Source organism: Sorex fumeus, unplaced genomic scaffold (genome assembly GCF_029834395.1).
Source record: "Sorex fumeus unplaced genomic scaffold, SorFum_2.1 ptg000109l, whole genome shotgun sequence".
NCBI lineage: Eukaryota > Metazoa > Chordata > Mammalia > Eulipotyphla > Soricidae > Sorex > Sorex fumeus.
In genome coordinates, this window is record NW_026606166.1 from 4,681,899 (window position 1) to 4,751,558 (window position 69,660).

Below are 69,660 nucleotides of genomic sequence, written 5' to 3' on the forward strand. Positions count from 1 at the left end.
ACAAAAATGAGGGCATCACAGGCCCGGAGCGACAGGACAGTGGGGAGGGCACTGGCCTGGCACACACATGGCCTACCCAATTCAATCCCCAGCCTCCCATACGGTTCCCCGAGGAGTGATTCCTGCGTCCAGAGCCAGGAGTCAATCTGAGCATCTCCAGGTGTGACTCCCAAACAAAATGAAGGAGAGATGAGGGCATCAAGCTGACTCTAGGAGCTGCCATGAGGGTGGCACCAACCAACACGTTTGGGGCTCCCTGTGCCCCGATCTGCCCTGGTGCCAGGCGCTGCTTCAAAACCTTCCAGGTGCCATTCCGAGGCGCCCACTACAGCCTTAGGGTGACCCTAGCAGATGAGCAACAGACTTGGGGGTGAAGTCATGTGCCCCCATCAGGGCTCATGGCTGTGGCCTTTCACGGGGCTCAGGGATCAGTGCGGCCACTGGGCAAACTCTGCAGTGCTCCGGGCCACCCTCTGCTGGCTCCTGGGACTCTGCCGGACTGGAGTCAGGCCTAGAGGGCCACCTGCATCTCCCCACCTGTGGTCCCTTCAGAGGTGCCGCTGAGAACCAGAGAGGCCGAGTGGCCACCCAAGGCCACAGGGCAGGATGCAGTGCCCGCCAGCAGGCCGAGCGTGCTCAGTCAGGCATGACCACAACGCTTTGTGGTGGACTCTAATGAGACGTGGTCAGAATCCCTCCTTCCCTCCCGAGCCCGGCAAGTGTGGACTCCATACGCACCTCTAGCCCCGTGTCTGCTGAGCACAGCCGAGGACCAGGTGAGGCGCCAGCCAGAGGGAGTGGCACAGGGCAGCACTGTCTGCTCACTGTCCCTACAGGTCTGTATGCGGGTCTCAAGGGGCCCAGGCCCAAGACCTGAAATGTGATTGGTCTAAATCAGTTATGGAAATCCTTTTTCTCGCTGACACAGATTGGTCTGGCACTGACCAGAGGACCTGGTACCAATGGACGAGAGAGGAAGCCCACTGGGAGCGCAGGGGTTGGGGCACTGCCCCTTGCTGGAAAGGGAGGCCCGGGAGTAAGCAGTCCCGAGGCTTTCCTTCTCCCAACCCCACATTGCATCCTGTGGTTGGTGATCTGGGCTGAAGATGTGATGCCTGGAGCCATGGCAACCATGATGTCACCGTGCGGTAACATCGCTGAGGGTGGCAGAGCAGGAGGCCAGAGCAAAGGTGGCTGGCAGTGCTGAGTGCTGTGTCCTTGGAACCACTTGTCTGAACAAGGCCACCCATGACTGTGCTTGTCATTGTCTGTGATTTTATTACCTGTAGCCAGGATCATCCTGACTAAGAAGGACAATGATGAAGGTGATAGTCTTGTACTTTCTGAAGCAGACACATCAGGAAGCTGAGTTTAGGGCCAGAGACATAGTATCGGGGTTAAGGGTTTAGCCTGGACTGCCACCAAACCAGTTAGACACCACGTGTGGTCCCTCGGGCACTGCCGGGGTCACTCCTGATGTCAGAACCAGGAGTAGCCCCTGAGCACTGCAGGGTGTGGCCCAGGCAACCCTCCCCCACGACGGAGTGAAGAGGAAGCTGATCTCAGAGAGGACATGGCTGCCTGTTTTATAGACCCACTGCCTTCAAGGAGAAGCTGGATTCAGACCCAGGCCTGCCCATCCACCCCACAGCCCTAGCCCGGGCTAACTGTTCACAGGGAGGGCCAGCAAAGGACACTGGACTTCAGCTCCACAGGGCCCGTATCTGGTGCACACGGCTGGAATGTGTATTTTGGAGCTGAGAGCACTCGAGATAACAGGACCTCGCCTGCGTCGGGAAACCAGTCCTGCCCGTCAGAGGCTCAGGCTGTCCCTAAGCTTCCAGGAAAGTCACCCCAGAGGCAGTGAGTGTCAGGAAGAGCACAGCGGTGTCCTCCAGGTGCTTCAGGGTGAGCTCACCTGTCTCTTCTTGACCTGGGCCCCGGGAGTGTATCCGGGACAGAATCTCTTTTCTGCAGATGGTGTGCATGTGTGGCTGTCCTCAGTACTCCCTCCGTGTCCCCAGTAGGGGACAGGTGACTGTGCCTAGCATGGCTCTCAGCACCCAGCAGAACGGAGTCATGCTAGGTATTCACCTGTGTGTCACTCTGAGACCAGCGGTTATTCCCCTTGAGGCCGCCGGCCCCAGGAGCCGGAAGTCCACGTAAGCCCTGTCCCCCCGGAAGGAGCACCCACCCCCATGAAGCTTCTTTATGCTGTACAAGGATCCCACGGGCCGCAGGACCGTCTTGGGGCGGGGCCTGCTGGTGGGCCCCAGACTGGCCTCGCCTGGCGTATGACACAGGGTCCCTGCAGGAACAAAGGCACAGAGTCCCCAAGGGGAGAGGGCAGGGCGGGACGCCACCTCGGTGGGAACCCTGCCCGCTTGAGGCCCGGGAGTCCAGCCCCTGCTGCAGAGAAATAAAAGCAAGGAAAGGAGGGCGCGGGGGTCTCCAGGGAGGCCCCAGAGTGGGCGCAGGAGGGTGTGGGGCTGGCAGTGGGTCCCTCCGGCCTCCCTCGCCCGGTCCCTGGAGGACCCGTCCCAGCTGCCCGCCTCCGCGCCCCTCCTGGCGTATTTTTAGTCGCATTTAATTTGGCAGCGCTGAACACTTTTGATTTCACCATGATTAGTTAGAGCTTGTGTGTGCGGCTGTTTTTCTTCTTCTCGCCCCGCATGTCTCCCCCAGGGGGACTGGGTGTTGTTTTGACTTTTATGTGCTACAATAAAAACTTTCATTGTAGCAAAATGTTTGCTCGTCAAAATTAGCTTGCTTAATTCCAAAGAATTGTTTCATGTCGGCTCCAAAGGCACCGGGGATCTTTTTTACAAGACGAGTTGGCCACCAGCCAACCGTCTCGGGGACAATCCTCAGTGCCCTCCCCCCGGAATTCACCTTCCCCGGCAGGGCCGGGGCGGCAGGGGCCCTGCAGCATGGGGACACGGATGCACCACCCAGAGACACGCCCACAGCACAGCTCAGCGGGACACACATGCGCGCCCACACACACACACACACACACACACGCACGCACACATTGTAACATACACACAGACACACACAGATACACATAGACACACAGACACACTGACACACAGATACACACAGACACACAGACACACACAGAGACATATATGGATACACACACAGACACACACAAACACACTGACACACACAGACACACAGATACACAGACACAGACATATACAGATACACACAGACATATACAGACACACACAGAGACATACACAGATACCTTAGAGACACACAGACACGCACAGACACACACAGACACACACGCACACACACAAATACATACAGACATACACAGAGATACTCAAACACACACAGAGACACATACAGACACACACAGAAAAACAACACACGGAGGTATATACAGACTCACAGACACACACAGATAAACATATACACAGACCCACAGACATACACACAGACACACACAGACTTACACAGGCACTCATAGACCCACAAGCACACAGATAACACACAGATACACAGGCACACAGACATACATACACACAAAGGCACACAGAGAGGCGGACACACAAAGGCAGACACACAGCTATACACAGGCACACACAGACAGACAAACGCACACAGACACATAGGCACACACAAATACACATGGGCTCCCCAGACACACAGGCACACACGTGGCGCACACACACACGCAATCACTCACTCGAGCCCTCACCCAGAGGCATCATGCACAAGCACAAGCTCCCCTCAGACAGACAGACAGACAGACAGACAGACAGACAGACGGATACCAGAGCTGCACAAGCCCAGCAGGCGCCCAAACAAGGCACAGGTGCAGGTACCCACAGAGGCGGGTCAGAGAGGGTCACTCACGGGGCCAGCGGCCTCCTCCTGGGGCGAGACCCGGAGCGCTCCGGCCAGGCATGGGACAGCAGGGTTAGCTCCGAGAAAGCCAAGAGCAGCCTTACTAGCAGGGCCAGAAACAGCGGGGACAGGAGGAAGGTTCTGGAAAAGCATCTACAGATGGACAGGGGTGCTTGGCTCCTCAGAGGTGGTCAGACCTCCCGAGGCCACGATATACCAGCTCCCTCCTTCCTCCTCTTCTGCTCTGCACTCGGGGACCCCAGCCAGACGGCCTGGGGGGACCAGCCAGCGTCCATGAGCAGACCAGCACCCAGGGTGCGTCCCCAGAGCTTCCCTCATTGAGCCCCACTCATGGTCACACGTGGGCAGGGGACAAGCACTGCCGATGCAGAGTGCCCACGCCCTCCTCCTGCCCCTGACAGGTGGACCAAGGCCAGGGGGACAGGAATTGACCAGACATTGTCTCTGTGTGTGTCTGTGTGTCTGTGTGTATCTGTGTGAGTCTGTGTGTGTTTGTCAGTGTATCTGTGTGTCTGTGTGTGTCTATGTGTTTCTGTGTGTGTCTGTGTGTATCTGTGTGTATCTGAAGCATGGCCAGGGTCTTGGATGGCAGCTCTCGTTTATGTGGGAGCACGTGAGAGGGTCCAGAGCTGGGTGCCTGACCTCACCCACACAGCAGGACGGCAGGGGGAGGGCTGTCGTGTCCACACGTCCACCCGGCTCCAGGAAGGGACAGTCTGTCCACACAGCTCTGCGGGTAGCCCATCACTCTGCTGCCTGCCCTGGGCAAGAGCAACACAGCTGAGAGCTGAGGGGAACCGTCCCGGGCCTCCTGGGGACCCCCTTCCTGATGTGGGAACTGCAGCCCAGCCTCGGGCAGTGGCCAGGTGGACACAGTGCCTGCAGGAGCTTCGCCATGGGGGGTGAACCCCGGAGGTGTGTCCGCGATCTGGGTCCCTGCTCTATTCTGGAGCATGGAGACTGTGGGCCCACTGTGGGTCCAGTCGTGTCCAGCGCCCAGCCTCCCCCAGTGGCCCGTCTCCTTACAGGCACATTTGAAAGTTCGGTTGCTACGGTTTGAGTCTCCTGCTTTCAATGCAGTTGACTCTGGGTTGGATATGTGGGTGCCCCACTCTCTATACCACCATATACCCGACACCCCGGCCCCTGCCCCCCACTTCCATTTGCCTAGAGGCTCACCCTTTGGACCAGAGATCAGGGGCTCCCTGGGAGAGGGGCGTGTGCTAGGGAGATCTTCCCAGCTCACCCACAGAGGAAGCAGCGGGACTCCCTGGCTGACTCTGGACAGTCTTCCCCTGTCTCCCCCTACCTCTGGACAGCCCAGCAGCCCCCCACCCTGCCAGGAGGGACTGGAAAGTCCCAAACAGGCAGAATTCCCCCCAAAACAGTCTCCCTTCACCCCTGATTTACTGATGGGGTCAGTGACTTACCATGGAGAGCCCCCCCCACCCGACCCCAGGAGCTGGGTGTGGCTTCCTGGAGGAAGGACTCCGTCCACCACTCACTTTCCTGGCAGACCAGTGGCCCTGCCCTCCCCCGGCATGAGAAAACCCTTCAAAAACTGGAAACTTTGCTCTGGGGGACTGGGGCCTCTGGGGTGCAGGCGGAGTCTAGAGAGAGAGGGGTGTTCAAAATCTAGCCCTTCATATTTGCAGAACTCAGTGGGGTGAGCCAGGGCAACAGACTCAGACATGAGAAGGCATTCGGATGGGCCTCCTGCTGACGGGTTGTTTACCAGGGAGCTCGGGAGGGCCCTAGGCTCAGTCTTCCTGTCTGTCCAATGGGGATGAACAGGTTACGCTCTGAAGGTGAATGCAGTCAGCTCTGCGCAGACCGGGAGGCATACGGCCAGTGGCTGGCGGGGAGACCAGGAAGGGGTGATGGGGGCTGCAGCTGGACCACTCTGTTCTTGAGAAGTCTGACCGCCTGTTTCCCAAGATGTAAGGGGAACAGGGCTGGCTGTCACCTACAGGCAGGACTCCCTGACCCCAACTCTTTCTCTTTCCCTTTCACTGGCATTTGGAAGTGAGAATCAGGGCCGAGCGACAGTACACGACAACCCAGATTCTAGCTCAGGAACCCCATCGGGTCCCCTGAGCCGTGCCAGGAGCAATTCCTGAGTGCAGAGTCAGAAGTGACCCCTGAACATTGCCAGGTGTGGCTTCCACAACAAAAACCAGTAAAGGAAAAAAAAAAAAGAGAATCAAGCAGAAAGAGTTGCCCCACTGCAGTGTGGGCCGCCTCTGTGCTGTGGGCGGGGCCTGAGCCCCAAGGTGGCACTGGGGGAGGGCAGGGGCTCCTTTTCTGACAGTGGGACCCCCACTGGGCAGGGCGGTCCCAGCACTGTGCTATGGCAGACCCTGCTCAGACAATGCACGCACACAATCATTCATTATAACTCAATTACAGTGATTAAAGCTGGTGGCACGCAGAGGCAGGAGCGAGTGTTGCCAACAAAATTTATTCTCCATGTCATCAGCCACAGAGAGCAGCAGCTGACGGCCGCCTCTCCCCCACCATCTGCTCGGCGCGGGACCCCCAGGGGGCTTCGGTGCTGCGTACAAATGGGGTCACACTCAGGAGAGACACCCCCACCCTGCTGTCACCTCGGCCCCTAACAGCCCAGCACGCAGGATGGGATTGGGAGCAGCCCAGTACACCTCTCCTGGAGCGAGCCCACTGAGGTCAGGGAGGGAAACTGAGGCACAGAGCTGACCAGCTGGCACATTCTCAGGCTCCTGCAGACACACAGTTGGGAGACAGGAGAGGCTTGTGAGGACGGGGCTGCCGTCAGCTGGGATAGCTTGAAGGGGATGCAACCTGGACCAGAGAGACCCAGACCCGACCCTACCCCACCCCCTCGGGCACCAGACCCTGGAATTCCCCCAGAAGAACTGAAAGACGAAACTGAGGAAAGGGGCTGGTCACTGGGGACTCTTCGGGGGAGTTTGCGATGCAAAATAACCCAGGAGCCCGGAAAGCTGAGTTTAGCTTCGGCCCTCCTCTCAGGCTGGGCAATCAGCTGGGGACTTGTCCCTGAGGCTGGCAGCGTCCCCGTGGGGTTCCCACGCCAGGCTGTTTGGGGCTCGCTAGGCCTCCGTTTCCCTAACTGTAACAAGGACTAGATTTACTTTCCAAGAATGTGGTATGGGGAAGACTGTTGTTGTTAATTAATATCAAATGTTAATTAATATTGATGATTGCTAAGTACAATAATTACTATATTGGTTAATTAATATTTTCATTCAGTTAATATTTAATTCAGTTCTAAGCAGTGGTCAGGAAGCTGGGGAGTCAGTCCTGGCCATAGGTGGCTGACCAGGAGAGAGGGTCACACGCCAGGGCCCTTTCCTCACCTAAGGGCTTGGGTTGGGTCCATTTGGTGCTGGGAATCGAACTCAGCTCCTTGCCTCACCCCTGAGCAACCACCCCAGCCCCTAGGTGAGGAATTTTTTATCACTTGATTTGGGGGCCACACCTGGCACTGTGGTGGTCCTCCGGCGTGCAGAGCCCGTGCACCAGTCCTCTGAGCTCCAGGGAAGGGTTTTTCAAGTAAACTGAGGAAGCAGAGACTACCACTGACTTACAGAGCAAAAAAGTTCCTCCCTCTTGTTCCGAGTCTCATGGTTTCATTGTTTTGCGTCTGGATGGGGACTCCCCGGGGGGGTTCCGGGCCCCCAGGGACATTCCTAGGGATGCTGCATCTGGTACAGACCTGACAGCCCAGTGCTCAGGCCCCGTGATGGCATGTGGATTGGGTCCTGTCGTGGGGGCCACCAAGACCAAAGTGGAGTCTTGGATGGGCCACATGGTATGAGCTGTGGAAACAGCGTGTGCTCCAGGCTTCACATCATTGTTCGTGCCTGTGTCACTGTCATTCTGATTCCATCAAGGACAGAGTTTCTTTGGGGTGTTGGTGGATCTTCAACACTTCTCAAAACATTGCCTCCTATTTTTTGGACAGAGGATATATACTTTTTTTATTTTTGGACCTTGGGCCATACTCAACTGTGTCCAGGGTTTACTCCTGGCTCTGAGCTCAGGAATCACTCCTGATGGGGCTCTGGGGACCATCAAGGGTTCTGGGATTGAACCCAGGTTGGCCTTGTGCAAGGCAAACACCCTACCTGCTGTACTATCACACCAGGCTTGTCAAAGATGTAAAAAAAAAAAAAAAGTCCCCCCCGGCCACCACCTTGCTTTTCTAAGCAGAGAAAAAGTAGACGGAATTGCGGTTGTAGTTAGAATTGTCTTTGTTGTAATAACCGGGGTGGAGGGGCTGGAGGGGGACACGCAGCCCCCTGCTAGAAATCTGCTTCTTTCTTTAAGCAGACCCCAGCGGAAACCCTGCCTCTGACTGCCCTTCTAGGTCCCTCCAGTGTCCCCTCTGAGGTGGTATGACCTACTTTGAGAAACACTGGTCTCCACCTATTGGATTCATGGTAGAGAGGTGGATGGAAAGATGGGCTTTGTGCTCTGCATTGATTTTCACATTCCATTCACTCTGCTCTTCCACTTGCGGAGAGAAAAGAAATATCATTCCTTCCGGCATTCAACAACTTTTACTGAGCACCTAGTATGTGACAGGTACTGCATTAGGACCCAGAGATGCAGAATGGTTCGACCCTAATTTCCGTCCACGGCAAGTCCAATGTCAGGTTGGCTAGCAGCAAATGGAAAATGTCAAGGGAAGCATTTAAAATTCATTTCACTTAAATATAAACCACTCCCCAATTAAATTTACTATAAAAGAAGATTTAGGTAGAAGATCAATAAAGTAAAAGTCTGCAGGTCTGAATTGGAAGAATCAGTGGATTTTGCAATGTTTCTGGACCCTGAACTAATATATACTTACACATACACACACACACACACACACACACACACACACACATACATGCACACGCACACACACACAGACCTTACTCTATTACAAATAATAACACTTTCATGAAGAGGACAAGTGAACAGCCAATAAGCAAATGAAAAGTGTTCACTAGGGGCCAGAGAGATAGTACAGTGGGTAGGGTGCCTGCCTGCTTTCCTTGCACGCAGCCAACCCAGGTTCGATCTCTGGCATCCCATAAGGTTCCCTGAGCACCAACGAGAGTAATTGCTGGGTGTAGGCCCCCCCCCAAAAAAAATAACAACAATGAAAGTGTTCATTACTGGGCTGGAGTGATAGCATGTAAGGTAAGGCATTTGCCTGATCATGGCCAACCCCCAATGGGAGTGTGACCCCAAAACAAACAAGAAAGAAAGGGAAAAAAGCTCATAATCACTTAGCATCAGGGAATAAACCAAAACAATTAAGTTTCACACCAGTGAGAGTGGCATGTATTTAAAAAAAAAAAAAAACTGGAAGCAACAAGTTCTGGCGTGGATGTGGCAAACCAGGGCCCTCACTCACTGTGGGCAGGAATATCACCTGGTCCAGCCTCTATGAAAATGAACATGGAGATTAAAAAAAAAAGTAAGACTGGAGTTCCCATAAGACTTGGCTTACTCCACTTCCCATAAGACTTGGCTTACTCCACTTCTAGGCATTGACCTCCAAACACAAAAACATAAATGGCAAAGGATGCTGGCCTGCAGTACAACCCTAACGTCAGCAACAGATGAACGGACAGAGAAGGGCTGGCACGTGGACACTTAACGGCAATGTATGCAGTCACAAAAAAGCATAAACCCATGCAGTCTGTGGCCACTTGGCTGGAACTACAGAGTATCATGCTGAGTGAATTAAACCAGAGGAACTGGGCTACAAAGATAGTACGGTGGGTACTATCCTAAAAAAGGATACCAATCTAAATAAACAAGCTTTCTTTTTATTTTGTTTGGTTTGTTTGTCTTGGGGTCACACCCAGCTGTGCTCAGGACTTACTCTGGCTCTGTGCTCAGGGATTATTCATGACAGGATTGGGGTGACCACATGGGGTGATAGGGGTGGAACCCAAGTTGGCCACGTTCAAGGCAAGTGCCCTGACCATGTACTACCAATCCAGCCCCTAAAATAAAGAGACTTTAAAGATAAAAAAGATGGAGTCATGTATCAGAGAGAGAGGTTGGGGGTGGGAGCGAGGCTTCACAAATAGGAGGCACCACACGGTCCCCGGAGCCCTACCTGTAGAGATCTTGGAGTATCATGCTGGGCAAATCCACCAAGGACCACCAGGTATGATCCCCACCCCCACTGCCCACCGCCGCCCCAATGGAAGTAGACAATTGGGGAAATTTGAAAATTCAATGTTTGGGTAATTTGATTATATTAACGTCTGGGATGAGTTAATATAATTACAATTATATAATTAATTACAATTCTAGTTTTTTCAAGGAGCTTGATTTTTTTTGGATACCCGCTAATTAAACAGTGCACTATCCAATATCCAATAGTAGCTGCATATGCTTCCCCGATGGTGGCTGGCCGGAAGTAGAGGTGTGAAGCCAAACAGCAGACGAGCCCCGAGTGGCTCTCTGTTGAGTCTGGATGGCGAGTGGATGAGGAGTCATTATACCACATGCCCTACTTCTGCATCTGTCGGCCGTATTTCATCGTGAAAAGCTAAACAAATTGAGTCCACGTGGCCTCTGCGGTGCCTGCCCCTCATGGGATCAGAGCCACAGAGCAGCAGCCTCGATGGGATTCAGTGTGGGACTGAACCCGAGAGGCTGGGCGGAAAGGCACTGGGTCTGCCCCCGCCCCTCAGGCCGCTCTCTGTAAGCCAGCAGAGCCCATGGGCCAGTGGGAGATGCTGACCAAGCCCTGGGCTTCTGCGGACCCCACTCCTTTGGTTCTGGGCTCCCTAGGGATCACTGAGGTGCACCATGGGTACCTGCAGAGGCCCTGATGTTCACATATATTTTGGCCGCAATGTTCGCCAAGGTCACACACTTGGTTGACTCACACATGAACCTCTCACTGTGTGCTAGAGAGTTCATGCCATGTGGTGACCCAGAAACGACAGCCACCAGGGCCAGGCCTGGAGCACCAGGAACAAGCCACAGCCTCACGGTTACAAAGCAGACATTTAGCCAGTCACCCCCAGGGAGCTGGTGTATTTAATTATAAAATCGTTTAAGCATTTAGATAAGAACACATATATATGTATGTATATATGTATCATGTGTACATGAAGCATCATATATATGTCACTTAATCACTTAATCACTTAACTTCCCGTTAATCGTCGATTTGCTCGAGCGGGCGCCAGTAACGTCTCCATTTGTCCCTGTCGCGTGCTAGTGTAGCCCAATGGCATCTCTTCGCTCCGGGAACATGGAGGGCCTCAAACCGATCGTTCATGATCTTGACAAAGAAGTCTGACCATCTGGTAGGTGGGTGGCCACACGGTCTCTTGACATCCCGTGGAATCCAATCAGTAACAGCTCTAGTCCAACGGTCGTCTTTAAATCTCATTACGTGACCAGCCCATCTGATTTTCGACACCTTGGCATATGAGACAGCGTCCCTGATCCTTGATCGTCGACGGATGTCAGAACTCCGGATTCGTTCTCTCATTTGAGTGAAACGTGATATTCCAAGCATAGCTCTTTCTATTCTTCTTTGGGAGACCTGAATGGCGTTCTCATCTTGTTTGCGTAGGGCCCAGGTCTCTGAGGCATATGTTAATGCAGGAAGAACAGTGGAATCAAAGAGATGTGCCCGGAGCCGGAGGTTCTTCGTCCTCTTAGCTATTTCTTCGACGTTCTTGAAGGCGTTCCAAGCCGCTCTCTTCCTCCTGCGCAGCTCGGGTGCCAGGTCATTTGTCATGTTGACCTCTCGACCTAGGTACACATAGCTGTTGCATTCGGAGATGGTCGTTCCATTGAGAGCGAATGGGGCGTCAGGAACAAGGCTGTTTCTCATAAACATTGTCTTCGTAAGATTCAGCTGTAGTCCTACCTTTCCACACTCACGGTCAAAGTCGGCCAGCATTTGTGCCGCTTGGCTGATGTTTGGTGTTATTAAAACAATGTCATCAGCAAAGCGGAGGTGGTGTAGTTGCCGACCATCTATCTTCACTCCCATTCCTTCCCATTCCAGTCGTCGCATGATGTTCTCGAGGGTGGCACTGAAGAGTTTTGGTGAAATGGTATCACCCTGCCGCACCCCTCTCTTGACATCAACGATCACTTCTTTGTAGAATGGTGAGATCCTGGTAGTGAATCCGCAATACAGCTCACGGAGGATCCTGATGTATTGGGCTTGAATGCCCTGATTGGCTAGGGCTTCAATGACCGCTTCCGTCTCAACAGAATCAAAGGCCTTCTTTAAATCAATGAACGTTAAGCAGAGCGGCATCTTGAACTCCCGAGAAAACCTCAATGAGCTTCTCTGCTTGCTCCTACCACCACAGGTGACGAAAGGGATTCTAATCAGGAGCCCCACCCTACCCTGCCCTGTCTGCTTCCATCAACCACCCAGGGATCGAATTGTGCACAGGAGACCCACCCTACTCAGATAAATACCCCACTGGCAGATTTCCACTCTCGACACTACTTCCACTACCCAGCCGTCGCCACACTCCAGGACGCTTTCCGGACCCGCGCGACACATCATAAGACACTAAATACCCATCTTCCGGAATTGTCGTACCGTATTTGATAGGGTTCAAATATGGTAACACCTACAAGGGTGATTAAAGGTCGCCCCAAAAGCCTCTATCCCTCTCGGAAAACTGGCAAGCTACCGAGAGTATTCCGCCCGCACGGAAGAGCCTGGCAAGCTATCCGCTGTGTATTCGATATGCCAAAACCAGTAACTACAACTGGTCTCATTCACCTGACCCCCATATATATGTATATAATCATATATGTATATATATGATGCCACTAAAACCACTGCACAGATCTAAAAAGTGAACATTTTCCATGCACATTCCCCAAGGTGCTAGAATGTGCTAGAAGGCCTCGCTGAATTCCCCCCACCTCAGTTCCCTTCCTCGACCCCCTCTCCCCATCAGCATTATCCCAGTGGAGGGTTTTCTCTCATGTTTTTTATCTTTTGACATACATACACTTAAATTTAGAATTGTTTTGTGTGGATTTATCTTTGACATAAATAGTATCATATCATACATTTCCTTTTGCAACTTGCTCTTTTCCTCTTTTTACACAATATTGTGTTTTTGAGATTGAGCCAAGTTGACACATAAAGCTCTAGCTGATGCATTTTAATGCCTCGCTACAATTTCATTATGTGAAAAGGCAGAGTTTTCTCCACCCATCCCTCCAACAGGTTATTTGGGATATTCCGATCAACCGGCAGCCCCAGGCCCGCAGGCCTCCTTGGGGACTATGTGGGTGTTTCTCTCGGGTACTGAGCTGCACTGGAGAACAGTGGATGGGTGTAGACGGACCTCGAAGTTCAACAGGTCAAAGGGCTGTGCTGCCTCTACAAACAATTGCCAAATGGTTGGACCAAGTGGGTGACCCAGTAAGGCTCCCATGGCCGAGTTCAATGCTGCTAGTCATGGCCAGGTCACGAGCACCTTCCCATCATTCAACAAGCAAGCCCACCAGTGCAGGGGAGGGGAGAGCTGTTCTGTCTGATGTCCTGCATTCGCTGTGCACCTCCTGGAGGACTAGGGAGATGGGCATCATTTTATATATATATGTGGACATTCCTGCCCACCTCTGTCCTCTACCCCGTATCTCTGACTTGTTTGCTTTGATGTCTGATTCAGAATTATCATTCAAAACAACTTATCCTGTTTTTTTCCATGCATTCTCACTTCATGGGATCTCTTGTCAGAAGAATTATCATTCAAAACAACTTAAACTGGTTTTTTTTTTATGCATTCTCACTTTTGGGGATCTCTTATTTTTGATCTTAAGGGAGTCTTAACTGATCTTTTGGTTTCTGTGTCTGGCTCCATGATCCTGTCTTTCCCGAGAGTCTGAACGTCGTTCTCCAGTATTTCATTCTAAGTGTTTCAAGACCTTTATGTGTGAGACAGAGATCCATTCCCTCACATAAAAATGGCTGTTGGGCTGGAGAGATAGTACAGAGTGCAGGGCACTTGCCTTTCATGTGGCCTACCCAGAGTTGATCGCTGACATCCCATATGTGTCCCCCAGAGCACCGCCAGGAATAATTCCTAAATGCAGAGCCAGGAGGGACCCCTGAGCACACCAGGTGTGGCCCCAAACAGACCAAACCAAAAGTGGTCGGTTGTCCTGGAACTCTTTCACTGAATAATGTACTTTCCCCCGTGATGTGTATAGAAGCACCCAGTCCCAGGGACGGCAGTCTATGTGGCTGCCGTTTGTTCCACTGGTCGGTCTATCTGTCTATACATGCATCAAGAGTTCACGTCCCTGCTGAATCTAGGATAGACACAGAGCATTTCATACCTGGCGGACAAATCTTCCTTTCTTATTCCTCTTCGTTTCAAAATCTATTTTTATTTCTCTTGGATTTAAGGCCTTACCTGGCAGTGCTCAGGGCTTATTGCTGGCTTCATGCCCAGAGATTACTCCTGATAGGGCTCCGGAGACCAGTTGTGGTATTGGGGATTTGAGCCATGGCTGGCGGCAAAGAAGGAAGTGCCTTATCCCTGGACTCGCTCTCGATAGCCCATCTTATTCCTCTTCAAAATGTAATGTTTTACTTTTAGTTAGCGAGTCTTAGTTCTTTACCCTTTAGATACATTTTAGTATCAGCTTATCTAGCCACTTAGATGAAATCGATTTGACTTTTGCTTTCCTTGCATGAGAGATTTCTGGGGAAGATAGCTTCTAAAATGAAACTGAATATTCCCATCAATGAATATGGTATAGCTTATGGTCTAGATAGGTCTTTTATTGATATTTCCTTCAATAAAATGCCCCATTTTGCTTCACAAAGGTCTTATCTAGTTTTACTTTGATTTATTCATAGCAAGTTTTTGTCGTCATTATAAATTTTCATTATATCATGCTTTCTATTTGGTACTGCTTCTGATTTGGAATGCCATTGACTCATGAATATTAATCTTGGAGCTCTAAACACTGTTTATTAAACTCTTTGCTTGTATAGTTCACACACACACACACACACACACACACACACACACACACACACATATATATATCAAGGTTCAATTCCTCTGCCCCTCTCAAAGAGCCTGGCAAGCTACCAAGAGTATCTTGCCCGCACGGTAAAGCCTGGCAAGCTACCCGTGACGTAGTCGAATATGCCAAAAACAGTAATAACAAGTCTCCCAATTTGTTGTGAGACGTTACTGGTGCCCCCTCAAGCAAATCGATGAACTATGGGAAGACAGTGACAGTGACAGTGACTTCAATCGCCCTATTTTATTAACTTGTCTGATTGCATTGTCTCTCCAGCACCATGCCGGGAAGAAAAGGTAATAATAAAACATTTTGTTGTTGCTGACTTAAAGAAGAATATTTCTAAAATCTGTATCTATTTGGGGACTGCCATTCTGGCTTCCCTCTCCACTGTCTGATTAAAGGCGTCTTTTTTAAGTTCTGCTGAGGTACTCTAAGAAATACCGTGAATCTGGGACTGGAGGGATAATGCAGCATACAGGGCGCCTGCCTTGCATGCAGTTGGTCAAGGTTTGATTCCCAGCACCCCATGGGGTCCTCCGAGCCTGACAGGAGTGATCCCTGAGTGCAGAACCAGGGGTCTGCCCCGAGCATCACTGGGTGTGGGCCAACACAAAACATAAAGGGAAAAAAAAAGAAAAGAAATGCCATGAGTGGGTACTGAATCTTGTGAAATGCCTCATCTATCTTTTAATCAGGAAATCTAAGTCTTCTAAGAGGGCTGGAAAATCATTTGGCCTCTTCAAGTACCAGCTGTGTGGGGCTTTGATCCCGCAAATTATGAAGCTCAAATCTGTGTCCTGACACGTTTCTCTCCACATGACCTACCAGCTTCCTTTAACGGCATGCCACGGCCTCCCACCCCACTCTTCTTTCTGCTCCGTGTCATCTCAGGTCTTGTCCTGAGCTTGGGAGCTTTGAAAGTCTTTTATTTATGACATTAAAGGATCCCTTTCCTTTCTTGCAAGGTAGGCTAGTCAAACCACTTCCATTTAATTTCATCCCAAATACTCACAAGCCACACAACTGAAGGCAATCCTGTTGGAGAAAGAGCAGACTTCATCCCCTGGACTCATCTCCCCAAGTAACACTCTGTCCAGCTTCCTGTCCTTCTGAATGTGCGCCAGGAGTTAGGCGTAGGAGAGGCTTGAGTCCAGCGTTAGCCCAGGCTGTGACTCACTAGGTAAGATCTTTCATAAGATCAGGGGCTCAGGAGAGATTCACCTTCTAATACGAAAGATGCAACTTTGGTGTACTTGTTTAAAAAAAAAAAGTGCGGTTTTGCTGTCCCGACGGAACCTGAGATCTATGTTCAAGCACAGTAGCTGCCATCGAGTTTCGTCTGAGCCTTCGTGTAGTATTTTTAAAAAGCTTCAAGGGCCAGAGAGACAGTTACAAGTGCTAGGGTGCTTGTCATTCAGAACACTGGATGATCTGCCAAGCACTGCTCGGGGCCACCCCTGCATCCTGTCGCAGCCTCCTCTCCAAACCAAAATAAAGTAAAAATTAAATTTAAGGGCCGGAGCACTAGGACATCAGGTAAGATTTGCCTTGCACTTCGCCAACCTGGGCGTAATCTCCAACACAAAATATGGTCCCCGGAGGCCCACAAGGAGTTTATCCCTGAGCACAGAGCTGGGAGAAAGCCTTGGGGCATAGCTGGGTGTGGTTCCCCGGACTCAAACTTTAAAACCTTTGCGGGGCTGGTGCCATAGGCTGAGCATCTGCTTTGCATGTTGAGTTTAATGGTCACTTGAGCACCACCAGGAGCAAACCCCAGCACCACTGGTGCGGTCCAGGAATAAAGTTTTCTGGGAACCAGAATTGGACACATTGTCTAAGTACACAGAAAACATCAGATGCAAATAAGCTGAGGTTGGTTAGAGGGCCCGAGATACAGCTCGGCGACAGCAAACCTGCCTCATACGTATGATGACACGGAGTTTGATCCTGGCGCTACAAAAAAGAAGAAAAAGGGCAGTTGGGGAGCAGGAAGTGGTAGGGATGGGAGGAAAGACAGTAAAATTGGCTATTTACGTGAAAAATAAGGTTTTCAAACACTGTGTTCTTGGAGGTAAAGTTTCCACTTGTACACTGCAGGGTCACATGGTCAGGCTGAGCCCTGGGCTGTCTTGCGATGGACCTGCCCAGCTGCTGCACCTGGCGGTTCACCTGGAGATCGCGCAGGTCAGGACAGACTCTGTCCGTGCTGGGCCTGAAGACACGAGGTGCCAGGGCAGCAGCTCAGCGCCAGGCACAGGGCTGGCCAGGTGTTGCCAGCAAAGACCTGAACTTGTCCCTCATCCATTTGGAACAGAATCCCGGGAGCTGGTCCTCAGCCACACCCTCTGCCCTCCGATGCCACAAGCCATCTCCTTACTCGAGCAGGAGGAACTCCAGGGGACAGCTCTGGTCTCTGGGCTGTGGCCGCTGGGCAGGGCTGGACAGTAACTGCTCAGGCCATAGCACTGCCCCGGCTGACCGCACGCAGCCCTCCAGGGAAGCCAGACTAGCTGGGCAGACAGATGAGAAATGTCACAGATGACAGGTAGGAGCTTGGGTTTGTTTCACAAGAACATAACAGGGACCACTTTTTTTTAAACGGCCGTAAATGAACTATGAAGCCTTCTTTACTCCTCTAGGCGAACCAAAATGGGCAGGACCGAGGATGGGAGTTGAGCCTCCGATGGGGCTCCAGAGAAGAGGCCCTCCCTTTAGACTAGAAGTCATCCTTGGCCTTGTGGTCCATTGGGGCTTCATGTGCCCATGTGGCACTGTGGCGAGATGCAGATTTGCTTGAGCAGGGCTGGGGGAGCTGTGCTCACAGGGAGTGGGGCGCAGGGCTGGGAAGGCTGCCTGGGTCGTGTCTGGAGGCTGGTGCAGAGCAGAGCAGTGGGGCGGGCTCTAGGTGGGTACAAAGGCTGTGTCCTGCATGAAGGGCTGTTCCTCCCTCAACCCCTCCGGAGGGCACTGAGCACGCCTGTCTCCACGCTGGCTATTCACTGCAGTGGGCGGGTGGGACTACACAGTCGGCCCCAAGTCCAGCCTCAGAGCCAGTGGACAGCCATGGCAGGCACCCCTCATCCGGGCCGTTCTACTGTGCGCCCGGGCCCATACTGCAGTGCAGAGCCATGGACAATGAGGAGCGGGATGCAGTGACGCTTCCTGAAAATCCCGAGCAGACAGACAGCAGCGAGTTCAAGCCTGGCCTGACTGGACTTTGCTAAAGGTGTCCCACCCCCTGGCCCCCTCCGAGCACCTTCCCCCCCGCCGCCCCCGAGCATGCGGGACCCCAATGCTGCTTCTCTGGAGGTGCTCGGACTGGTCTTGTTGTGTGTGTTTTGGTATCACCAGGAACTGAACCCAGGACCTGCCTCATGCAAGCACTGGGTCATGAGCACCTTTCTAAAGGAGGCTCTTCAGGCCCTGTCCTGCAGGAAACGAGCAGGTATGAATTGTGACGACAAAGCAAGGCACCCGGCCAGGTGTCTGCCCAGTGGGTCTGCGGGACTCGGGAGCCTGGGACATCCCAGGGCCTGACCCTAGCCGAGAATCAACCCCCCCCCATCCCTCCCATTTACATTAGAAGAGATAACGCTAGTTTCCAGGGTCCAGATGTGCAGATCCTTCGCAGTGTCCCCTGGTTCCACACACCAGTCCTGCTGTGCACTCTGGCATCACTGTGGCCCAGGGACAGCTCCAGTCCCTCCCTCTGCAGCCCGGTACAGACTGGGGGACGTCTCCCTGCTGAAACCCTGGGACTGTCCTCTCAGGGCCCACTGCGGCATGAAGGTTTGAATCAGGAGTCTCGGGGCGCCAGGGGCCTTGGCTCCCTCACTGGGGAGGACGGAGAGAGAATCAAAACGCAACAATCAAGCCAACCTTTAAATAGTAACTTTTAAAAATATAAAAACAGCTCATTACAACGACTTTTCATTTTCTGTTTTCTTCAGGAATTGGCTTCTTCTCGTCCTGCCCTCCCTTTCGGCTCGAGCCTCGACGTGGAGTGGGGGGTGAGGGGCAGACGTGTGCTCAGAGACCCGGAGGGCAGCCCGGGGGTGTCTGGGCCGCTCCCCCGGCGAGCTCAGCGCAGGGAGCAGGTTCCTCTCCAGGTGGAACTACGTGCTACATCCACAGAAACACGGTATAAAAACCCTCCTCCACAGGCTCCGTCCAGAGAGCCCCACTGCCAGGCCCACCGTGGCCTTTTGCTTTTCCGTCAACAAAGGGGGGGGGTGAGGAACAAAAAGACGACAACGACAACCCAAAGGAAAACCAAAACAGCCCAAGTCCTAATACCTCGGACACCTGGGAAGGCGAGAGGCACCTGCAGGCAGCCGCGTCCCCCTGCTCCGGGCGGGGCTGCAGCCTCACCTGGACCTGCCCCACCGGTCACACTCTTCCCACGCAGGGCAGGGGAAGGGGCCAGGGGCAGGAAAGGAAGGCGTTTATTTTAGTTTAAAAAAAAAAAAAAACACCTTCTAATTCTTTTTATTCCCCCAAAAAGGAAAAAAAAAAAAAATAACAACACCACATCAGCTGCTCCTTGTCTCTGGGGCTCCCTGAGCTGAGCTGCCATGCTTGCCTCTAACTGTCCATTGTAGGTCGTGTCCGAGCCGGGATGGGCGTGTCCTTGCTTGCACGGTCTCCCGGGAGGGGTCTCCCGGGAGGGGGAGTGCAGCAAAGGGGAGACAGGAGCGCTCAGCACCTGAGCGGGGCGGGGCCGGGCAGCAGTGGTGTGGACGGGGCCAGCAGCCCCGGCCAGGGTCACATGCGCCGGCCCCTTCTCTGCGTTCGGCCCCTCCCCATCGGGGAACTCGTTTGAGAGAAAACAGGAAAGCCGCCCACGCGTGGGCCGCAGTACAGCAGGCGAGATACACAGCGAGCGTCCGGCGGGTCCTCCCGCCCAAAGGTCCATCGGAGTTTCTGTTATGTACACGTTTCACAGACGGGGCGCGGGCCCCCTCCCCCCAGCGCAGAAACGGGGTCCGCTCCAGTGTCCCCGACCCGGGCAGGGGGACGGGTCGGAAGGAAGGGGCAGGAAAGACAGGGAGGGGTGAGGCTGGGGGTCCCGCAGGACCGACCGGCTCAGCCCGCAGAGCAGCCCAGCCCCTGCCCTCCTGGGCGCTGGCCAGGCTGCCTGTCACAGCAGAGTCTGTCTCCGGGAGTCCGACAGCCCTGGCGAGTCCTGGTCTAGTAGATGACCTCATACACCGTGGCCTTCTTGTCACCAGAGCCTGTTACAATATACTTGTCATCCGCCGAAATGTCACAACTCAAGACGGACGAGGACTCCTTCGACTGCAGCGGCCAGGCCAGCAGGGGGAGAGAAAAGCAGGTTTCACGCCGGGGCTCCGCGCCACCCACCCGCGCACGCGCACGGCCAGCAGGTCCCAGGGATTCAAGCGTGGCCAGAGAAGGGTCCCTGCTCACTGCCATAGGGAAAGCACCCAGCCCACTGGGGCTTCCTCAGATTCTGAAGACAAGTCTGTCTGAGGTGAGCCACGCCTGGAGATGCCCAACGCTTACTCCTGGCACTGCACCGAGGTATTATTAGTCCTGGCAGGACCCAAACGGTGCCAGGGACCAAACCCAGGTCAGCCACAGTGCAAGACAAGCTAAGCTCCCTTTCTGCTTTCTGTCTCTCCAGTCCGAAAGCAAGTCTGAAAGATCATCCCAGAGCAGTGTGTGTGTGTGTGTGTGTGTGTGTGTGTGTGTTGGCGGGGGTGGGGGAAACGGACGGGGGGAAGACGCGACTAAGCTCACGAGAAGGACAGTGCCAAGAGAGAGGCGGCCCAGGCCTGGCCCCAGTCTGCTGGGCTGGGAAAGACCCACCTGAGTTCAGGGTGCCCAGTCTAAGCAGAAAGGCTAGGCATGGGGGCCAGGCGCTGCCCAGTCTGAATCCAAGAAGTGGTTTGAGGGCCCTGAGTCCACACAAGGGTACACGGAGTATGTGTGTGCGTGAGGGCTGTGGCGTGGGCCAAGGCTAAGGGTGTGTGCAGTGAGTGTGTGGAGAATGAGTGCGCTCCGTGTGTATACTGTGTGTAGTGAGCGAATGCAAGGAGTGTGTGTGCAGCGTGTATAGTGAGTGTGTGCCGTCTATACAGTGTCTGTAGTGAGTGTGTGTGCAGTATGTGTATGGTGTGTATAGTGTTTGCAGTGCGTAGCGTGCGTGCTGCATGTGTACAGTGTGTGCAGTGTGTGTATGGGGTGTGTATAGTGAGCCTGCAGAGTCTGCAGCATGTATGCAGTGTGTAGTGTGTGCAGTGTGTTCTGCATGTGTGTAGTGTGCCGCACGTGTGTAGTGTGTGCAGTGAGTGTGCACAGTGTGCAGTGAGTGTGCACAGAGTATGTGTGCCGTGGCGGTACCGCCTGTGCCTGAGGGTGTATTGGGCCCCCCTTAAATACCCCCTGCCCATGGCACCGTGGCGCCCAGCGGTACCTGGAAGATGCTGGCCCCGTAGGGCGTCCTCCAGGCGTTGAGGAGGTTGTCCTTCCCCGTGCTCACAAACCACTTGCCTGTGGACAGAGTAGGGGGCTGTCAGGCTGTGCCGTCCACGCCAAACCCTGGGCACCCACCCCGAGCTCAGCAAGTCCCTGCCCGATCAGTCGGCTACGGGGCACGGCCCACAGGGCTGTCTAGGCTGGCACTTCCCCACGAGGTCCTTGTGGGAGCCACTAAGGATGCCAGCCACGCTGTCCCCTCACCCTCGGTCCTGGGGGCGGGGGGGAGGGCCCAGGAACAGCCCGCCCCAGCCCGACCCATAGGGAGACCACGGGGGTGCGTGGCAGAGGTGCCACACCCAGTCAGGGCAGCGCCCAGAGGCATCCCCCCCAGCCCGTGGGGTCGGGAGTGAGGTGCCGCTCACCGCAGTAGGCAAACTTGAGGGACAGCACGCAGCTCTCGTGCAGGTGCAGCTGGTACTTGTCAGGCTTGGTGTGGTGCAGGACCTCCACGTTGCTGCTCTCCATGCCCACGGCCAGCCACTCCCCTGTGGGGCAGTAGCCCAGCGAGAAGATCTGCGGGGACGAGGCAGGGTGAGCCCGGGCGAGGGCAGAGACCCTCCCCCCAGACCTCCCCAAGTCCCTTTCGTCCCAAGGCTTGTGGGGCGCCACGAGGGTCACTGGTGCTAGGCTGAGAGGGGCCAGAGCGCTAACCACTGCGCTCTCTCCAGCCCGGAAGCAAGTCTGCGAGGTCAGCCATCGCACCACAGGCAAGCCCCTCGAAGGTGCTACCTGCAGGCTTTGGCCTTTCTCAGGAGGGCGAGGGAGTAAAAGCCTAACTTGGGCCTTTATGTTCAAAACTCGCACACAAGCAGCGAACAGGCAGAGCGGGGCATCGCAGAATGCTTTCTCTGACCCTCAGCCTTGCAACCGCCTCCAGGAAGCCTGCCCAGATCACTCAGCGGGCTGCACACCCCTTAGGAGCGCCACCGGAGGAGCTGGGAGCCGGGGCGGGGGGGGGGGGGGGGGTACCTGTGAGGTGAAGTCGTGCTGCTGTAGCTGCCGGCCCTCCCGCAGGTCCCAGGAGCGCACGGTGTTGTCCAGGCCGCCCGTCCACAGCTTGGTGCCGTCGTGGGAGATGTCGATGCAGCTGGCCCCGTCCGTGTGGCCCTGGAACTGCCTGTGGGGCCACAGGAGGCGGCGGCTCAGCTGCCCTGCCCAGGCCCCAGGACGCACCTCGTCGTGCCCAGTCCGCATGGAGAAACTGAGGCACGCGTTAGCCGATAGGCAGAGGGGCACTGTCACGGCGACTCACTGAGTGACACTGAGCGACACCGCCCCTCTCCTGGGTCCTTGGCACACCCCAGCCTGGCCCCATCACTCGCACCAGCCAGCTCCTGGGCCACGTGGCTCTGCCCTCCCGGAGCAGCCTGGGCAGGTCTAACACCAACTGTCCAGGATGAGGCCCCCTGACCCTCTGCCTCACCTGACGGGGTCTGTCCATCCATCCGTCCAATCACCTCACCTGACCAGCGTCTACTGTCCATCTATACGTCTCCCGCCTCACCTGACCAGCATCTGTTGTCCATCCTCCTGCTGTCCGTTCCCCCCCTCCTCGCCTGACCAGCGTCCGGTTGCCTGTCCGTCCGTCCATCCGTCCCCCCGCCTCACCTGACCAGCGTCTGGTTGTGCAGGTCCCACACAGCGATGTTGCCGTCACTGCAGCAGGAGAAGCAGACTTTGGCGTCGGGGCTGATGGCCAGGGCGTAGCAGGCAGGCGCCGAGGAGGTGAGCTCGGCCTTGATGCGGGGCGTGGGCGAGGCCAGGTCCCAGATCGTGAGGGTGCTGGCCTCGCCACCCACGATGAGCGTCCGCCCGTCGGGCAGCAGCTTGCAGGATCGGATGTAGTTGTCCCTGTTCTGGAGGGGCACAAGCCAGGCTGAGTCTCCCCGGGAGCCCAGGCACCCACTCCCGCTCCCCAGCATCCCATGTGGCGAGGGAACGGCCCCCAGCCAGGCCCTGGGGGGTGAGGGGATGGGAGACGTCCAAAGAGACGCCCTGTTCCCTCACCAGGCAGTCCAGCTGGGAGATGGGGCTCTTGCTCCCCGGCTGGCTGATGTCCCAGATCTTCACGCAGCCCTTGCCGCCCGTGTACACGTGCCGCGTGGGGTTGCTGATGGTCACGGCGCACACCACCTCCCCGTGGCTCAGCGTGTTGATCTGCCGGGCGTGCCTCGGGATGCCGGGGCCTGCCAGGGCGTCGTGGGGGAAGGGCACGGGCTGCATCTGCCCGTCGGCGCTCACGTGGAAGGAGTAGGCTCTGGAGGAGGAGAGGCGTCCCTTGGCATCTGCGCGTCTCCCTCCCTCCTAGCCCGGCACCGTGGGAATCCCCCGTAGTGTGACCCCTGCCTGACGCGCGCCCCACGCACTCTGTGGGCCCCGAGCAGGACAGGCCTGGGAAGGAACCATCCCCAGCGCCTGACTCCGTGGAGTGACAGGGCCAGGGGCATGTGGGTGCTGCCCAGGAGGGCCCAGAGCATACAGCAGACGGGCTCAGCGGGGCACGTGACGCCCCTCCCCCCCCCCCCCCCCCCCCCCCCCCCGCCGGCTCAGGAACCAGTCAGGGCACTGTGGCAGGAGCCAGGGGAGCCCACGTCTGGGCAGCGCCATGCCACTTGGTTCCAAGGCCCCGGGTCCAGTGTCCCTTCCCTGTAGAGCCGAGTGGACGCCACGGTGGCCTGGCTCAGTGAGCACCTCCTGAGCGTGTTGGGGCCTCCCCCAACCCTGAGAATGCACCACGGAGAGGGATGCTTACGGCTTTCCGCCAGGAATGGAGGCGAGGCTGGAGGGCAGGCCCGTGGCCCGCATGGGGGGGTGAGGGTCGAAGCCAACCTGCACGGCGAGACAGGGCCAGCCCTTAGCGAGAAATGCCACCTGCGTCCCCCCCCACCCGCTTCCTCCCACCACTTCTGGGACCCGCACTGCTGCGCTGCAGACACAGTGACAAGTGGCCTCGGAGCGCCTACTCAGCACCAGGCTCCCCTCGAGCCCACGGTCCCCTCGCTGGCCTGGCCTGTGTGGCGCGGGCACCGGGCGCTTGTCCTGGGGCTCCCAGCCCAGAGACGGAAACACAGGGGCGCCCCTGCCCACGTGCAAATAGGCACCTCTGGGTGGGGGACAGGCGGGGAGAGCCCCCGACCGCTCACCACTGTCCAGCCCCTGTGGGGGCAGCTGCCCGGTCCCCTTAGCGGGCAGGATCCCCAGCCCCCTCCCGCCCCCCACGCCTCTCCCAGCCCCCACCCCCCGAAAGGAGCCAAAAGGTCTACGTACAGCTCCAAAGCTCACCATTGGTGACCGGCTGTAGGCGGCGGCGGCCGCTGCGGCCGCACTCATCTGGGGCGGGAGGTTGTGCAGCCCCGCGTAGGCGCTGGGGCTGGTCAGGGAGCCGTTCATCTCGTGGTGGCTCATCATGGCGAAGGGAGTCGCGTAGGAGCTGGTGATGGAGATGGGGGTGCGCAGGGCTGAGGCTGCAAGGACAGCGGAGTCAGCGCGGAGGCGGCCGGCAGGGGCAGGGGACACCCCAGCCCTCCTTCCAGAACAAAGCTGCCTCTACCGGGCGGCCTCCCTGCCCAGCTCGACCTGCCTCCTCCAGGCAGTCCTCTAGGGTGGCACCTCCCGAAATGGGCTCCCCACTCCGTCCCCACAGCCCGACAAGGTGTGAGCTGCGATGTGCCCCCCCCCTTTCAGAGAGCGGGCGTCCAGCCACTGTCAGGGCAAGGATGGTCCCCGTGGGCAGCGGCCTGTCTGAAACTCTGTCCCCCGCGCACCCCCAGAAGCCTGCCTCTGAGCCGTCCACTCCCTCCAGCACACAGGGCCCCGCTGTACGCCTACCCATTATACCCATCGGGTCCATGCCTGCAGCTTTACCCGGCACTGACCGCAGCCCTGGGGTCGTGCTGGTGCCCGGAGTCGGGGCGTCATTCCTGGGGGTCGGCGTGTTGGACTTGAGCCCGGGGGTGGACGATTTGTCGTTCTGAAAGGGGAGACGCAGAGGCTGGGCTTGTGAAGCATCGGTCGGGCCTGGTGCGCAGGCCAGGCCCTGCCCAGCTCTAGTGGGCAACAGGGACGGTTCTGGTCCTCTTCCAGAGGCTGCAGGCATGGCCTGGCCACCAGCCCTGCCCCGCGGCATTCCCCGAGCACACACAGCTGGTGTGACCCCATCCGACAAAAAGTCAGAAGCAGCCGGGTAAGTGTGGGGGGATCTGCCCTGCCAAGCCCCACACCCCACATTATGGCATGAGCACAGCCAGGTGTGGCCCCAGGACCAGCAAGTATTCACTCTCAAGAACGCTGACTGGTTTGCACAGTGCCAGCTCTAAGGCTGAAGCCCGGACATGAGCCGGTCAGGGCGGCCCTCCCGCCCCTCCCCTCCCTCGGCCATGCTCAGCCCGCCCACATACGTGGCCCAGGTCTTTGGTCTTGGAGGAGGGTGTGCTGCTGGACGAGGCCACGGAGGCAGGGCTGGTGGGGGCGTCCTTCTTCAGCCCCCGGGCCTTGTCTAGCCCGTTTTCAGGGGGGGAGTGTGCGGGGCTGACCCGGGGCGTGGCGGGGTCCTGAAAGGCACAAGGGCATAGAGATGCTGTGAGATTTGCAGGACAGTCCCATGCGTCGAGTCCCCGGGCTCAGGATTCAGCCGGGGCCACTGGGGTCGATCTTTGGGGGCTCAAAGAAAGGCAGAGAGCCCCTGGGGGACACCAGGCGGAGCTGGCCCCTCCATGCATCTTTGGCGCAGGGGGCAGGGGTGGGTCTCTCTCGGAGTCCTAGTCTAGGAGCTCTCAGTACCCCGTGCCAGGCAGGGATGCCCAGGCCTGAGCCCTGGCCACTGCGGTCAGCCCGCCGGGGAGCCAGGCTGGGCCAGCTCCAAACAGCCCCACCCGACAGCCCAGGCCAGCCCTCACCTCGTTGGAAACATCCACCACCAGGTCGTCACTCTTGTCCCCATCGCTGTCCTGCAGGGCAGAAGCAGCCAGTGAGCCGCAAGGCCCCACCAGGCCCACCTCCTCCCCGCTCCCAGCCCAAGTGCTCGCTGCCTGAGCCCAGCTGCCGCCTCCCAGGTGCCTTGCTCTGCACCTTGTGTTCTGTCCTGCCCCCCAGCACGGGCCCCCCGGCCCACAGGAAGCCGCAGGTTGTCCGGCCCCCCAGTACTCGCCCTCTGAAACCAGAGCCTCCCTCTGGCCTATCGTGTCAACCCAAGAAGCGAAGAGCCCGGGTCCCACGGTCCCCTCAACACTGCAGGCACAGGGTACGGGCACCCTGGACCGTGCCGGGAGCCGACCAGGGGATTCTGGGAAGAGCGCTCGGTTCTGTCTGCGTCTGGCCCGAGGACCCAAAGCCCAGGGGCTGCTGCAGCCAGAGCCCTCTGGGGAGGCGGGCCCCGACGTACGTATCGGCCCAGGCTGTCCTTTTCCTCGGCCTTCCGCTTCTTGGCCTCCATGCTGTAGTCGGCGGAGCCCCGGTGCTTCTCGCTGGCCCGCAGGCTCTCCGAGGGCGACACGGAATTATTCTGGAAGCGAGAAGACTCGGGTGAGCCGTCCTGCACACCGGCCCCACAGTGCCGAGTCTTGGGTCAGACTCGGGCCCCACCCGCCTCAGAGCTGTGCCTGCGTGACTGTCCGCCTGCCGGGAGCCGTGGGCTGAGCCAGTGAGGTGGGGGCACCACGCAGATGGGGACACCTCTGCTCACCACCCCCAGGGTGCCTGCCACACCCATCTGCGCCCCGAGGGGGGGGGATTCTCAGCGAGCCTTGGCCAGAGCTGGGGACACGTTGGCACAGCAGGGACGGAGCCCAGCAGGAAGGAGCCGACGGCAGCCAGGCATGGGTGTGAAGCGCCTGGTCGGAGGCCGGGAGGGTCCGGGACGGGGATGGAGATGGAGGGGCCGGGCTGGGCAGTGCCTCGCGAGCCCCCGCAGGAGCCACCAAAGGAAGTCGGCTGTTTGAGGGACCTCCACGGCAGTGCTGACCCTGGGCCTCTGAATCATCGTTAAGAAACTCCTGCGTCGGGCCTGGGGGTGCCTCTGAGCTCCCCTTCCCAGCCCGAGCAGGCAGGGGCGAGGGTCTGGAACAAGAGGACACAGGGCCCACAGTGTCCGTCCTGAGTCGGCCCCTGTGGGGTGGGCGGGGCGCGGCTGGCTCTTCTGAAGGGCCCCCTTCCGAGCGCCTGCAGTTGGCGGGGGCTCAGAGGCCCGGGACAGAGAGATGAAGGGAAGCCCCAACCCTGCCCACAGCCAGTCAGGCCCCATCAAGGGGCATGCGAGGGGCATCTGTGGATGTGGAGGGCATCAAGCCAGGGGAGGTCCTGACATCCCACCCCAAGGCTGCGGCGGGCAAGGGCACTGTCAGAGGAGGGGGGGGCGGGGGGGGCTGCGGGGAGCCGCACCAAGCCTCATTCCCCCGGACGCCCGCGTCTGGGAGCCCTTCCCTGCCAAGTCTCTGCCTGCAGCGAATTAAAATGGCAGATTCTCAGGCGGGGGCGGGGGCGGGGGGGGGGGGGGGGACACAGGGCCGCGGCTGGGCAGGAAGCACGGGCCGCCCTTCCACGCGGCCGCAATTCAATTAGCCGCTGTGAGCGCCCACCGGCAGAAAAATCACCATCGTTTCATTCCATCTCCCCCGACACCGGCCACCCGTGCTAAGCGGCCCGGCTTCAGCCCCGGGAGCCGCGGCCCCAGCCCCTGCGGGCGGAGAGGGGGGCTCGGGGCGGCCAGCCCGCGGCTCGCGCACAGCGAGCTCTTTCTTCTCCCGCAGCCGGGCTGAAAGCCCTCCCCGCTCCCGGAGAGTCATGTCAGGCATTTAGCGCCATCGATCCAGCCCGCCTCTGGCTGGCAGGCTGCCAAGAAGCTAAGTATTTTTTATTGCTTCGGCGAGGCAAGGAAATATGAATGGAGCTGTTCTAATTGGACTGCAGACGGCGCCCGGGGACAGCCGCCCGCCCCCTCCCCTCCTCTCCCCTTCCCTCCCCTCCGCCCGCCCCTCCGTCCTTCCTGCCCGAGGCCACATCTGTTGACAACCGGTTCCTCGAGGGCTGCAGGGCCTGCACACAGTGCACGCTCCGGGGTCCGTGCCACCCTCTCACACCTCCCTCCCCCATCTGTGGCACCTCCTGAGAGTCTGACGAGTGTGGAGGGTGGCGGGGTGCCCCAGCCCGAAGAGGAAGGAGGGTGGCCGCAGGGGAGAGCGGACGAGAAAGCCAGAAGAACCCCGGGCCGGGCTGGAGGGGGCCCCCGATGCTCCTGCCACAGATAAAGAACCAGAAGCTCGAGGGGCCGGAGCGAAAGGACAGCGGGAAGGGTGCTTGCCTTGCACACGGCCGACCCCGGTTTGATCCCCAGCATCTCATATGGTCCCCCGAGCACCGCCAGGGGTGATCCCTGAGCACAGAGCCAGGAGTAAGCCCTGAGCACAGCCGGGTGTGGCTAAAAGGAGAAAAAAAAAAAAAGAAAGAAACTGAGGCTGGAGGAAGCCATGGAAGAAGAGGCTCAGGGACCAGTGACCACAGGCCCAAGGCCTTGGGGTGCCCCAGCGCAATCTCCCAGGTGGGCACAGCCCCCTCCTCCCCAACAGTGTCCACGCTGGATGTCCAGCTCCGACTTTCATTCCAGGGCCTCAAAGTGGGCCTGGATTTCTGGGCACGCAGGCAGGCTGGGAAGGCACAGACAGGAGTGCGGGGACGAGAGATGTAACGCTGGCCAGGAGGCTCGGGGAGTCAGGGCTGGGCGGGGAGCAGCCACAGAAGCTGCTGCTCAATGGTTAGTTAAATGCCTGACCCGTAATCGCCAGAAATGTTCTCCCAGACAGAGCCCGGGCTCACGGCTGGCTGGGGGGGAGGCACGGTTTCTCTAGCCGTCCTCCGGACTACTGCGTTTATTCAGAGTGTCGTTCACTTGAAACGGAACCTCTGAGCCTCAGTGTGATCAGAAAGACTTAGAACAAATCTCAGCACTGCACACACGGGCTGAGACCGGGAGTGGGGTCTTGGGAAGACTGTGGGGGGGGGGAGAGGAGGCGGGGGGCCATCAGGATCGCACACAGGCAGCAGCATGGGGGCTGCACAGGACCCCTGGCCCAGGGTGCGGACACTCCAGTCCCAAGCACCAGGGTCAGTCCAGGAGCCTCCTAACCTGCTGGGAAGCCCCAGACTGGACTGGCCAGCCCTTGGGGATCACCTTTCAAAGAAAAGGACCGAACCCAAGCTCAGGACCTGCCTGGAGAGGCTCTGGACCCGGGGGACAGAAGGGGCTTCCCCAGCCAAGGACCCTCTCTGGGGTGGTGACAACTCCCCGCAGCCCACGCCACGATCTCCATGGTTCTTCCTCTCCCAGCACCCCCAAACACCCCACCAGTAGTACCGGGGGGCCGACACTTACCGTGCTCGACTCTCTCTCTTTGGATTCAGGAGCCCAGGACAGGAGGGGGCGGGGTGAGACCCCAAGGCAAAGGACAAAACGGGAGAAAGGTCAGTTTCATCTGGTACATTTTCCTCCTTGTTAAGCTCAGGTTTGGGGGCGGGGGTGTGAAGGGATCTCCCACACAGGACCCCGGGGGCCTCTCTGGGGCTGCAAAGCTGCAGGGACCACCAGGGCTACACCTGCCAACGGGAAGCCAAGGGGCTGGTAACCAGGGTCCCGCAGGATGCTGCGCCCTGGGCCGCCTCCCCTGCTCCAAGGCTGGGAAGGGCCAATGCCAGACTTCTCAGCTTAGAAACAAAGCCACAGCTCTGAGCTGGCCAGGCATGGGTCCCCATGGGGCAGGGCTGGGGTGGGCGCCTGGGCCCCTCGTTCTCACATGCCCAGAGAGGCACACAGACCACTGCTCAGCAGGACTTTGGTTTGTTTGGGGTCACAACTTGGCGATGCCAAGGAATTGCTCCTGGCGTGCTCAGGGACCATACGGGATTCTGGGGACTGAACCTGGGTGGGCTGCGTGCAAGGCAAACGCCTTCCCACTGTCCTGTCGCTCTGGCCCCTGCTTGCCACCCCTACTGGGCAGGTCTGAATGCTGTGGGCCCAGGCAGGCAGCACCAGACAGAACTGCAGCTCCGTGAGCTGAGGACACACTGGCTTTTTCTTTTTTAGATGGATCAATGGATCACAGGAGAATTCTGGAGGATGCTGTTGTTTCTTAATTATACTATTCTGTCTCTATGCCAAAGAAAATTAAAAAAAAAAAAAGCAGACAACTACCATCCTTGGAAGCTGGTCTATCAGCCCAAACCATCACTTCCTGTCAGCAGTGGGGGGGGGGGGGGGGCGGGGTGAGGGGCACGCCAGGTGAGAGCGTGGCAATTCCCCTACATGCCCCGGGCGCACCTACGGGCATATCTGACTGCCACTTTGTCCCCCTTGGGCTTTCCACACACGCGACCCCTCACACCCGGTGGCTGGAATGTGCGGGACTGTCAGGGCCAGGCATCCTTGGCAACCTGCTGCTTCCGGTGGGGAAAGTGCCTGGCCTGTGGCAAGTCCCAGGACTCCTGGTGGAGCTGCTCGTGCCCAGGGCTCAGGGCCGGCCCAGACCAGCCGTGCTCAGAGGACTCATGGGCTTGAGGACTCACAGACACATCCAGGAGGGCAAGACTTCCCGGGCTGAGTCTTAGACCCAGGAGAGCCCGGGAGTGCCCTGGAGGTGGGGCGGGCTGGACTCGGGAGCAGGTGCTCACAGACACGCAGAGCTGCAGGCAGCCGGGAATGCAGGGCCTGCTGGGCCTCTCTACGGATCATGGTTCCCTCCCACCGGCTAGCCCTGCACCCCACCCCCCACCTCCCCCCACGCTGCCCCAGTTCCGGGCCCCACCTCGATGGTCCAGCTCGTGGTGGTTCTTCTCATCCTTCACCGTCAGATGGGCCTGACTGCCCAGGGCGCCGAGCGCCAGCAGCCCCGAGCTGCTCCCGGCCACGGGGGGGATCCCCGGCGGCTGCAGGCCTGAAGGGTGGGGTGGCAGCTGAACCGGGGGGCCATGCGTGGCATGGGAGAGGTGCTGGGCCTGGAGCTGCTGCTGCTGCAATGAAGCGGGACAGAGCTGAGCTGGGGGCGGCTCCCGGCCCAAAGGTGCTGACAGACGGCGTTTAAGTCTCCAGCCCTGCACACCCCAGCCCCGCTGCTAACCCTGGGTCCTCGCCGCCAGGGTTAGGAGCTGGGAGAGCTCCAAGTAGCACTGTGCCTCCTGTTCGCATGCCACCAGCACGAACGACTGCCCGTCCCCGGAGGGAGATGCCCATGGGGCTCTCGCTCTGCCCATCCCAGAACCGTGGGGCACAGCGGGAAGCCCCTGAGAGCGAGGGGGGGTCCCCGAGGACAGGAATCGGGGCAGAGACTAGCTGTGTGACCTTGGGCAGGTTACTGTGACCATCTGGGCCTCTCACTTCCTTGACGTACTGCCCACAGGTGCCAGAGGGCACAGTGGCGCTACAACGGGCCGACATCATCAACTGCACACCAGCACCAGCAGACACTGCTGAAAGCCCACAGACTGTGTCCACCCCCGCCAAGAACGCTGCCTGCCTCCAGGCCTCCTCCACACACCCCTCCTCCGGTCGTGCCCCCACTCCAGAGTCCACAGGCTGGTCCGGGCAGCCTTGGTTCGGGTCAGCCCTCTGTCTTTAGGCGCAGCCAAGAGCCGTGGGCTCCCGCGGACAGAAGACTCCTTAGGAAAAGCAGCCGGGCAGCGCACATCACCTGCGCAAGCATCTCAGCCTGTGCGACAAAGGGTCCCCGGCTACTGAGCACCCGAGGACCCTCGAGTATCATTTCCACCCCTCCAGCCACCAGTTTCACAAAGGGCCCTGGCACGGAGGGGGTTGGCAGCCCACATCAGGCAAGCTCCCCACCAGCAAGCAGCCCCGGGAGCAACTAACGGGAACCAGAGAAGCCCCAAAGCGAGATGCCGGGAGAGGTGCGAGGACTCAGCATGACCCAAGTGAGGCTCCACGAGGTGGTGTCAAGACCAGCGTGGACACACTCCCCCTCCTCCGACTAAGCCACAGCTGGCCCACCCTGAGCCGAGGGGAGCCCGTCTCAGCACCACAGCCCCAGCCTACGGTCCTCCAGCTGTTGCAGGAAGGCAGGGCTGCGGCCAATGCCTTCTCCATCCGTCATTACCACATGCTCATGGGAGCACCACTGGGCGCGAGAAGCCACGAGGCCGGAACCCCGGATGTGCTGGAGGTCCCAGAGCCCAACGCAGCACCTCCCACAGGGTGGTGCTCAGAGCCCTCCCACACCACGGATCACCTCTGTTTCCTTTTCTGTTCTCTGGGAGGTTTTCCCCTCAGTGTCTGGAGTCACTATCCTGGCAGTGTCTGGAGGACCACGCAGTGCGGGGTCTGAGCCCAGGCCTCCGAACGCCCAGCCTGTGCTCGGCCCACTGAGCTAACCTCCAAGCCCTCCGACTAGAAAATGTAATATGGAGGGCAAGTGACCCAAAACAACACGTGCTCAGTGCCAGGAAGACAGTACGCAGTGTCTCCTAGGACACCCGTTCCTCATCCCACTCCTCAGCAGATTCTACTGTTAACGTGCCTAGGTTTTGCCTTACAAAGATTACACATTTTAAATGTGTGTCTGTACAGACGGGCCCCTTCACCTCGCTGCTATCCCACTGGACTCTAATCCAGTGCTCTCGAAATCCAAAGGGCATTTTGATTTTTTTTCTTTTGGTGTTTGACTCAGAAACGGTGGCGTCCACGGACCACATGCAGTGCCCGGGACGGAAGCAGAGCTGGCCTGAAAGCCTGTCCTCATCTCCCTGCTGCTATCGTGTCTTCTTTCAGGGCTTCACAGCATCCTCGGGTGGGGCGAGTCCACCCAGCTGTTCACCCAGACCATTTTAATGACCTTCCACCGGGGAAACTCAGAACGCAGGCTGAGAGCCCATCACGCAGGAGCACACGCCGTGCAAGTAGGAGGCTGGGGTTCGAACCGCAGCACCAGGGGTCCCCTCTCTGCCAGGACCACCACCCAGGCACGGAGCCTCCGAGTACCAACAGGTGTGGGTGACACCCAAACAGAGAAGTCAGAAAGCCGGAAATGACATATTTCACCAACTTTTCAACAACCCGTCCTGGTGCTGGGGATGGAACTCACGAAGGCCTGTGCCGAGTCCCTGGGCCCCCGTCTGCTTCTCAGCGCACGACCCCAAGGAGGCCGAGGAGCAGAGAAAAGGGAGGCGTGGGTTTCCTCTGCTGTATGGTGACTCCTCCCAAGGAAGCGCTTACTGGACAAGTGCCCGTGGAGAGACAGACGCAGCCCAAGGGACTCAACGCCCCATCCTGACCTCGGCACAGAAGCGCCTACTCTAGTGCCCACGGTTGAGGCCATTTCCTCGTCTGTCAGGGTCAGCTTGCAGCAAGGCTATCATCGACCCCGGGAGCCAGGTCAGCACCCAGTCTCAGTGTTCCCATCGACACAACGGGGGTCTAGACAATCCGTCTCTGGGGGCGCCCCTCAGGGCGGGGCAGCAAAGGACGTGGAGAGCAAGACCACAGGCCTGCCCGAGCCACAGACATGACAGCGCTCGGAGTGAAGACGCCGGGCAGTGCCACGTCCCAGCAGGCAAGGGCCAGCATCCATTTCCGCCCTCACAAGGGGCGGCCTCTAGACAAGTCAAACTCCACCAAGGTCTACATGGGGAGGCGGGGAGACAAACAGCCAGCCCCAGGTCCAGGCCTCTGGTCACAACGGGGGCTGCAACAGGAAGTCCTCCCAAAGGCACCCCATGACCCAATCCCAGATTCAGGATATGGGTGACATCGGCTGCCATAGCCACTGCACCTGCCTAGACAGACAAGCCCAGAGATTGTTGAGGACCAGGGCCCCTCGCTTGAGAGAAGAAGCTTAACCTTCACGTGACTATCTTTAAGTGTCAATGAGTGAGTCCCCCCCTCCCCCCACCACACACCCACACACTCACACACCCACACACAGAGCCAGAAATGACCCCAGGAGCGAGGGAGACAGCAGGCAGCCCCAAGGCCTGGGCTACTCATGGGACACCTTAGTTTCCCCCTGGCAGTCGGGCCTCCCTGTCCCCTCCACCCACTCAGCCCCAATCCAGACCTCTGGGCAGGGCCAGAGTTCCAGTCCTGGGACAGTCCCTAACCTCATGAGGGGTGCTTGGTGACAGAGAAGCGACTCAGGTCCTGTGCTCGAAGCCCCTGAGCTCCGTCTGTCCCAGTCTGTCCCATGCAGGGTAAGAACGGGAGGGCTGGGATCCAGCCTGGGTGCTCCCAGGGTCCCACTCAGTGACATGCTCTGGGCGTCCCTCAGGGCCGGGTCCCACTGCCTGCTTGCTCCCCCTCCTTCAAACTCCCGCGGCCACTGGCTCCATCCCTGGCAGTCTCCACTCAGGGGACAGGCCCAGGGAAATCGTCCTGCCTGTGTGGGCCAGGCCCAAGTGTCCCTGCTCAGTTCAGGAACTGGGACCTGCCATCCCAGGACGTCCAGTGGAAGGGCTGCCACAGCTACTGCAGAGCTGAGTCACTCTGGGTCTTTTCTAGAAGGGTGCTTGGGACCACTGGGCCGCATGGGCCGGGCGTTCCCCCTCTGCCCCACGACCCTGCTCCTTCTCGCCTAAAGCCACGCAGCCAGGCACGGGGACTGAGTGCATCCAAGTCCTCTCGCCACCAAGGCACACCCTCCATCCTCCGCTCCATGCCATGGGCACCATCAGGGACCCGCCAGGCAGACACACCTGCTCCTTTCCAGCCTCCCCTGCCCACAGAGGGTGACGTGGCCACTAGCCAAAAACCCCACTCCCAGAGCTGGGGCCTCGCGGGGCCTCCTGACCTTCCAGTCAAGACCCAGGGGACACTCAAGCCCAGACCATCCCCACACTGGAGAACACGCCTACCCACACGATCCACATGCCTGTCCACACGATCTCCACACCAGGGAACACGCCTGTTCATAGAACACGGTTGTCCATGCCATCTCCAGGCTGGGGAACACGGCTATCCACGCCATCCCCACACAAGGGAACACAGCTGTTCAGGCCATCCCCACGCCACGGAACACACCTGTCCACACCATCTCCACACCAAGGGAACACGCCTGTCCAGGCCACCCCCATGCCGGGGAACACAGCTGCCCATGTCATCTCCACGCCAGGGAACATTCCCATGCATGCGATCCCCATGCCGGGGAACATGTCTATCCACGTGGTCCCCACGCCGGGGAACACCGCTGTCGTGCAGTGCCACACTTCCTGCGGAGCCCCGGGGCTGAGCACAGCCACACTGCCCCTCCGGGCACGCCAGGGAGCGAGCGCTGTCAGACACGGGATCAGGCGATTAGGCGGCTGCCTGCTTAATGACAGGGCGAGGGCGGCACTCACTCCGAGCCTGAGAAGCAATTACCTTGAAAATGGGGGTCACAGGCCCCACTCGTTGGCTTTAATTGAATTCCAATATCTGCCTCGAGCTGCCTTGACCTAACTAACGTGCAGCTTCCTAAATACGATTTACGGGAAGTGGAGCTGATCCAGACGGCGCAGGTAGGCCCCTCGGAAGGCCCCGACGCTCCTCCCGTCCACGCTCCTGAACCCGAGAGGCCCTTTGGGGGCGAGAGGGACAGAGTCTGGAACCCCTGGGCTGAGGGGTGGGAAGACAGCCATCCCCCACCCCCCCAACTCATCCCGCAGCAGAGCCCCAGCCCCAGGGTGGGTGGGAGGGGGGTCACACTTTGGAGCTGCCCTTCTCCCTGCACGGCTGGGGGCAGGGTCCCTCTGCAGAACCAGCCCCACCAGGCCCTTGGCCCCTTAAGACCACACAGCCCTAGCTGGGGCTCCCCCACGGCGTGCATGCCCCCGTTCACGGACGGCCCCTGGCAAAGAGCCCACTTGCTACAGGCGTGGCAAAAGCCGTGGGTTACAGGACCTGAGGAGAGGCCACTTTGCTAGGTTAACAACACCGCCTGCGAACACCGCCCATGGCCCACCGTCCCCACCAACCCCTCGGGAAGGCAGGTCCCCGACTCCCACCCGGCCCTTGTGCGCGCCTGCTGCTAGCCCACGCACCAGCCCCCCCCAGCAGTCAGCAGCTGCCCAGGCTTGGGGTATAGAACCATCTTCGAGGGTCAGACGGCAAGACAGGGCCCGCCTGCAGCTCTGCCAGAGGCGCACAGAGCAGGATGAGGACATGCCCACGGCATAGCGGTCAACAGAACAGCCAAGAGGACACCGGACACTGGGGTTCCACCTTACACAGGAACCGTGTATGAGAACAGAAGGGGCGACGGAGGGCAAGTGGGCCCTGCTCCCAGCTCCAGCCCCTCGGAAGGATTCCCAGGGGCCCCCCAAGGGAGGCCAGGCCTGTGGGACAGAGCCTCGGGGACCTGCCTGCCTCCTGGGCACCCGCCCCGCGGCCTGCACATGGTGAGCGCGGCCCTCACCCGCCCTGCACTGGGCAGACAGAGGGACATGGAACGAGCTGGGGGAGAGCCGTGGGGCCTCCCCGAGCACCCACGTCTCACTCTGTGGGGCTCGGAGAAGCCGAGGCCTTTCTGGGGGCAGCTGGCAGAACCCACCAGAACCCACCCCCACCCCAGCACTCCGCGCCCACAGCACGGCAGAGACAGTTCTGAGCCCAGGCGGCTGAAGAGGGGCAGACCTTCCCCAGAGGGGCAGGGTAGGCAGAAGGGCGGGGGGGGGGGGACCAGTCGTGACCCCAGTCCTGTGCCCACCGACTGGGCAACGCGGCTCAGTGCCACCAGCTGGGCCAGAGGGGCTGCTGAGTCCAGAGTGGAGATGAGGGGCCAGGCGCCCTTGGGCGACGGGGGAGCCAGGGAAGAGGGGGTCTGAGCCCATGAGCTGGGCGGGGAGAGGGAGTCTGAGCCCGTGAGCAGCAGGGGGCCCCCGGGAGCCTGGGGTCCGCCACTCTTGGTGGCCGGCTGAGGTCAGGGCTGTCTCTGCCGTGGTAAATGAGGAATAAAAGGGCTATACACACGGTGAGAGGCAGATTGGGGAGTCCACGTACCCCGATGATGGCGTTCAGCTCCGTCATGGTGACCTGCTTGGCACGCTCCACGGCCTGCGCCACCTGCTGCTGGTGCTGCGGGGAGGGGTCAGAGGTCAGAGGTCAGACACCCAGAGCACCCACAGACCGGGGGCGGGGGGGGGACTGGAGCAGGGGGCTCTCACTTTCTTCCTTCAGCCTTTTCTGAGAAGCACGTGAGATTCTGGTGGCTCAAATCTGCTCATGTGGTTCTGGGCTGGAATACTCAGAGCCAGGACCTGGGCTCTGAATGGCCTCCCTGTCCAGCCCCGTCCCACCTCCAGGCCCTGACTCTGGATTAACTGTCCCTGGGGCGGGGGGTCCACCCAGAAGCGGGCATCTGAGGGCTACACGCAGGCTTGGAGAAAACTGCGGTCTGACCTGAAGTCGTACGGTTTTCAGATCAGCACATCTGGCAGCAAGAACCTCCGAAAAGGAGGAGCCACGCGAGTTAGAAAATAAAGAGTGAAGCACACGCTGGAGTCTCATCACCAGCATCCTACACTGTCTCCTGAGCACCCCCAGGTGTGGCCCCCAGACACACAAAAACCCACACAGACCCCCTCTAGAAGAGGCAACGTGAGTCCCACATATGAACCCTGGGTGGAGGCTCGGCTCGGCTTCCCGATCTCAGCATACGCCCGTGGGGAGCACGGAGAGCGAGGCAGGGTCTGGGGACCCTCCAACCTTCCCCTCGGCCTTGGGAGCCCTTGAAATGGCTCTGAGGAGCCAAGTTTCCTGAGGAAGCCAGGTGTATCTGCTCCCTTCAGCTGGGGACCCCTGCCCCACCAGCAGCTGCCTGCCCGGCTGCACTGAGCATCTGAGCCCACTACAGTCATCCTGTTCCTTTCTTTTAATTATGATTCTGAAAGGCTTGTTGCCGCAGTGCTCAGGAGTCTCGAAGGCCCCACCCAGTGATTCCCAGCCAACCGGCCAGCATTTCGACAACGGGGCCTGAGGATGTGGTGCTGGGGATCAGCTGGGCACTCAGGCAGAGCCCAGGGACCCCAAGTCATACTCAGGGACACGGGGCATGCAGTGCCAGGATGTACCAGCCCCTTTGGACACCAGCTCCCCCTCCGGGCTTGGCCCTTGCCAACGGCCAGGCTTCCTCGCTCCTGGCTGTTCCCGAGGCTGGTGCTGCTCATGCTGATGGGGCTGGCAGACCCCGGGCACCTCCTGTCCCTGGTTGGCCAGTCTCAGGCCTCCGGAGCCAACACTCCCTCCCTCTGCCCCACACCAGCTCCTGAAGAGACCCCACCAGCCACCGGCTGATTTGGAAGAGAAAAGAAGCGACCAGCAAAGCAGCTCTTACCTCTTGAGACAGAAAAGGCATGATCTGGGCTAGAATTGTGTTCAGCCTCTTTGCGATCTCCGTCTGTGAAAGGAGAGAGACTGTGAGGCCCAGGCAAAAACAAAGACGCCAGGACGCCGGACGGCTGGGCGGCCCATCCCCCCCACAACCATGGGGCCTGAAGACAGGCAGCAGCCCTGGAGGGTGTGGGTGCCATGCTGCTCCATCTCAGAGCAGAGCCAGGCAACCTGAGGCCAGGACACTCCCCCAGACTGTCACCCCAGGCTGTGCGCCCCACTGTGGTCCCACCAAACTTCGGTGGGAGAAACGTGACCTCCTGGCGGAAGCAGCTCAGGGAGAAATTCACTATGTCCCTAACCTTTTACCAGCACCGCCAAAACAGGCAGAGTCTTCTCTGCGCAGCCCCCTCAGACCACAGAACAGCTGCAACGTGAACCCCCAGACCTCAGGTGGAAGGGCTGGGACCAGAGGGAAAGAGAAAACGGTGCTACGTGGATACAGGAGTGGAGAGAGGGAAGTCAGAACCAGCGGGAGCCGCGGCTCAGAACTGCTTCTCTCATCTCCTTCCAATCCCCCAGGCCGCCGTGATGAGTCCCCGAGCTGGCTTCAAAGCCTGCATCAGCCCACAGCAATCTTTCAGAGACAAAACCATGACAACAGCCTTTAAAAATCTCTGATCATCTGCATGTCAAATGATGCTAGAGAGAGATGTACACTTGAAACAAAAGCAACGGCTGTCGGAAGCCTCACTCAGACTTGGGGGGGCAGCAGGATCGGGAGGGGGCACCGCACGTCCCAGCCCCGCGCCCTGCAACCACCCGCTACCCCCAAGTTCTAGGTCTCAGGCCGTTGGCAAGGACAGGAGGGGCTGCAGAGACACCTTCTCACCCCACTGGGGTTCCCAACAACCTGGCCCTCGCGACCCCCGGCAGGCACAGCTGGGAGACGCTGTGGTGGCCCCTCCCATGCTCTGCAAGCTGTTTCACAGATGGAGTGTCCACCAGTCCCTGCTTCCAAACACCTGGCAGAGGCAGGAAGGGCCTCACCCCGGATCTGCAGGCCCTGGGCACAGGCTAGCAAGGAGACATTATGGCCCTCAGCCTCCTGCAGCCTCAGGGCTCCGACTCATTGGAGGAAGCCGAGAAATTGTGCTCCAAGGCAGGGGCCATGCCCGCCTCTGCCCCCCCCCACACACACACACAGCGATGACAGTGGGGAGAGAGGAAATCTGAGTGCTGGGTGGTGTGTGACGGGAGCTCAGAAACAATGCAAGGTGCTGGGGCGTCGGCGCAGCCGGGGGGCGTTTGCCTTGCACGCCAAGGCCCAAATTCAATCTCCAAGTTCAATCTCCGGCATCCCATATGGTCCCCCCAAACTCTGACAGCAGCGATTCCTGAGTGCAGAGCCAGGAGTAACTGGAGTATCACCAGATGTGGCCTCAAAACCCAAAAAAGAAAAAGGAAAAGAAAAATCCTCACTGCAGTGCCAGCGGGCCCCGGGCGCGCAGCATCTCACGCGTCTGTGTAACAAAGACCATGAGAAACACGCAGAAACCAGCAAAGCTGAGCCGGGCTCGAGGCTGGGGGCGCCGGGCTCGGCCTGCAGGACACTCACATGCGAGCAGGGTCCGGGCGTGACGGCCTGTTCTTTAAGCAGACCCCAAGAATCCCTGCACGGGTCCGCCCAGACCCCACACACACCACAGCCGTCCCCTGTGGGGCCGTGGACCTGGGGCTACTCACTGGGCAGGGACAGTCCAGGTCCTTCACCCAGAGTGGGCACGTCAGACCCGCCACCAGCCTCACCCCACAGACAGGGCTGTCCCCAAAACAAAAACAAACACAAAAGAGGAAAACCGTTGTGCACAGATCCATTTCTTAAACTTTCCCTTTTCTGGCGGGTGGTTGGGGAAACTGCTGGAACTGAAGGTAGGCCAGACAGACACGCTTTTCTCTGGGGGGAGGGCGCACACGCCTAGCAGTGTGCAGGGCTTACTCCTGGCTCTGGGCTCACTCCTGAGGTGCTTGGGGAAGCCTAGAGGATGCTGAGGATCAAACCTACATCGCTGCATGCCAGGCCAGTGCCCCTCCCGCCGTACCGGCTCTCCAGCCCGTCTCCATGGTGCCAAGGACCACCATCAAGGTTCCCACTTGCCAGCACTTTCCTCCTGCGGCTCCCCACCACCGCACCAGAACCCCCACCTTCCAGGCCCCGCAATGAAGAAACTGCACCACACAACTTCCTCCCGAGAAGCCAAAGCCAGACGGTCTGAGAGCGAGAAGCATTTTTAAACGAAAAACTACTGCCGAGGTTAATCATTGACAGCATTTCCGATTCGAACAGCTGTGAAAACAGCATCTGATCCAATTCAAACAGGCTCGGAACATCAGTGGCGAGAATGGAAGGGGGAAGGTGGGACCACGTGGGACGAGAGGGGGACAGGTCACTCGTCCGTCCCCACCTGGAACCGGATCAGAGGGAGAATCGCGTGGGAGCAGCTCGGGGCCGGGTGTTGCCCTGAGGCAGCCGTGGTGGCTGGTGACCCCCCATCCATGCCCCTGCGGGGTCCCCAGGCCGTTGCCGCCTTTGAGCCGCAGCCTGGACCTCAGGAGGGGAGCGGGGAGAGCGTTTGGGGAGGCTGCCATGGCTTTTGAACGTTGCTTTTCAAGTGCACTTCAAAGACGGCGGCTTCGCTGGTGGGAAAAAAAAAGGCACCGTTCCTCGGAAGGAAGGACTACGAGACTCATGCCGGCAAGAGCCGCGGGCAGGCAGAGGCAAGAGTGTGCGGAATTTCCCGGCAAAATCCAGAATCTGCCTCCCCAACTGGGTGCTGCTTGGGAGTGACATCAGGCCCACATCTCCATCGAGACCGTTAGGCAAAAGAAATGCCGGGGAGGGAGGGGGGGGGTGATTGCCCAAAGAGCTCCCACTTGCAGGATCATCTAATGCGGAAGCCCTAGACACAGAGCTGTGAGCTGAGGGCCCGGGAGCATCCCCAGAGCCCACTTCCCCAACTCCAGCATCCACAGGAGCTGCTGTGACCCAGGACTGCGGACAAAGGGCCACGGATGGCCGTGCTCTCACCCAGGCGGCCTCTTCCTCTCGGCCCTCTGGTCCTGGCTGCACTTTGAATATGGGGGGCGGGGAGGCAGGTGTAATCAGTGGCTACTCAGGACATTCAACATCCACATCTGCCAGTACTTCTCAGCTTTAAAGCGTCTGGTCACTGGGGCCGGAGCGATTGTACAGTGGGCACAGCACTTGCCTTACATGTGGGTTTGCTCCCCAGCACCCCAGAAGGTCCCCTGAATCGCTAGGTGACCCCCAACTAAAATAAATAGTCTGATTATCTGCCCCACCCAACACACACTCAGCCCTAGAGGAACAGGAGCAAAAGCTGCAGCTGGCAGCATGGGGGGCCGGAGCCACGCAGGGCGGACCTGCTCCACTCCCAACTCTTCCTGTACCTCCCACGCAGGGGTCTGGACAGACCCCGGGTCTGGTGTCGGCTCTATGGCCTTGCACACAGGGAGACAGACCGGGTGCTGGAGCTGATCCTGGGCCCATCACGGTTGGAAGCTGGAACACAGACTCCCTCCAGAAGGCTCCTGGTTGCCACGCAACAGGCCCGTGGCTGTGAAGACCCTGGCAGGCCAGGCCAGGCTCGCTACGGTATGGCCCGGTGGCCAGGCCTTCTCAGCACAGATGGACATTCCCACACAGGCAGAGGACACACCCTGCACTCGGGCAGGCGTGGGGACTCCCACAGAATGGCCCTGTGCTGAAGGGCCCCCGGACAGTGGGACAGTGAGGGCCCTGAGGCTTTCATTTCCTGCAGGGAGCAGGGCTTTGTTCTAAAGAAATGAGCTGGGGGGGGGGGGGGGGGGGGGGGGGCGGGGGGGGGGGGTGGAAACCAGGTACGGCCGTATGGGGGAGAGGGCGCTGGCTGGACACACAACCAGGTCGGGCTAAGTTGAAGGGAGGGGCTGGTCCCCTTTGGGCTCCTCAGAGTCACAGATTTTAAGGCTCCGGTTCTCAACTTCAGGTCCTGGCATGAACCATACCACGCCGAGCCTGTGCCACCCGAGCTAAGGCCGAGGGGCCCTGGCAGGGCTGGGGGGCTGCTGTGCAGACGCAACAGACCAGCCCCGGGCGCCAGCACACCCTCGTGATCAGATCCTGGAAGGCCCAGAACCATGTGCCGAGGCCCTTCTAACTGGACACCCCCTCCCGCACCGTGTTGCCGGGGTGAATCCAAATTGAAAGGCCCTCAATTACCGACTGGAGATGCCAGTCCCTGCCAGGACGGCCCGAAGCTGAGAGCAATTGGGTTGTTTTTTTACCGCTTCAGGAGGAGAGTCCCAGGGGCGCCACCCCCTCCAGTGAAAGCCCCAAAGCCCGTGTCCTCTCCCCATCACAGCCGCTGCTTGGGTCTTTAAAGGAGAGAGCAAATAAATGACCCACTTAGCAGGCACGAAGATAATGGCCCCAGCTCGGGAGGGCGGGAGTGTCCCTCAGACCACTCAGTGATAGGTGGGCCTCCTTAAAGCCCTTTTAGCACTGACATATTGATCAAATTATATATAACTACAACGCCATTAAATATTTATGGCTTCCGAGGAAGCCTGCTGAATTCTTTATGCCGGGAGGGCTGGGAAGAAGAAAAGGGCCCAGCCCTGCCATGACCCTGAGGATCTGTCTCCCGGGGGAGCGGGGGAGGGAAGCGGTGGTCAGGCGCTGTGCATGCAGGGTGAGGCCAGTGAGGCTGCGAGGCTGCGTGCAGAGTGGCTGGCTCAGGCTGAACCCCCCCCCCCCCCCCCCCCCCCCCCCCCCCCCCCCCCCCCGTCAGCTAGGACAGGGGAAAGCCAGGGGCTAAGGGCCAGCCTGACCCTTCAAGGCTTCCCGGCTCTACCCCAGAAGAAAACTCAGGCTACGCCTGGCAGAGTCCAGGCAGAAAGGAAACTGGGAATGGGAGCAGGGTCGGGACATACACACACACACATACACACACACACACACACACACACACACACTCTCTCTCTCTCTCTGCAGGGTCGGGACACATACACACACACACACACACACTCTCTCTTCTCTCTCTCTCTCTCTCTCTGCCCGGGGCAGGATGGCCACCTTGGGGACCCAGGCTTAAGCCTGACCCCAGGAGAGCTAGGCCCAGTCGCCCTCCTCTGGGACTGCTCTGGCCTTGCGCCTCAGCTTTTGCTCCGAGGCAGGGCGAGATGCAAGAGCTGTGACAATGAACCCCCAAACACACACGAACACCCCAACCCTAAGCGCTCTGTGTCAGTCCACAGGCAGCCCCCCGCCCCGCCCCCCCCCCCCCCCCCCCCCGGGCTGGCTGGCTCTGCTCACCGCTCCCGTGTTCCCCTCCGCCAGGCTTCCTGTTAACAAGATCCAATAATCTTTCAATATTTGCTCACTTTAATTTCTTGGTTCCCAAACACATTAGACTCTGCTGACTGCCTAGCCCTCCCCGCAGGGGGGCCCTCAGAGAGGGTGGCCAGAACAGGGAGCACACCCCCCTACCCACCTGGAGGCTGCGGCTCCCGCCCTGCCCCCAACTCCCCAGACTCCTGGAGCCAACTCACTGGAGCCTGCAAGAAGGGTTCTCAGTTCAGCCCAGCAGGTTGTCATGGCAACGCCCCCACCTGATCCCCTAGGAACCTCCCCTGGCCCCTCCTGGGCTGTGAGCATCCGGCACCCCTACAGAGGCGGCTGATTCCATTTGGGGGCTTGCCCCAGAGGCCTAGGACAGAGGACAAGCCCCAACTGTAAGGGCAGGGGCTGTGGGGGAACAGAGGGCAGGAACAGCCCATTCTTCCAGCCACTCGAGGTCCCCAGCAAAGGGCCCATCCCCGTTCCTCGCAATGGCAGTGCTAGGACAGGTCCTTTCTCCAGACTAGGATGGCAGAAGAGGGGCCCTTTTAAGAGGCCAAAGTCTCATGATGAGTCAAACGGGTGTAACGGTCGCCCACACAAACCACACCACCGTGAGCCCCAACTTTACAGGCCCAGAGGGGGCAAGGAACAAGTCTTGGTCACTCAGCAGCCGTGGCAACCCAGAACCCCAGCTCAAGTCGGAACTCTGCCATTCCACCAGGAACCGCTACTGCCCAGGGACCTCTCATCTGGTGACATTTGAGGGGATCACCCAAGTTGGGGATTCTGGGTATCCTGTGTACCCAGGAACCCTTCAGCACAAAGGATCCAGCCCCAAAGGTCAACCCGTGCCCCGGAAAGGAAATGGCAGGGGCTTGTGTTGTAGAGACTTCCAAAAGGTTTAGCAAGGGGCCTCTAGTCTGGAATCCAAGTCCCTAGGTGGACCCCACCTGTCTCCGGCTCTACCCTGCCCCTGGTCAGCATCAAAGCAAAGACCTCCTAACCTTTGGGGGTTCCCTCTGGGTCCCGGGTTCTTGGAGAGCTCTGTTCCCCTGCAACATCACAGGAGGTGCCAAGGCAGGCACGCCAGGGCAGGGCATGACCGGCCACATTCGCTCCCCCAGTGTCCTACCCAGGGCTCCTCATTCGGCCAGGGAGTCCTGACGGGTCCGGGCTCCCACTGTGCCCCCAGATGGAGCGCTGAGGCCCGATCTGAGCAGAATCCCCACTGACTCGGGCAGGCAGGGCCTGCTTGGGTGAGGAGCTGGAGTTCAGGGCCGGGCCGTGCCTCCATCCCATCAGTCCCATTCTGGATCAGGAGGCGAGGCAGGCAGGGGCAGGCAGCAGCGTCCCCACGCCGGCCCCACATCGTCCCCTGGCAAGAAGCAACCCCAGCCCTTGGTGACGGGCGATTCACTGAATCACTCCATCCACTAGACTAGCTTCCATTCAGAACTGCAAACAAAGCAGAGTCACCGGCAGTGTTGAATCGAGGAAGTCCAGGGAGCGTGAGCAAGAGAAGCCTCTATACTGGGCACTGCGTATGAGGTGGGTGCCAGGAGGGGCCGTGGGCCCAGACATCCTACAGGCACTTCCGGTCCAGCATCCAGAGGCCTCCCCTCCCCACTCAAAGGTTGCCACGGCTGCTTCTTCCCAACCCACCTCTCCACCCAAACCACCTCTTCCCTCCCTCTTCCCTTCTTTTCTTCCCCCTTTCACATTTAAGGTGTCCAGAGACCAAAAAAAAAAAAAAATAGTGTTAAGTCACAGGAGGACACGTGGAAATAAGGCCTGGAGTGCGTGCAAGGTGACAGACGGGCTCTAGGTTCAGTGCTGCCCCAAAGCGAGGGGAGCACTGCTGGGTGGGCCCCGTATGTGCCTGGACACTTCCACTTCTTTCCAAACCAACTTCCACAAGCCTGCAGGCCGCTCAGCCTTGCACCCCTCCCGAAGCATCCCACGAGAGCGGCGTCCGGGAACCTTCCACACTGCCCTGGATGCTGGTTGAGGAGCCGACGCCGCGCCGGCCTCCCCTGCTCAGCTCTGCGGTTCTCCTCTGGCATCCGATCTGGACACAAATGGATCGTCTCCTCGGCCGCGAGCATGAAAATGTCTGATCTGCTTCGCAAACTATCGAGGGCTCCAGAAAGCCAGAGGGTTAGCACGATCAATAATGTCCGGAGAATCAAAACTGGCCAACTTCATCCTTTGCGAAGGCCTCCCCAGGGCCCCCGTGACCCCATCTCGGTCATCCCTGGGGAGCGGGGGGGGGGAGGGGGCACTCAGACCGCCTGGCACACCCCAGCTCAGCCCAGCAGCCTCCTTGCCAAGAGCAGCAGCATCTGCAGGAGAGAGACCGCAGCCCAGACGCAGCCCCGGCTCTCCCCACCCCGCTCCTGGGCCCATGAAGGGGGGCTTGCGGTGCAGGCGGCTTCATCCCCAAGGCTGCACCAAAGCTGGCAGGGTAGGGAGGTAAGCAACATTTGCTCTTGAGCAAGCTCTTGCTCTCCAGGAGTACACGGAGGCTCCCGAAAGCCCAGAATGAACCTCCATGAGCCCTGCCTAGGGCCCTCGGGATTCCCAGGAGGGTCTCTGTCTGCTGAGCTGCGGGGTGCCGAGAGGGTGCTCCCCACAGCGGGAGGGGGGCTGCCTCCTACTAAACATTCAGCCCAGTAGTGTCACGCCGCTGCCCCCGCCGGCCTACCTCCAGCTGCCTGGGCACTAGGGTCCACCAGCTGACTGGAAGGCAGCCGACCCTGTCTGTTCTTGGCCACTGCAGCCTCCCCCGCCTCCCAAAGCCACAAGCGCACCCAGACCCCTTGGGTGGAGGCACCCCGGTGGTAGGCAGCTGCCCCCGACGGGAGTGGCCAAGAGCCGGGAGTGGCCAAGAGCTGTGTGTTGAAAACAGGAGATTGTCCCTTTAAGCATATAAAAACACGGTCCTTGAGCGCTCGGTTCTCACTCTGGTACACAATTATGGGTGCTTCCAGCTGTCTAGCACTGCTTCAAGTGCGCTCTTAAACCAGACTGTCAATGGCATGTTGAAAGCTATTTTGCTGGCTGCTATCATTAATAGCAAAGTGGAGAGCTGGGCTGATGGGAATTAAATATGGGGGAGGGGGTGGGTCAGAACCCCGTCATTACGGAATTACCCACAGGAGAGAGGAGACCCAGCCACTCTGGGGGGATAAGGGCCAAGCAGGGCCCCTCCCTGGGATGGGGGTTAGGGAGGTGGGCAGCGGAGATCCCAGCTGGGCCCCCGCCCCTGGCCGGGCATGGGGCCAGCCCTGGAGAGCCTCTGGGGACAGAGCGACAGAGTGGAGAGGCTGAGAGCCTGGAGATCACTTCCCTGCAAACTGTCACCACGTGTCCGCCCGGGGAACTCCGCACACCTACCCCTCCCTGGGGGAGGAGGAGGGGCAGCGGGCAGCACAGGCCCTCCTGTCCCCAGCACTCGGGTGACACTGGGCCACATCAGCACTTACCTCACCCAGGGCCATGACTTATTTACATGCTTCCTCCCCCGGGGGCCTGAGGAGGTGTCTGGTTGTCAGTGTCACCTGCCCACACCGGGCTTGTCCCAGGCCCCTAATGACCACGGTGGGAATGAATCCAGTCCCCTCCCAGTTGTCAGAGCAGATGAAGAAATGAGGGTTTTGAGCTCCAAGGGAGAAAGCCAGCACGGGGGGCAGGGGTGACAATAAACCAATGAACACCCTCACAGGGCACCAAAGGGCCCCAATCTGAGCCCACCCCCCATAGCAACATGGGGGAAGAGAAGGAAAGGCTGGATCGGGGTGGGAGCGCGAGGAGCGCCGCCCCCCCCCCCCCCCCACCGAGCTGCTGCGGGCAAAGCCTTTGCCCTGCTTGTACTAGGTAAGGAGGGAGCCTGGGAGGAAGGGGGCACCCGGCACCCCTGCAAACAGGCTCCAGGCAGCCTCAGTCAGGACAGGGACCTGTCTGTCCCACCTTTCCAGGGTCAGATGTGTGAGAAGGTCCCAACCCCCCCCTCCCCCCCGCTTTACAGCTAATGAACCTGGGAGCCAGTTAGGCCCCCGCCTCCAAGGTGACCAGAGGGGTCCCAAGAGGGGCCAGCAGACCCCAAACCTGGGCAAGGCAGTAACCATCATACCCTGTCAGCCCCCAGGACAGCAAGAGAGGGCAGGAGACAGTCCCAGGAAGAGACTCGGGGAATGTCTTCTGGGCTGGTCTGGAGGACACAGCCAGGGGCACAGCAGGCCTCCCACTGTCCAGGCCAGGGGGAGCCCAAGCCCCTCGGCACCAAGGGGAGGAAGAGGAGGTGAGGGGTGTAATCCTCAGGGCTCCAGCCCCCTGTTGTCACCCACAGCCTCCAGGGTCCTCAGATCAAAAGTTCCCAGGTCTCTGCACTTCACCTGGGGGGGTGGGGGTCCACACTGTTTACTGCTTCTTCTCAGGCCAATTCCTTTGTTGTGCAAATAGCTGGCAATTGGTTTCTGGACTGTGGGCTTGGCCAGTATCATTATACAACCTGCATGGGGCACTTTGGACTCTGGCTTAGCCAGGTTCCCAGCTTCTTCAGATTCTTTTGGTTTTTTGTTTGGTTTGGTTTTGGGCCACACCCAGCGACGCACAGGGGTTCCTCCAGGCTCTGCACTCAGGAATCACTCCTGGTGGTGCCATGGGGGACGAAACGGGATGCCAGGGATCAAACCCAGGTCGGCTGCGTACAAGGCAAGCCCTTGTACCATGGTGCTGGCTCCTTCAGATTCCAAGGCGGAGAGCAGCGGTGTGCTTTTGCGGTCCGAAAGGCTGTGCCCGAGGCCAGGTCTGCACTCTGGCTTCCCAGGACAGGGGCCTGGGGCTGTCACAGGCCTGATCCCCAGCACTTCCCCTGACCTCGGTACCCTGCTTCTCTGAGAGGTTGGACAGGAAGTCAAAGAGCTTCCCAGTTTCAGGAAGTCAAAAGAAATGAGGGGGGAAAAATGATCATCTGAGAAGGCTGTGAAGCGTTGGCAAGATGCTGCCACCCCTGATAACCAGAACACCTCAAGTCCTCCTCTCCAAACCAAGCAGGACCAGAGCCCTCCGCTCACTACTCACAACAGCAGAACCCCAGAGCCCAGGGCAGCCTAGAGGGGTCGCTCAGGGAACTCCAGCCTTGCCTGTGCCTGGCAACACGGGCACCCCCTGGCCCCCCACTTGCCCTTGTTGGCCCTGGCCCAGGAGCTGGGGCTTGGGAGGTGAGCAAGTGGGCTGGTGTCCTGGGCAGGCCCGTGACTGTGACCTCTGCTTTACATAATTAGGGAGGCGCAGGAGGAGAAGCTGTTTGGATGTGGCAGCTTAGAAGCAGAGAGGGAGACCAAGAACCCGGCAGGAAGGGGCCAGCCACAGAAAGCAAGGTCACACGGGGCCGGGGGCAGCTCTCAGCTGCCCTCTGTCCGCCCTCGGGCACGACTGGCTGGCACAGCAGAGCTTCCTAACTATAGGTATTTCCCAGGCACCCACAGAGCAGCGCTTTTTAAGGGGAAAAAAAAAGTCCAAGGAGGGCGGTAAGGAAGGCAGTGGGGGTGGGGGGGTGAGCGGGAGGAACTGGAGCCCCACATTCCCTAGGTGCTGGCTCTGTAGTCTGTTACGTAAAAGTACAGACAGTCCTGCCCCCCCCCCCCACCCGGCGCTTAAAGATGAAGAATCCAGCCTGCTTGTTCCAGGCAGATGTAATCACTCGAACAGTCAAGTCTGGAGGGCGGGACAGAGCATGAATAATTCAAGCACTCCAGTCACTTGATTGTGTGTGCAGATAAAACACCAGTCAACCGCTAAACAGGTCAGCTGATAAACTTGTTTGCTCAGGCCTAACCACCATCCGCCAAATGCACCCAAGACCCACACTGCAATTAGTGGCAGGGCTTTCTTCGCAGGCCCAGGGAGTGGCCTGCCCCATTAGGTCAGGCCGGCTTCACAGCTGGCTAAGTTTCTTCACCTCCTAGCCTCCTCCTTTGTTCCTACACAGCCCCAGGGCCACTTCACTAGCCCAGAGAGGCCAGGAACAGAGGCCTGGCCTGAACTCTGGGCATAACCTCCTGCCCCTCTTCCCCTCAGTGGCCACATCCATGAAAGGGGTGCAAAGCCTCCTTGCAACTGGCAGACCTCAGGCATTCTCCAACTGCTCCCGCCTGTGGGAGTCCCAAATGCGTCTGTGAAGCGGACAAGTCTGCTTCATCCCACCACCACAACGCGAGGGTCACATGTCCCCGTGACCCCACCAACAGCCTGGCTCTGCCAGCCCCGGTGGCTTCTGCATGCCAAGGAACCATCCACTCCCAGGCCCGGGGAACACCACCCAGGCAGCCCTCGGCATGCAACGACACAGAGCACCTTAATTACGAAGCTCTTAGAATAACTGCTGCTATAAATTTTAAACCTGGGTGCAATTACCCTCTTTAAACACACCCAAGATACCAAAATGAGAAAAGGGGGAGGAAGGGGGAAAAAAAAAGTCACCTTGCAGAACACCTCCGCGGTCCGTCTGCCTGCCCACCTGGGAGCCCATGTTTACACACGTTCCCGAGACCCAGGTCTGAAGTTGGGCAGAAACTGTCTCAGAAACACAGCTTCCCACAGGGCATGGGGCGGGCGGGGGGTATGCTCCTGGCACTTCTGGGGGGGGGGGGGCACAAGAAGGGGAAGCTAGGAGGCTTCATGCATCCTCCTTAGGGGATAATCCTTCAGGAAGTCACAAACTGGTTCCACATTGCTCAATAACCACAAGCCCCCCTTGCTGGCTGCCTTATGCCCAACCAGGCCCCCTCCACAGAGAGAAAGAAAAAGTCTTTAGGAAGCCACCAGAGTGAGAGAAATTCCAGGGCTGGCATTCCAGGGCTCACCTGCCCTTCTCACCTACCCTGGGTCCTGCCCCCCCCCACCCCTAACGAGCAGAATTTAAACCTTGTAAACGACTGTTAATTTAGAGCAGAAAATCCATTCAAGTCACGGTCACCAGAGGCTAGAATGAGTCAACAGCCTTCTGAGATTTCAAGAACACCAATTGTTAAAAAGAACAACCGGCCTGCACCATTCATACGTGCCAAGTCAGCCCTAATCGCTGGCCAAGCCAAATTACAGGCGGCCTCTCCTTGGAACACAAATACACAAACAGGCCTCTCCCACAGCCGGGCCTAGCACCCCGGCTGGTTACTGATATGCACCGAGATAAAGGGTGTTTGTATTTGCTGGGTTTGAGGTATACTGTTATTAGAGGGGTAGTTTACATATCCATCAAAGGCCACCACACTAGCTAAACTGGTTTGACTTCAAGATTTCAAAGCTGAGCTCAACTCCCAATCATCTCAAAAGTCCTGGCCAGGCTGGTAAGTTACTTCACCTCAGCTCAGCTTCCGTCTCCGGAAAATGGGAACGCGGCTTGCCTTCAAATTAAGATTGAGTTCAGAAAGCTGCCTTGTAAAAAAAAAAAAAGGCTAGGCACTGAAGTTGCAGTTCATTCTGGCTTTATATTTTTAAGCAGTTAATGGCTTGTTCCCTTACATTCTGACAGCTCAGTGTGGCTTTTAAGACTCGAAGTTTAATCTTATCAAGGCAGAACATCATATTTTTGTGTGGCAGGAACGCCTCTCTCTCTCTCTAACACACGCACACGCACACAAGCGCTCTCTCTCTCTCATTCACATGCCCTCTCCTCCCCCCTCTCCCCTTGAGTTTCCTCTAGAGAATTTTACATCTAAGCAGATCAAAGCAGGCCGCCCCTCTAGGTTTCAGGAGTCTGAGGGTACATGATTCCCTTTGCGCCTTCCTATCTGCCACCAAGATCCAAGTTCAGGACTTATTTCACCAGCTGCAATGCTAAAGGCTCAACAGGCCCTCGAAACACACCCAGCGTCAGACAGAGCCTGCATCACCAGGCTGACCCTTCCACTCTGCAAGCTGGCTCCTTCCACACTGGAGCCATGACAAATCTGTGTCCGTCCGGTTTCTTAAGATTAAATCACTTTTTCTTTTCTCTTTAAAAAAAAAAAAAAGAAAAGAAAAGCACTTACCTGCTTGTGCATCTCAATGTTCAAGCCGTAGGACATTTCATAGTACTAGATAAAAATTAGAAGGAACCACCATTAACGGAAGATTATTTTTCGCTTTTCGAAATCAGCTAATGATATTCAGGGAGGTCTGGACCATGCCATCCCCACTTGGCCAAATCAGTTTCCTCCGGGGAACCCCAGAGGCAGTGACAGGCGGAGGGGGGGCTGGGGGAGGGGCGGTGCCTGCCCTCTCCCTCCCTCACCAGAACCTTCCCAGCGCAGTGGGAAGCTGAATGCGGCCCCCTCCCACCTGCTCCGCAGGCCCTCCCTGCCTGCTGTTTGTACAAGGTTCGGTTCAGCCAGGAAAGCCTGTGTACGCGGGACCCTCTCGTCCTCTGAGAGTTATTTAGCAACGCGTGGAGGCCTCTTATGCGGAGAGCGGCGCAGGGAGGCGGCCTGAGTGCTTCCAATGGGCTCTCCCAAGTGGAGGACGTGAGGCTGCAGCCGCCAGCAGCCGGCCCAGCTACCGCCGCCGGGGACCGGACCGGCGAGGCACACAGCGGACGCCGGGAGGGACCAAGAGGGTCCCGGGGAGGGCGCGGCCGGCGGCCCAGGATGGGCTGACTTGGCCCCGCTCGGGCCAGCTCCGGGACGCCAGCAGCCAAGTTTCCAAACACCGCCGGGGGTCTCTCGGGGAGGCTCTTTCCCCAGGCCGGCCCGGACAGCCCAGGGGCAGGCGGCAGCCCTCGGGGAGGCCGGGCCCGGCGTCGTCGGGGGCCGCAGAGGGAGCGCGCGCGTGCGGCGGCCGCCGGGTCCCCGGGGCGGGGTGGGGCGGGGAGGGGGCGGGGGGGAGGGGAGGGGAGGGGGCGCCTGGGGATGCCCGCCCGCCGCTCACCATCACGTAATGGCGCTGCATCTCCGTCTTCTCGTTGGCCAGCTTGTCGTACTCCACTTTGAGGCTGGGGGAGGGGGGCAAGACGGCGGCGGCTCAGCCCCGCGGCGGCGCCCCCGGGGACCCCCCCCCACCCTACCCCCCACCCCCGCTGCCCGCAGCCTCCCGGCGGGGGCGGGGACGGGACGGGAGCCTCGGGGCAGCCAGACTCGAAACTTAAGGCAGCCCACCCGCGCCTCCCGGGTCACCCGGTGGGCAGCTCGCGCGCCCTCCTCCCCCTCCCCCCCCACTCACCCCGGACCCGCCCCTCCCCGCCTCCCCCGGGGCACCCCGGGCCGCGGGGGCTGCGGGCAGCCAAGGGTTAAGGCGCCAGCTCTGGGAAAGGGGAAACAAAAGGCGGAGGCCCCGTGCCCGCCCGCCGCCCCGGGTCCGGCGCCCCCCCCCACCTCCCCACCCCGCCGCGCGCGCCCCCTCCCCGCCTCACCTGTGATACTGCGCCTGCAGGAACTGGAACTCGTCTTTGATCCGGTCACAGGACTCGGCCACCGTGAATTTAAAGCCCGGCTGCCCGGGTTGATGGGGAGCCTGGAGCGCGCGAGGGGCGAGACCGGGGAGGGGGCGAGGAGCGGGGGGTCAGCGGCGGCGCGGCCGCCCGGCGCCCCCCGCCAACCGCCCGCCCCGGCCCGGAGCCTTCCCAGCAAGTTTCTGCGCTCCCGGGCGGGGAGAGGGGGCGCCCCGCGCCCCCGGGCGGGCCGGGGTGGGGGCGAGGGCTCCGTCCCCGGGGAGCACGGGCGCGGGGGGGGACCCGCGGGGCCGGAGTGACCCCTCTCCCCGGCGCCCCCAGGCCATCCCCTTTGTGTGGGCGCGCGCACACTCGCGCGCACAGACACACGCGCACACGCGCGCGCACAGACACACGCGCACACGCGCGCGCACACGCGCACCCCGGGGAGGTGGCGGCCCGCAAAATGGAGGTGCGACAGCCGTCCGCGCCGCCGGGCCACCGTGCCCAGGCCGGCCGGCGCGATTACTCACCGGATGTCGGCCCTGCGGATACATGGCAGGGAGGGGTCGTGATTCCGCGAGCGTGCACGCGCCGAGGGCCCGGGCCGGGGAGCCGCGGGGCAGCGGGGAGCCGAGCCCGAGCGGGGGGCGGCCGGCGAACCGGGCGCCGGCCCCCGGCGCCCCCAGCGCGCCCTCGCAGCGCAAGCCCAGAGCGGGCGCTCGCCCCCCGCGCAGACAAAGGGCCGGGCGGGCTTTGTGCCTAGGGCCGGCCGCCCTCCCCCGGCTGCGCGGCGCGCGTCAGGGCCGGGGGCTGCGCGCTCATCGTCGGGCTCCCCGGCGGCGCGGGCGCGGGGTCCCGAGGCCGGGGGGCTCAGCGCGTGGCGCCGGGCGGAGGGCCGCGCCGGGGCGCCCCCCGCATCCGGGGGCGCGCGGGTCGGCGGCTCCCCGGCGGAGGCGGGCGGGCCCCGCGGTGGCGCTGGGCGCGGGAGCCCGGCCGGGCGCTCCGACGCCCCCCCGGAGAGCGGAGCCCGGTTCCGTGGGCTCCGGCCGCCGCCGCCGCCGCGGGTCCGCGCGGGCCGGCAGCGAAGTCCAGCTCAGTGGGCGCCGCTCGAGCGTCCAGGCATCGTTAGCTCCACGGGGCGCGGGGGGCTCCGGCGCAGGGTCCTCGCGGCGCGCGGTCCGAGCGCGGTCCGGAGCGCAGGCGGAGACGCAGCCCGAGCAGCGGGAGCCCCGCGGCTTCCTTCCTCCCTTCGTTCCTTCCTTCCTTCCTTCCTTCCTTCCCCTGGGCCCGGCTCTCCTCGGCGTCCCGACAAACCCCCGAAACACGCGCGCGCGCGCACACACGCGCGCACACACACACACACCCAAAAAAAAAAAAAAGAAAGAAAAAAAAAAGTGCCCCGGACCTGCGGATACCACACACAGACCGGCGAGGGGACGAGCACGAGGTCTGAACCGCCGCGAGAGCAGTTCCAAATAGGGACTGAAAAGTATCAAAATAATGTGGCAGCTCCGCCCGGCGCCGGCCAATGGCAGCGCGCGGCCCCACGTGGGGTCGGCGACTCGGCCCGCCACTGGGCGCCGCCGGGCGCGACGTCACAATGCCCTCTTGTGTCTAAAACTATGCACGAAAAGTAGCAATCAGGCCCTACCCGCTGGTGACTTTCGCAGGGGAGTGAAAAACAGCGCTCCTCGGATCAGGAATTAACCGAAAGACGTATAATAAATAGATATATATTATAGTCCTGGGCTGCGCGAGGTCCCCCCCTCCCTTTTTTCCCACGATCTGCTAGCAAGTAACTATTGGGCGGGAGGAGGAAAAGGGAGAAGACAGAATAACAACAAAAGGGGGGTGGGGTGGGGGGACAAGCTGTACAGTCCTCAAAACCTGTGGCTGGCTGTAACGTATCAATTTTTTTTTTTCTTCCTGCAGTGGCGGCGAACGGTTCCGTCCCCTAATCTCATCAGGTCTGCAAAGCAGCCCAATTAGATGCGATACAACAAACAGAACCACGGTGTCACTTTAATGCTTTCAGTTCCCCAGATTTAGGCTGGGAAATGGTGGCTCCCCGGACCCCACCGGGGTCTTCAGGCGTCCTGCCGGGCCCGGCCCGGGTGCCCGCGCCCGCGGCCCCCGGCAGCCCCGCTTTTTGTCCAGCGTCCCTCTCTCCCCCGGAGCCCAAGAAACCGCGTCCTTTGATGTGCGGCATGTGCGGCGGCCGGAGTCGGAGGCGCTAACTCGGGGGCTGCCCGTGGGAGGGGGTGGCGGCGGGGCCCGGCCCGGTTTGGCTCCCGAGGGGCTCCCCGCGGCCCCCGGGGACCCGCTCCGGCCGCGCGCGCGGGGTTACGTCGGGGCCGACGGGGAGGGTGGCCCGGCGCGGGGCGGGGCGGGGCGCCGCGACCCCTCATCAGGGCCCCGGCCGGCCGGGCCGCCCTTCTGCATTGCCCGACCCGGGACGCGAATGGCGAATGGAGGAGCCCGCGCCGACAGATGCGAGCATCTGGCCGCAGCATCCACGGGCACAAAATGGCTCCTCTCCCGAGCCGCGCGCCCCGCCCCCGCCGCCGCCGCCGCCGCCGCCGCCGCGCCCCCTGACGTCACGGCCCGGCGCGCCCGCCCCGCCCGCCCGGCTCCGGCCCCACGTGGGGCGCGCGCGGCGGCCACGCCCCCGGGCCGGGCCCGGCGCGGCCAATCGGCGCTCGCCGAGGCGGCCCCGCGCGCCCGATTGGCGGAAGAGCCGAGCGTTGTCAGTCGGCGGCCGGAGCTGTCAGTCAAAACCACGCGGGCCGGGGGAGCGCTGACAAATGCCGAGGCTTCTGAGCCTCCCGCTTGCAAATAGTGCTTGGAATGGCTGCTTAATTAGCTTTGAATGGCTTTTCCTTCCAGCTCAAACAATCTGTCACTACCATGTGGTATAAAGGAGCCATGCATAAAAAAGTAAGCAGAGGCTAAATATCAATTTGATTTTGTGTATCAAAGGAATATTTTATTTTTCTCCCTAGTAATGAAACGTATCAATTTAAATAATAAAAGGTAAAAACACACACACACACACACAAACCAAAAAAAAATATATATATATATAAAAAAAAACTAGAAAGGGAAAAAGAAAGGAAAAAAAGAGAAGAAAAAAATATATAAAGGACCTCAAACTCCGCGGCTCTGCTCTTCCTGTGCACGAAGGCCCACGTTCGCGAGGAAGCCTCAAGGATCCCCAGCCCTCGCCACTCCCTTTAAACCCGCATTAAGTGTTCTGTTGTTGACGTCCAGAAGTCTAGGAGGGAGAGGGGAGGGGTGGTCTGTGAAAGGGGAAGGGGACCGGGGCGGGGGGGGGCAACTTTAAAGGGATCCCTTTGAAGCTACTAATCAAAGTAGGGGGAAGTTTAAGACCCCATAAACTGGGGATCCCACAGCAGGTCTCGATTTGGGCGCTGCGCGGCGCGGGGGGAGCGGGTGCGCGTCTCGCCTGCGTTTATTAAACACGATGCCTTCAAGATGCCCGGGACGCGGCGCCGGGTCTGGCCGCCTCCCGGGTCCGCTGGGCCCACGCTGCCGCCGCCCGCCCCGGGTGGAACCCGAGCGGCCCCGGGGCGCCACGGCGATTGCGCCCGGGAGCCCGTCGCGGGGCGGGGGGAAGGGGCCGGCCGGGTGGAGCGGCCGGGCTGGCCACCCCCACGCCAGAGGAAAGTGGATGGCAGTGACCAGCGAGTTGGCCCTAGGGGAGCAGAGCCGCCAGGGCTGGCCAACCCAGCTCAACGCTGCGTTGCTTGCCACTAGGTTTTGTTTCAGAGTAGGCATTCATTCATTCACAGTCATTCCTTCCTTCCTTCCTTCCTTCCTTCCCGGCTCTTTCTGAGGCTCTGGCTGCAGGGCAGCCTGGCCCCGGGAACCCTGTCCTTTGCACGGAGTGAGCACTCTTTCCAGTTTTCCTGGGAAACCTGGACCCAGCTAGAGGGGCGGGGAGGTGAGTGGCCTGGCCAGCACCCTGCTAAACTCACTCCCCTCCACTCCCTTTCTCCTGGCCACCCCGCCAATTAGAAAAAGCAAGGAGGGGGGAAAAAAGAAAGAAAGAAATTTCTTTTATGCTCCAGAAAGAGAAAATAAAATTAAAAAACATGTATACAACACCCAGTCCAAAGCGCTTGACAATTATTTTTACAGAAGGAGGGGAGTGGAGAGAAAGAGTTCAAACGTCGCTGTCTCCAGTTCTAATTGGAAACGTTTCAACTGTTTATGTTACAAAAAGTGTCAGGGTCATTAGCTACCGGAGAGCTGACTTTTCATTGGATGCTTAATTGAGTACCTCGGAGTCCACCCCACGTGGGAGAGGAATTCCTGGCACATTAAAAAAAAAAAAAAGTCACTCGGGTGAGACAGAAAGCCCGGCCCGGATTTACAGGGTGGAGGCTCCCCCAGCCCCTCATTTGGGGGTACTTTGTGGTTCGTTTGCTAACGGCAAGAGTTCTCCCTCTGTTGTTTAAGATTGCCCAAGACTGTAGAATGCCGGTAGATGTCTTAGAGTGTTGGTGCATGTTTTAGAGTGTCTGAGTATGTTTCAGAGTGCCACTGAATGTTTTCTCCCTTTCTTAGGAATTGAGAGATCTGGCTCTCAGAGGATGGTGCTGCCTGTGACCCCCTGTTTGAGGAACTGACCCAGGCCTGTCCCCAACATCCTCTGCCGTTTGGAGTTTTCTGCCCTCTGGGACTCAACTTGCCTTGGGTTAATTCTGGAAGGCCTTTGCCTCTAGACAGGGGACAAGGCTGTCCCATCAATCCCCACCTTCCCAGTCACCCAGGCCTTCTTCCAGCAAGCCAGTACCCCCGCGTGGAGCAAGAGGAAAAAGAACTGTTATTTATTGAACAAACTGACTTGTGCTTCCTCTGTGCCAGAGTTCTAAATGTTGGGTAAATATTAACACACGGCGCCCTTCCAATGAGAGGAGTGGGTGCTATCGGGATCACCCCTGTTTTACAGAGGGTGTGCTTGGCACACAGTGGCACAGTGATTTGCCCAAGGTCGCTGCACTGGCTGATGAACTTGAACCTCCGGAAACATCGACTCCAGAGTCTTGGCCAGCCACACCCCTAACTACGCCTTCCGCTGTCCTGGGAATGCCCACCAGACAACCTTGCCTGGAAAAAAAAGAAAAATCACAGGGAACAGCCAGCGTTGGGAGTCCCAGACGGAGTTCCAGTGCCCCAGAGGGCCTCCGAAGGTCACCTCATTTCAGGGAAAAGGACTGAGTCCTGAGAGGCCGGGGGCTTCCCACAGCCTCCCTACGCTTCTCCCCACTCTGCAGCTCATTTCATCTTCCCGAGCCCCCTTCCCTCCAGCCACCCAGCCCTCCTTAGGGATTGCTCTGAGGATCGATGGGGATAATGCGCGCCATGTCCTCGTACTGAGCCTGACACATTAAGTGATCAATAACAGTTAGCTATGGCGGCCCTGATGATGATGTAGTGCCCAGGGCTGATTCAACACCTCCAATATTACCTGGGAGCCGGCACAGAAGTGGAAGGTCCCCGCGCCCCACGCCTTGGGGAGGAATCCAGCAAGGCGTCCCAGTGTGCTCTCGCCGCCCAGCCCTGGTGGGTGGCGAGACCCTCTCCCCTGAGCAGCCAGCACCCTCCAGGGCTCACGGGAACTTCCCCTTCCACCTGGGAATTTCCATTCTTCACCAGGTCCTCACGTGACTTTAGACCTCTCCACCACCCCAGACCACTTCTGCCACTTACAGCGGGAGAGGGAGGGGCTTCAGGTAAGGTGGGGGCAGGTGAGATGACCCTCACAGCTCTTCTAAGAAGACATGAGCAAGATGTTTCTGAGAGAAAAAGCAGGTGGTTCTGAGGGGGGCTGAGTCAAGAGTAGGGGGTGGCCCAAACTTGCTGCCGGGGTGAACTCAGCCCAGAGGGCAGACAAGAAGCATGGTAAACTCCTGTTTCTAAGAGAACGCCCCCATCACACACACACACACACACGCACACACACACACACACAGAGCCACGTGCACGCCAACACACACTTGCATGCTCACCCATCTGGGTGCTTTCTGTTGCCTTGAACCCTTTGTTTTGCTTTTATAAGATCCTGTACAATTTCCTGAAACCCTCAAGGTCTCTTGTTCCCACACTGGTAAAAGGGTCGAGTGGCTCCTGGTGCTTACTGGTGTTGGTTTACAAACCCTAGTGGACACCAGGCCCTTTCTGCAGGACCCAGACCTCAGGGAGGTCCTCCTGTCACCCGGACAGTGCACAGAGCCAGACAGCACTTCCTTGCAGACCCCAGGAGCTGCATCTCATAGGGGCGCAGTCTCAGGCAGAGGAGGGGAGCTACAGACCAAGGCCGGTGTCCAGCCAGGACCCACTGGCAGGTAACGCCTGGTGTGGTGTGCTTTGCTTGTGACCCAGTCAGTAGGCAGATGACATCCCGTCCCCAGAAAGCCGTGGCACCTTTGCCATGATTTGCCTCAAGCCCTGCAGGTCAGCGTTGTCCCCCCGGGAAGGGCACTGCCCACAGCGTCTGTGTTCTCACCTGTCTGCAGCAGAAGCAGCCACCGAGGCCTCCATGGAAGCCGCTGCCTGTGCCCCACTGTTTTGGCTGATGGCGCCGGGTTTCCATGCCGCATGCCGGAACCGGGTAAATATTTATTGAAGTGATTGGGCGTCCTAATTAAGAGATTTGTGCCATTTCTTTCTTTCCATTTTAAGGATTCAAAGCGGAGGCTTAGGAGATTAAGAAATATTTTGCTGGTATTAATGCATCCGACTTCACAAGGGTGAGGCCCCATGCTGCAAGAATTATCCAGGCCCAGGGCAGCCAGCAGGGCTGGGGGAGGTGTCCAGGTGGTGAGGGCGGGGGGGGGGGGGGGGGGGGGGGGGGGGGGGGGGGGGGGGGGGCTCAGGCCTGCACACCTGGCCTGGGGGGGAGGGGGGAGGGAGGAACAAGCAAAAAAGGTGTTGGTTTGCCTGACAGCTTTGATTTTCACTGCCAGGTTGCTCCTAGTCTATTCTCTTTCAGCTGCCAGGCTAGGAAAGTCGGGTGTCACACTCCGGAAACTCACAGAAGCGTCTGCGGGTTCTCCATGATCATCTACACACACGGTTCTCAGCTGGAAGTGATTCGGTCTCCCAAGGGGAGAGTGAACAATTTCTGGGGCCATTTTTTGAACAGAAACTCGAGTTCAAACTCTTTCCTTCCTCCTCTCCTTCCTCCACCAGCTCCTTTTCTTCTCACTCAGTTTGCCAGGTAGGTTTTGATGGCCCAACTCAGGGTAAGGGTGCAACTGGCATTGAGCGGGTACAAGCCAGGCAGGTCTCAATAAAACACCCCGAGAATGGCATTATCTGACACCTGCCAAGGGCCAGCCTGCCCGGGGCCAGGCAGGTTTGCTTTCACCCCTAGCAGCCTGACCTTTCACGAGGTGCCCTTTAGGCAGATGGGCAAACTGAGGCACGAAGAAAACGGAAGAAAGAGCGAAGGAAGAAAAGGGCTTCGACTTGTGCCCTCTGTTCTCACCACTCCTCCATAGAGCAACAGAAGCTGGCCAGCTCTGGGCCTACATTGGGTAGAACTGAAGCCATTTCAGATGTTGTCTTACGGATTGACCACAATGGGGGCATTTTGATGAACACTTTCTCTGAAGAGCTGGCACTAGTCCAAGTCCTTTGGTCCCCAGGGTGCTCCTGCAAGCCAGAATGCCAGGCCTTCCCCCCATACACACCGGCGCCCCACAAAGAGCGTGGGATATACTGGAAAACAATCACAAAAGTACTTTCTAACAGGCTCTGAAAGACACCTCAAAACAATTTACAAGTTGGAATAAAATAAAGTGTTTTGTCCAGGATTGGGGCATATTTTGCCTTATTTTGGGGGCCCTTCCTGGACCTGAGGTTCTGCGGAGGAGATTGGGACACCCACCCAGAGAAGAGTGGACTGGAAGGTAGGAGGGAGGCAGAGAGAAGAGGGGTTTGGGGTGCAGGACACCATGGGATTTTAGGAACTTGGGTGAAGGGGAGGGACCCCTCTTATAAGGAAAGAGGAAATAAAATCCACAGGCCAGCACCAAGTGTCCAGTCCAGTGCATGCCCCACGGGAGTGCAGAAAAGACTGATTTTTGAAAGTCAGGAGATCTGACTCTTTATTTGACCCCGAGGCTCTCCAAAACATCTGGAGAAGGAAGCCCAGAGCCGCCTGAGCCAAGACTGCCTCTCACCCGTGTCTCAGCTCCAAGCTCAATCTCTCTCTGTATTCATGGGCCAGATACAACGGGCCAGCAGACAATGACACTGAGGGCCAGAGAGAGAGAGAGAGAGAGAGAGAGAGAGAGAGAGAAGTGGCAACACTGAGGGCCCAAGAGAAAGAGCAGTGGTTAATGCCCTGCCACCCAAGACAATGATGGCAGCTCCTGTCAGCATGAGACCTTCTGGCACTGGAATTCAGGCTTTCTGGAAAATGGTCAGGGGCTTCCACTGTGCTCTAGGGACTGTGTGGGTCTTGAGAGGGGTGCTGGGCGGGGCTGTGAGAGCAGACACAGAGAGAGGGGCTTGGGGGGGTCCCATTCACAGGAGTAGCTCCACGTTCATCAGTTTCATAGGCTCTGTGATGGACTTCATCTGGGCATGTCAGGCGGTGACCCCGGGGCTACAGAAATGTGGAACATAGGCCCACCTGGCACCTGGGCAGGCATTCCTAGGCGCCACCCCAGAAGAGCGGCTGGCATCCACAGGCGAGGCGAGGATGGAGAAGCAGGGAACCCTTCCTTCTCATTCGCCATCCCCGTTGCTCTGATGAGACATCCCTGGAGAAGAGAACGGGGGCCCCCTCTCACCACCAAGAAAGTTGATCTGCCCAGCACCTGGCACAGACAGCCGGCCCCCTAGGACACGAGAGCAGAGGGAAACCTCAGGGTAATCCCACTCACACCTACAGAGGTTGGGCACCAGCCCTGTCCAAGGGCAAAAGGTGTGCCCGAGCCATTGCACCACCTTCTCCAGGGCTCATCCACCCACCTTGTGTCTGGCAAGTCGCCCTGTAGGTAGCACTCCTCACTACGGAGCAGGGGGCTGGCACTTTCTGAAATAGCATCAAACTTATTCCCTGACGGAGGAGACCTGGATGGAAATGCAGTTCCCAGACAGAGGCTGGCAGGCAAGACCAGAAACAGCAGGTCCCCCAGATCCCTCCCAGGACTACTCCAGACCGCCCCAGTGGGAGACGTGTTTGTGGAGCTGGTGGACATCTGCGCTCAGGCGCTAGTATCTCAACACCAGCTTCATACCAGTCCAGAGTCAGGATGCTGGGTCGACGGTGCATTTCCCAGACCTCAGTGATCGCATGCAGGAAGCTGGAGAGTCTGCAGATGACTGTGCCCCCATCATCATGTGTGTACCCCACAGGCAACCTCTCCCCAACACTCCCAACAGGAAAGAGGGGGAGAGCTGCATGCTATGGGCCTTGGACTGACCTACCGACTCTGACACTGAAAGCATGTCAGCGGAAGCCAACGACTGAGTGAAAACGGACAATGAGAGAGGGAGAAAATATTTACAAATCAAATATCGAGTCTGCGCGCACACGTGTGTGTGTGTGTGTGTGTGTGTGTGTGTGTGTGTGTAGGGGGCATGTGGATTAATAGTGAGGGCATAGGCAGAATACCTCCAACTCCACCCCAGAAAAGCAAATAACTGGCTTTAATAAAGGACAAAGGGGACGAAGGACTTGACTGGACACTTTCCCCAAGACAGAATCTCCCTTCTTCTAAGGTCCTTTGACCAACAAACACACACACACAAGGTGCTCGTCATCTTGAGTGGCCCTCAGACTGCAGGGAGGCATCACCCCGACCCATTCAGTTGGTCACAAATGAAAAAGAAAGGAAGGAAGGAAGGGAGCCCACCCTTTGGGCTGTGGGAGAGCAAGGACCGTCCTACGCTGCAGAAGGATATAGTAGCCACTCGGGAAAATAGTGTGGAGCTTCCCCCAAGGTTAATAGGATTCTCACAGGGCCCTACCGCTCTCCTCCAGCTACAGCCTCCTAAGGGTGGAGACAGGAGCCTGGAGCATGTTGACTGCTTAAACTTTGCATGTTAGTTGCACCCTCATTGCATGATTGCACTTTCCTGGAGTGTTTATTGCTCCCCCAAGGAGGGGTAGAAGCTGTCCAAACCTCTTCTCACTGCCAAGAGCTAAGAAAATCTGATGTTCATGCACAGGGAAGGACAGGGAGGGGCCGGAGAGATTGCACAGCAGGTAAGGAACTTACCTTAGGGGAGCTGGACCTGGGTTCAATCCCTGACATCCCATATGCTCCCCTAAGCAACAACAGGAGTAATTACTGAGTGCAGAGCCAGGAGTAAGCCCTGAGCATCACTGGGTCTGACCCAAAAACTTTAGAAAGGAAGGAAGAAAGAAAGGATGAGAAGAAGGAATGATGGGAGGAAGGGAGGGAGGAAAGGAGGGAGGGAGAGAGGGAGGGAGGGAAGAAAAGAAAGAAGGAGGAAAGAAAGGAGGGAAGGAAGGAGGGAAGGGATAGACTGTTGGCACCTTGAGGACATTTGCTGCGTGGGCCAGGAACTGTGGCTTCCCTGATGGGAAGAGGAGGAGAGGAACAAGATCAAGATGGGGAACAGGAGGTGGAGTGAGTGCCAGGGCCCGCGGGAGGGAAACGAGAGGTCAGTGGGACTCAGTGGTTCTGACCTCTGGGTTTTGCAAGATGCAAACGTTGGCAGGGCCCTGTTGCCCTGTGAGTGGCATGGACACTGCAAAGCAGGTACTGAGCACAGAGGAGGCGGTTCCAGACTGCGAGGTGGGCCTCCGGGTGCCGGCAGGGGCCCTGTGATGTGCACCTCTCCTCTCACTCCCGACCACAGCCGCTGGCTGCTGCTCCCTGCACCCTTCTACAGACCCGTTCAGCACAGCGCAGCCTGATCCCCACTTTTCAGGGGGTTAATCTTTCCTTCCTGCTTACCTGTCTCAGAAAAGTGATATGGAAACTAGCGCTGCCATGAAGTCAGAGTAGAAGCACACAAATCTTTATACCTCGGACTGTCAGGGTTGCACGCCTTCTCATCCGTGCCCACATGCTGTTGGCGAGACAGATGTTGGTTGGCAGAGGGGATTCTGACTCTGCTGCCACCCCCTTTTGTGTGTGCCTACGTCTCCGTTTGTAAAATCTGTGAAATGGTGGCATCACGCTTGCCTTCCAAGCAGTGGCGAGAGTTGGTGGGCGCATGGGCGAGCAGCTGGCCTGCACCGTCAGTGACTGGGGGACAGAGAGACAACAATGCCTGTGTCTCCTCGTGTTCAGCTCTTTTATATCCCAAACATGGACGCTTTGCTCCAAGAGTCAGATTCCCTGCCCCTGCAGAGCAGATATGTTGCTGAAGGAAACGGAAGGTCGGAGGCCCAAATGCCGGGGGTGAGTGTGAATCATCTGAGCAGGGGCCGTGGGTGTCTCTGAGGAGGGAGGATGCTGGGAGGGGCAGCCAGGGGCACTGGCCATGCAGAGCCAGCAGGAACCTGACCTGAACGCCCACTAGCCACCAGCCTGCTCCCAAGGACAGACTCAGAGAGACTTGGGGCCGCAGAGCCCAGGCTCCCCACAACGGGCATGCAGCCTCCTCCTTCAGCCAAGCACCACACGTCCGGCCCGAGGAATGCCTGGGCAGACCCCAGAGTAAGATGGGGGTGAGGCAGCCCCAGCGAGAGGAGGATGTGCTCCCACCCTGACAGGGTCCTCCCACGCAGACCCCCATTCTGCTGGGGGTGGGGTGGGGGTGGCGAATTTGTATCCCTAGGGTCCACAGGGGAGTTTGCTCTGCCCACACGGGGAGTCCACATGACACAGCCCCAGCTGTGACTGGCCACATCCCCACAGGTGTTACACCAACATTTACTGCCCAAATCACCGTGCAGGAGCAGCTCACTTGGACCTGGGGTTTATGGCCTGGAAGGTTCAGTGACCTACTGTTCCCTGAGCTGGGGAGGGGAAGGGCTTAAATCACTGAGAGTGAGGCCCAGGGTCCTGCCGGGCTGTTTACAGAACAGCCTCACCCACTACCTCAGCCTATCTCCCCAGGCCTCCCCTTAGCCACATGGCAGAGGGGGAATGGCAGGTGCCAAGTGGGGTCCCCCTTCTGGAATTGCCCTGCACAGAAGAGAACCCCCTTTCTTGAGCTCACACCACTGAAAGCAAGTCAGCATCCAGTGATGGGTGTGTGTGTGTGTTGGGGGCAGGGGAGGGGACATTAGCATACAAAGGGCCCGAGCTTTGGCTCCATTTGGATCACAACCCCCCTCCCCCCCATCCCAGGCCTGCCTGTGACTCTCTTCCAGGCCCCTTGCCCTCTGCCCCCTCCTAGGCCCTGGCTCAGCAGGGGCTTGAGACACTCAGCCAACCCCTTCTCCACCCCCCCACCCAGCCTGTGTGTGGACCGGCTTACAGCTGTCAGATTCAGCAAATAAACACAGGGCACATTTCAAGAGTGAATTTCAGAATAACAACAGGTGATCCTTCACACGTGGGTCCCCGTAGGACATGGGCCCCTACTGGGGAACAAGACTCTGGCTGGTGTAGCTGAAATTGGCCGGTGGCCCTGCTCCATCTCCCAGTGGTTTCCCCCAACTGGACCTGTAACAACACCCCTTCTGGGTGCTTGCGGACTGCCATTGTTCCTTCCTGGCTTTTCAAAGCATAAACGAACTTCAAGGCAGGTGACTGAAGAGGAGGTGGATGCTGCTTTTTAAAATTTTGGGAGTTGGGGGGTGGGGGTGGGAGTTGTTGAAGTCGGAAGGGAGCAGAAATCCCTGTGACCATTTTTTTTTCCTTTCTTTTTTTGCTTCTTTTATTCTTTGCTTTATTTTGTGGCTTGGGGCCACACTGGGCAATGCTCAGGGCACCAGGGCTGGACCCGGGTTAGGTGCTGAATGCATGGCAAGCACGACCTTCCCCCCCCCCCCCCCCACCCCCACTGGACTCTCTCTGGCCACTCCTGGGCCTTTCTCAAAGCACCGCCTGGCCCGACCCGACCCGACCCGCAGCCTCCCCGGGTTTTCCAGGCAGCCTCCGGGGCAGGGCTGAGCCACCCCAGGGAAGAACATTTTAATCAGCCGCCTCCTCTCTGCCACTCTTGGCCTTCGCTTTCATTGTCAGCGTCTGTGTCAATAGCTGGAAATCCAGGCAGCCGCACCAGCAGCCCCGCAGAAAGGGTAGGGCTCCCCTCTTCACAAGGAAAACAAACCCGCCTCCGGGCTCCCAGGGGGTGGGGGCGGGGCAGGGGCAGCGGCAGGCCGGGCCCCTCCCGCCTCTCCTCTGCGGGGAGCAGCTGGCCCCAGCCGGGGTCTGGCTCAGCTGCGCCCCGCCCCACCCTTGCACTCTAGGCCTGCTTGGGAGCTGGTGTGACCTCCCAGGTCATGCTGGACCTGCTAGGCTCCTGCCCAAATCTTCCAGAGCTCCCTGCGGCCACGTGCCGCCGTGGGCACCTCACTTTGGCCTGGGTGCAGAGGACCTTCTGGCTCTCTGAATCCCCAGGTCTTCCAGGCCCTTCCTCTTAGGGAGTCTTGTCTTAACCCCTCCCTGCTTCAGTGGCCCCTGCTGGGCTGGATTGTGGGTGCCGTCCTGTCCCTCTTACACCCTTGGGCCTCCTTTCCCAGGACGCTGAGGTCACGGTCTCAGGAGGGCGGGCAGTAAGCCCCCAGCCCCATTTCACATAGTTAGTTCTTTTGGTTTGGGGCCGTGCTCGGTGCTCCCTCCCGACTCTGGGCCCCGGGATCACTCCTGGTCGGGGTGTCAGGATGGACCCAGGTCAGCTGCTGTCTCTCCAACCTCACCCTCCTCCCGGCTCTTTTTTTTTTTTTTTTTTTTTTTTTTTTTTGGTACTGGCCCCATTTTCAAGATGACGCAACAGAGGCCTGCAAGGGATCTAGGTGTGCCCTGGGTCAGGGAGCTGAGGGCGTCCAGTCCCTTTGCCAACCTTGGAACTGTCTCCTGCCATCGCGGTGCACACGGGCTCGTGATTCCAGGCACCGAAGGAAGGCAGCACGGCCTGGCGGGGCGTGGGAAAACGTGCGAAGCCCACCTCTGCAGGCAGCCTCGTGAGGGGCTCGAGTAGCTGGGTTCTCAGGAGCACTGAGTGTGGGTGGGCGGGCCGCTCTCTCCTCTCCTGCCTGCCGTCATCCCCGTCCCCTCGTGAGCGTGGGCTGCTGGGCCTCGGGTCCCACTTCCGGTGTGGCCTGCTTCCTCTTTGACTGGAATTGCTGTAAGGGTGGGTGACAGGGAGGTCACCCTGCGGGAGGAGGCGCCTCAATGGTGCCATCGACGGTAACCCCAAGGGGAACTGGGAGAGGATCCTGCGCCGGAGCAGGGACAGGGACGCAGGAGGGGGTGCTTTCCACTGCTGGGGACCCCCCGGCATCACGGGTCCACCCGGGAAAGCCCCACTCTGGCAGGGCGGCCCCTGAAGCCAGGACCCGGCTGAGCTTCCCCCAAACCTTTCAAGGGAGCCTCAGTTTCCCCGGAGACTCTCACCTTCTAAGTGGACGTCCAGTGCTTTCCCAGTTGCGCTCTTATCTCCTCTGCCTCCACCCGGGGCCTGGGCAGCACAGCTCTGATGGACAGGCCGTCTCCCAGCGTCCTCCCCCCAGTGCCCGGTGAGCAGTGACCCATGACCATGCCACAGTTCAGGACGGTCTGGTCTCCATTCAGGGACAAGCCCGGCCGCCGTGACTGCCCACCCCCCAGAGCCTCTGTCTTGCTCTCTGACCCGCTTCCTGGTGCCAGACACACTCGTGCCTCTGGGCCTCTACGCCAGGGCTGTGCCCTCAGCCTGGAGGCCCCAGCAATCCCCCAGTGCTGTAGGAACCCCCAACCTCTCAGCACCCCCGCCCCAACCCTGTCCTGGAGTCGTCGGCCCCAGCCTGCTCCCACCACATGTCTCTTCCCTACCCAATTTTCCTTCTTGCTACCACCCTTGGGTGGTGGTGGTGGAGGTGGGGGGGGTGTTCCTTAGTAAGCTTAGGAGAATGGGAGACCCCTCCTGTCGATGTTCAGCTGGGTGGGCGTGAGCTGCTGGAGACTGGGGGGGGGAGGGGTTCTGCATGGCAGTGCTTGCAACCTGGGTCAGTCACATGCAGGACTTGGAGCCCAGGTCAGTCGCAGGTTAGACCACCTTAGTCCCTGTACTGTATCCCACCGCACCACCATCACCTGCCCTCTGTGTGCCTCGCTGCTGCTTCCTGGAATGTGTACTCTGATGCCAGGGGCTGCCTGACTCACACTGGCCCCCTCAAGCAGAGCCCGGCATATACTGTGCTCTCAGTACTAGTGCTTCAGGGCCCTGCCTGGCAGTGCTCCGGGCTTACTCCTGGCTCCCTGCTCAGGGATCACTCCCGGTAGGGTTTGAGGAACCAGCTGTGATGCCAGGGATCAAACCCATGTCAGCCACATGTAAGTTAAGTGTCGTCCCCGCTGCGCTGTCTCTCTGGCCCCAGATGTAGTGGGGATCTGTGAAGGGAATGCCCCCCCCCCCCGCCATCACTGAGCCGGGCTCGGAGGGGATGGTTCCCCCCCCATCACTGAGCTGTGCCTAGATTGAATGGTCCCCCGTCACTGAGCTGTATCCAAATCTAATCTGCTTAGAAGCCTCAGCCTTGGGCCAGTCGAAGCCCCCTAAAGTTTCTTATATTAAAAAGAAAAGAGGTTCAGAAGATGAAAGAAGTGAAGGGACAAAGACCCTCGCGCCCACCCTCCTGGCAGTGGGCACCCTTTCTGCAAGCAGGACCAGGGGACAGAGGGCTGGCCTTATCTCTCGCCTGCTTGCCCAATCTGTCATCCCCTGGGCAGGGACGCAGACTATCTGATGGGACTCCTGGGGCAGTGGTGATGAGAGGACTGCCACCTTTGAGTAAGGCCTGGCTTGTTGCAAAAGGGACTGTGAAGGGTGTGTGGACAGGGGCTGGGCCAAGGCCAGGGAGGCCGGCCACATCTGAGTGCCCCATGGCTGCCTCTCAGCCCACCCCCAGCGTTTGGAAACTCAGTCAGAGTCAGATACTGGCAGAGGACTTGGGCTGGGGGTGAGATCGGGGAGGGTGCTGGGAGGGGGTGCAGGGAGTTC

At 59.0% G+C, this 69,660-nt stretch overlaps 1 protein-coding gene across 11 annotated transcripts; it reads right to left on the reverse strand.

Annotated features, from left to right (window-relative positions):
- Positions 1 to 19,810: 19,810 nt before the first annotated feature.
- Positions 19,811 to 54,218, reverse strand: TLE3 (TLE family member 3, transcriptional corepressor). Of its 11 annotated transcripts, none has more exons than XM_056134897.1 (20): positions 54,081 to 54,218; positions 53,530 to 53,630; positions 53,049 to 53,112; positions 52,175 to 52,219; positions 38,742 to 38,804; positions 37,379 to 37,483; positions 31,233 to 31,437; positions 29,807 to 29,823; positions 26,825 to 26,944; positions 26,340 to 26,390; positions 25,842 to 25,994; positions 25,309 to 25,414; positions 24,712 to 24,908; positions 24,197 to 24,273; positions 23,452 to 23,701; positions 23,053 to 23,300; positions 22,414 to 22,561; positions 21,807 to 21,957; positions 21,380 to 21,456; positions 19,811 to 20,238 (listed from the first exon to the last, which is right to left on the reverse strand). In XM_056134897.1, exons 1-20 carry the CDS (start codon positions 54,102 to 54,104, stop codon positions 20,131 to 20,133), a joined length of 2,310 nt encoding a protein of 769 aa, XP_055990872.1. In that variant the 5' UTR covers positions 54,105 to 54,218; the 3' UTR covers positions 19,811 to 20,130. The 11 variants fall into 11 exon arrangements, with proteins under 11 accessions (XP_055990872.1, XP_055990876.1, XP_055990868.1 ...); XM_056134901.1 differs by having other exon boundaries at positions 19,830 to 20,238; positions 24,727 to 24,908; XM_056134893.1 differs by having other exon boundaries at positions 19,833 to 20,238; positions 25,273 to 25,414; positions 31,233 to 31,434.
- Positions 54,219 to 69,660: the final 15,442 nt, after the last annotated feature.

Bases quoted from the DNA above. Each gene is read 5' to 3' on its own strand.
- TLE3 (XM_056134892.1), bottom strand. From the start codon at position 54,104: ATGTATCCGCAGGGCCGACATCCG. The intron at 25,995-26,339 runs GTGAGGGCTGGC...TGTGCCTTTCAG, and splicing joins TGGTGGATGTTTCCAACGAG to GACCCCGCCACGCCCCGGGT. The intron at 20,239-21,379 runs GTACCGCTGGGC...TGGCCGCTGCAG, and splicing joins ACGGGGCCAGCATCTTCCAG to TCGAAGGAGTCCTCGTCCGT.